Here is a 72,089-nt window from a genome sequence, read left to right as displayed (position 1 = left end):
ATTTGGGGTGGGAGGGCTATATTATTAATTGGGGGGGGGGGAGAAATTGGACATTTCTGCAATTTCTGGCCGTTCCCCAACGGTCATTTCTGAATTTGACCGTTGGGAACGGTCCAATTTAATTTTTTTTTAAAAAAATTCAAATGGAAATCGGGTTGTAGTCCGTGTTTAGCCCGTTAAGGGAATTCGGGTTTAACGGGTTCGGGGCACCGTTAGTCTAAACGTGAATGTACACAACCCGTCCCCTGTCCTAACCCGTCCCAACCCGTCCCAATGTGAATAGTTGACCCGGGCTGACACGGGTTGAAGCGGGCTAAAAACGGGTCAGCCCGGCCCGATTAACACCCATACAAAATACCCCAATGGGTCGCCAATGTGGTTATGGTAAAAAAGAAGAACGGGAAGTGGCAAATGTGTGTGAACTTTACGGATTTGAACAAAGCGTGCCCCAAAGATTCATTTCCCTTGCCCCATATCTAGCAACTCATCGATGTGACGTCTGGTCATGAACTACAGAGTTTTCTGGACGCCTATTCAAGTTATAATCAGATCCTCATGGAAGAGGAGGATAAGAAGAAAACCAATTTCATCACCTATCAGGGGACGTACTGCTATAGAGTTATGCCTTTCGGACTGAAGGTTGGTAACAACCTTAAGAGAATTCTACATACCAAAGGTTGGTAACAAAGATGTTCAAAGACCAACTCGGAAAAACAATGGAAGTCTACATAGACGACATGTTAGTCAAATCCACATCGATCACTTGAGAGAAATCTTCGAAATACTCAAGCAATACGGAATGAAACTAAATCCCGAAAAATGTGCATTCGGGGTGGCTTTAGGAAAATTCTTGGGCTTCCTATTGTCACAACGAGGCATTGAGGCTAACACCAACCAAATCAAAGCAATCAAAGGGATACCGGAGCACTTGATTACCAAAGAACAGGTTCAGAGGTTGACTGGATGTATCGCCACCCTTTCAAGGTTCATTTCACAATCATCCGATAGGTGCCACAAATTTTTCAGCGTACTTAAAAGGGATAACAACCTCCAATGGACCTCTAAGTGCGCCCAAGCCCTGAAGGAATTGAAAGCTTACTTATCATCACCACCACAGCTTTCAAAACGAGAACCCGGGGAGCGTCTCCTCGTCTACCTAGCCATATCTGAAGTAGCTGTGAATGCAGTCCTGGTCCGAAAAAAATAAAGGTACGCAGTCTCCCATTTATTACATTAGCAAAACATTAGTCGATGCCGAGACGAGATACCCTCACCTCAAAAAATTGGCATTGTCTTTGGTCGTAGCTTCACGAAAGCTTAGACCTTACTTCCAGTACCACCCCATCTCGGTAGTCGCTACTCCCCCTTAAGGAGCATTTTGCATAAACTCGAGATATCGGACAGGTTGTCTAAATGGTCCATAAAACTAAGCGAGCATGATATCATATATCAACCGTGAACAGCGATAAAGATACGGGTTCTTGCTGACTTCGTCGCCAACTTCAACGCAAAAATAATGCCCGAAGTCGGGAAAGAGGCCGCCTAAACTTCTCCCCAAGCATGGAACCTTAGGGTCCTGTACATCGATGGCGCTTCTAATGTGTCGGGATAGGGACTGGGACTCGTACTCAAAGTTTCGACTGGCAAAGTAATTCGCCAGTCCATAAGAGGCCCGGACATGACTAATAATGAGGCTGAGTATAAGGCCATGATTTCAGGGTTTAAGGTGGCACTCAAATATGGGGCAAGACGGGTAAGACTGCGCTGTAATTCTCAACTCATCGTCAATCAAGTCACAAGGACTTTCCAGATTAAAAAGCAAAGATTGCAAAAATACAAGACCGAGATCCATAAACTGATGCCCGAGTTTGATGAATGTCAACTCGACTAGATCATCTGAGCATAGAACATCGAGGCGTATGGCCTCGCCAAATTGGCAGAAGCCACCAAAAACATTACAACCGGAGAAAGAAATGTGGTCCACCTTCTCTACTCATCGATAGATCAAATCGAGGTGAGAACCATAAACCTGACTTAGGACTGGCGCAACCATATTATTACATATTTGCAGGATAGCGTACTCCCAGACAATAAAAAAGAAGCTAAGAAACTTTGAATGCAAGCAGTCAGGTACAACATCATTTGTAACGACCTATACAAGAGGACGTATGGTGGCCCCCTAGCGAAATGCTTAGGCCCAAATCAGACGCGGCGTGACCTTAAAGAAGTCCACTAAGGCCATTGTGTAGCTCATTCCAGCAATCGAGCTTTGCTTATACGCCTCATATGGGCAGGATACTACTGGCCCACCATGACAAAAGAGGCCGCAAATTTTGTAAAAAAGTGCGAGCAATGCCAAATGTACTCCCCAATGATCCACCAAGCAAGCGATCACCTCCACTCAATCACTTCCCCTTAGTCGTTCATTAAATGGGGAATGGACATCGTGGGCCCCCTCCCGGCAGGGGCGAGGTAACATACGATTTCTTTTGGTTTTAATTGACTATTTTCCTAAATGGGTAGAAGAAGGAGCATTCACCAAAATACGCGAACAAGAAGTGATCGCCTTCATATGGAGAAACATCATATGTCGTTTCCGCCTCCCAAATCAGCTGCGACAACGGACCCCAGTTTACAGGAAGAAAGCTCGCCGAGTTTTTTGAGAAATGGAATATCAAAAGAGTACTCTCAACACCCTATCACCCTACAGGTAATGGGTAAGCAGAGTCCTCCAACAAATTAATACTAAACATCATGAAGAAAAAACTTAAAGACACTAAGGGACTATGGTCGGAATTACTACCAGAACTGCTTTGGGCCTACCGGACAACGCCTAAGACGAGCACACGAGATATGCTTTATTCATTAAGGGGAACGACTAAAGAAGAAGACAAGAGCTTGACGAAGTCGAAGAATGAAGGGATATGGCCTACATAAGGATAATCGCCCAAAAGCAACAAGCAGAACGCTATTACAACAAAAGGGCAAAAGTTAGACCACTCAAAGTCGGAGACTACATGCTCAAAGCTAAAACACAAGCGAGTAAGGACCTACGAGAGGGTAAACTAGGAACAAATTGGGACGACCCATACATAATCACAGCAACAACAAACAAAGAGTCAATCCAATTAGAAACAATAGAAGGAAAACTACTACCAAACAACTAGAATATCTCCCACCTCAAGTACTTCAACTTTTAAGAAAAAGAGTCCTCAAAGTCGTACTTTTTTTCCTTTACTTGAGTTTTATCCCTATTGAGTTTTCTCAAGGATGTTTTTTAACGAGGCGATGAAGAGGACACTTCAAGTTGAAGTGCGAGAAGGAGGCACAAGATGGCTAGTTCATTGCTCAACCTCTCGATATACTTCTCCAGGTCGACCAATGAAGGGACTAGATAGACTAGGACTGGAATGCCAGCCCGAAAAACATGTACATTTCTCAAGATAGACTGGGACTGGAATACCATCCCGAAAAATATGTAAATTTCTCCAAGTGTATGAACAAAGCACAAATACATGAAGTTTAACCACATTTTTGCCAAACATATAGCCAAAGCAATATTGCCTCAGCACTTATTCGGCCCTCGACCATAAATAAACATAGGTTATATTCTACCCCGTTCGAATCAACACCTATTCGGCCATCGGCCAATAAATAAACAAAGGTTACATTTGGCCCCGTTCGAATTTAACACCTATTCGGCCCTTGGCCTTAGCTAAACATACGTTATATTCGATCTTGTTCGAATCAACACCTATTCGACCCTCGGCCATTAAATAAACGAAGGATACATTCAACCCTGTTTGAATCAACACCTATTCGGCCCTCGACTAATAAATAAACAAAGGTTACATTTGACCCGTTTCAAATTTAACACCTATTCGGCCCTTGGCCTTAACTAAACAAAGGTTACATTCAAGCCTGTTCGAATTAACACCTATCCGGTTGTTACATCTCGCGTTTTTGTACGTTAAAGTTTCGTCTTTAGTTAATCAACGTAGACTCGGGGATGAGATTATCTTGAGGTTATAAGCATTTATGATATTGCTAACAAGCGATAAGCGAGTGTCGTGAAGGTTAAAGGGTAAACGAATAAAAGAAAGTGAGTTTCTTTGAAGGTTGTCGATTTGAAATAAAATACAGTACGAGCTATAATACCCCGTATTTATGGACTAGTGCCATATAAGGTACCTCATAACTACGTTAGTAGGGTACATAAAGTGTGTTAAAAGTGAGTAGTATTTTAAGTAACTTGAGATAATTCTTAATTATGTGGATAATTAGTTGATTATTGGCTAATTGAAGATTAATTAGTTAAATAAGACATTAGTGATTAATTAAGATGTTGGGATAAGGCCTAAGAGGCCCAAAAATGTGGCAACCCAAAAAATGAATAGGATTAATTACATTTAGGTGGCCAAATTAGAAGCTCTTAGCAAAGGATTAGTCATCCTAAGTGGGGCCCACCTAAAGTAACATCCCTAGTTCAAAATCATTTGCAATCTCTTAAGAAAGAGTTTAAGCAAAAGCTTACTTTGTATAGCAAGGTTAATACTCCTCTCTTAAGAAAGAGTTTAAGCAAAAAATTATTATGCATAAGCAACGTTACTACTCACATCTTAAGAAGAAAGTTTCAACCAAGATTTTCTTTGCATAGCAACGTGATTGCTTCGGGCTTTTCATATATTTGTTCCGTATTTTATCTCAATTAACGTGCATTAGAGGATTGTCAAGAGAATTAACTCAGGTATGTTAAGGTTATCCCTTCTTTCTTTTTGGCATGATCCATGCGATACAAACGAAACGAGCAAATGCACGACTTCCATAAACGACTATTCATAAAAATGCTAGAGATGCTTATGTTCTTGATTCCCCATGTGTCCTATTATTCTATCATCTATTCATGGATCTCAGAAAATACGTAAGTTGATAAAGTTTACTTCATGATATTAATCAAAGGCATAATGGTCTTATGACATACTCAGTACATTATTTGTATTCATAGAAAATACGTAAGTTGACTATTCATAGAAAATATGTTTGTTATGTACTGATTTTTATGCCTTACATACTCAGTACATTATTTGTACTGACGCCCTATTTTCCAGGGCCTGCATTTCATGTCCGCAGGTGCCGGTAGACAAGTTGACGGTCCCCTTCTTAGGATCCTGGATCAGCGAGAGTTAGTATGCTCCATTTGACCCGGAGGTGCCTTGCATTTTGGTATGATATGTTTGTATACATATATGGGTATGATGGGGCCCAGTCCCGTCCTTGTACAATTGTATATTTTATTAGAGGTATGTATACAGTATGTATAAGTTGATAGTATGTGGCCTTGCAGGCTGCCAGTTTTGAGGTATATAGTTGTCTATAGCAGCCTTATCGACTCGACCTACGTATGCTGCATGTATATATACATATGTCTTTTGGGCAGATTTCCCTCATGTATATTATTCTCATAATTCAGCAGATGTTATTCATGTTTATATCTTATACGTATGATCAGGTGTTCGACATGTAGGACTCTGGCACCCGTCGCGACCCATTGGTTTGGGTTGTGACAAAAGTGGTATCAGAGCAGTTCTATCCTAGGGTTGTTTACAGACCGTGCTAGTAGAGTCTTATTTATGGGTATATTGCGTACCACACTTATAGACAGGAGGTTACGAGACATATAGGATGTTATCCTTCCTTCTTATCTTAGATCGTGCGATATAAGAATTCATGTTCTTAATGGTATGTTACGTTTTCAGCGATGCCTTCGAAGACTACAGCTGCCCAGAAGGGAAAGTTCGTGGCTGGTGAGACTACTAGTCGAGCGCCATGAGTTACTATGGCTCAGGGAGAGTCTCATAGTGAGATTCCATCTTAGACTTCACATACCCCGCCCTCTGTAGAAGAGCTCCGAGGGGCATCAGCTCCAGCGCCTGCCCCTGTATGTTCATCCCCTTAGCCATATGCACCGGGTCAGGAGATGAGAGATGTTATTCGGCTATTAACTCGATTAGTAGTTATACAGGCTCGGTGTCAGGAAGTAGGTATTGGTCATGCAGATAGGTCTGTCAGTGCGAGGGTTCGTGATTTTATTAATTTGGACCCTCCGGTATTTACTGGAGTAGATCCAAATGAGGAACCTCTGGTATTTATCGATAGGATGCAGAGGACTTTGAGAGTAATAAAGGCCACTACGACTGAGTCGGTTGAGATAGCTATTTATAGACTTCAAGATGTTGCAATTAATTGGTACGAGTCTTGGGAGTTGTCCAGAGGTGAGGATTCCCCTCCATCAGTATGACAAGAGTTTACAGAGGCTTTTCTTCATCATTTTCTGCCACCAGAGCTTAGACGGGCTAGAGTTGATAGGTTCTTGACCTTTCGGCAGGATAACATGAGTGTTCGGGAGTACAGTCTTTAGTTTGATTTGTTGGCTAGGTATGCTCCCACTATTGTATTTAAGATGGAGGATCGGGTTCACCGGTTCATGATGGGGTTAGAGCCGCACTTGCTTAACGATTGTATGTCGGTCTCACTTTAGGCAGACATGGATATTTCTCGTATTCAGGCATACACTCGGGGTGTAGAAGAGCGTAAGTAGAGGGCCGATCTTGAACATGATAGGGCCTAAAATAAGAGAGCAAGGTTTTTGGGTCCTTCTGGTGAGTTTCGAGGTGTTCAGAGACCAATATACCCAAGGTATCCAGCCCATCTATCGGCTAATGTGCCCCCTCAGTTTGGTAGTAAGAGATTCGATCGTTCTATATATTTAGGGCCTGGTCAGAATTCCAGGGCCTCAGGTTCTCAATATAAGGGTGAGTCAAGTCAGATGAGGTTGCCCTTGCCATGATATGCTCAGTGTGGTAAGAAGCATGTCGGGTAGTGTCGTATGGGGTTGGGTGTTTGTTATACTTGTGGTTATCTGGGCCACGTTATGAGGGATTGTCCGATGAGAGGTGATGCAAGCATAGCTCATCCAACAGGATCTATAGTTGGTTCATCATTATTAGTATGCCCTCCTAGGCAAGGTTCACAAGCACCAATGAGTCATAGTAGAGGCAAAGGCGGAGCATCTAGCTCGAGCGGTCCTCAAAATTGTATTTACGCATTGGTCGGACGACAGGATTAGGAGTCAATCGCCTGATGTTGTTACATGTATATTATCAATCTCCTTATATGATGTATATACACTGATTGACCCAGGTTCCACCTTATTATATGTTACTCCGTTGGTTGTTAGTAAGTTTGGAATAAAACTTGAATTGGTTAAACCTTTTGAGGTGTCTACACCTATTGGGGAATCGGTGATAGCTAAGCGAGTATAAAGAGGTTGTATAATAGTAGCTCATAGTCGATCTATAGTAGCGGGCCTAATTGAGTTAGATATGGTAGAATTTGATGTTATAATGGGTATGGATTGGTTGGCTTCTTGTCATGCCAATGTTGATTGTAGATCAAAGACGACCCGATTTCAATTTTTAGGGGAGTCTGTTTTGGAGTGGAAAAGTGATATGGCATCGCCGAGAGGTACATTTATTTCCTATCTCAAGGCAAGGAAGGTGATCAGAAAAGGCTATATTTATCACCTTAGTTCGGGTTCAGGATGTGAAAGTAGAGTCACCAACCATTCAATCTATCCCTGTGGTTAATGAGTTTCCCGATGAGCTTCCGAGTCTTCTGCCAGAGCGAGAAATTGAGTTTGCTATTGACCTACTACCAGATACGCACCCAGTATCTATTCATCCCTATAGAATGGCCCCCATAGAGCTAAAAGAGTTAAAGGAACAACTAAAGGACTTGCTTGAAAAATGCTTTATCAGACCTAGTACATCATCGTGGGGAGCACCTGTGTTATTTGTGAGGAAAAAAATATGGTTTCTTGCAGATGTGCATAGATTATAGACAGTTAAATAAGGTGACGATCAAGAATAAGTACCCGCTCCCGAGGATTGATGATTTATTTGATCAGTTGCAAGGTGCCAAGTGTTTCTCAAAAATAGAATTGAGGTTCGAGTACCATTAGGTAAGGGTTAAGGAGAAGGATATTCCGAAGATATCATTTAAGACCAGATATGGGCACTTTGAGTTTCGTGTTATGTCGTTCGATTTGACCAATGCCCCAGCAGTATTCATGGATTTGATGAACCATGTTTTTAGACCCTTTTTTAGATCTGTTCATAATTGTATTTATTGACGATATATTGGTATATTCTTGTTCAAAGGCTGAGCATGCAGATCATTTGCGTACTGTGCTCAAAGTTCTACAAAAAGGGAAGTTATATGCAAATTTCTCTAAATGTGAGTTCTGGTTGAACTCTATAGCTTTCATTGGGCATATCATTTTGGGTGAAGGTATCCGGGTTGATACACAAAAGATTGAGGTAGTAAAGACTTGACCTAGACCCACGACACTGATGGAGGTTCGTAGCTTTCTCAGTTTGGTAGGTTATTACAGGAGATTTGTGGAGGGATTTTCTTCCCTTTCAGCACCTTTGACAAACTTGACTCAGAAGGGAGCAAAGTTTCAATGGACTGATGCTTGCGAATAAAGTTTCCAGGCATTGAAGAACAGATTAACTCCAGCGCCGATTCTAACGCTCCTAGAAGGGACCGATGGCTATGTTGACACTTCAAGCGTCGGATTAGGTTGTGTACTAATGCAATATGGTAAGTTTGTAGCTTATGCTTCTAGACAACTAAGAAAGCACGAGAAGAATTACTTGACCCATGATTTAGAGTTAGCCATAGTGATTCATGCACTAAAAATGTGGAGGCACTACTTGTATAGCATTCATGTTGATATCTATATGGATCATAAGAGCCTCCAGTATATCTTCAAGCAAAAAGAATTGAATTTAAGTCAAAGATGGTTGGAGCTACTTAAAGATTATGACGTTGATATTTTATACCATATGGGAAAGGTGAACGTGGTAGCCGACGCCCTTAGCCGTAGATCTATGGGTAGCCTGTCATATTTACAACCAAAGAAGAGGGGAATAGCCCATGAGATTCATCAGCTAGCTAGTCTTGGAGTTCGGTTACTGGACTCAGGTGATATTGCAATTACTATTCAGGATATGACAACATCCTCTTTAGTAACTGAAGTGAAGGAATGCCAGTACGAGGATTCTATGTTAGTTTATTATAGGGATACCACCCCTCAGAAGGAGAAGACACCATTTGAGATTACAGAAGATAGGGTCCTCAGATATCGAGGACGATTATGTGTCCCTAATGTTGTAGGGCTACGTCGGCAAGTTATGGGAGAAACTCATTATTCTCATTATTCTATCCATCCAGGAGCAACAAAGATGTATCATGACATCAGATAAGTATATTGGTGGGATGGAATGAAAGAGGATATAGCGGAGTTTGTTGCTTAGTGCCCTAAATGTTAGCAGGTTAAGATTGCGCATCAAAAGCCCGGTGGATTATTGCAGGCTATGGAGATTCCGACTTGGAAATGGGAAGTAATCAATATCTATTTCATTGTAGTCTTGTCTCGTACCCAGCGAAAGTTCGATTCTATATGGGTGATTGTTGATAGACTTACAAAATCAGCCTATTTTCTGCCCGTTAGGACTACATATTCAGCAGAGGATTATGCAAGGCTTTATATTAAAGAGATAGTACGACTGCATGGTATACCTATATCTATTATCTCGGATAGAGGATCTCAGTTTACAGCTAATTTCTAGAGGTCCTTCCAGAAAGGATTGGGGACTCAGGTAAGTCTTAGTACAACATTTCCTCCCCAAAAAGACGGACATGTTGAGCGCACTATTTAAAAACTTGAGGATATGTTACGGGCTTGTGTGATAGACTTCAAGGGTAGCTGGGAGGATCATCTGTCTCTTATTGAGTTCGCACATAATAATAGCTATAATTCCAGTATTCAGATAGCTCAATACGAAGATCTTTATAGACAGAAGTATAGGTAGCCTATAGGGTGGTTTGATGTTGGGGAAGTTACGTTAGTAGGACCAGAATTGGTACAACAAGCAATTGAGAAAATTAAGCTTATATAGGAAAGGCTATTAGCAGCTGAAAGCCGTCAAAAGTCTTATGCGAATAATCGAAGGCGAGACTTGGAGTTTTAGGTTGACGACTAGGTATTCCTAAAGGTATCACCGATGAAAGGTGTCATGAGGTTCGGTAAGAAAGGAAAACTTAGCCCTCGGTACATTGAACCATATAGGATCATACGCAAGGTAGACCAGGTAGTATATCTGTTAGACTTGCCTTCGGACTTGGAGTCTGTACATCAAGTCTTTTATGTGTCTATGCTCCATAAGTGCATCGGAGATCCTTCCAGAATCGTGTCAGTTGACGATGTCCTGGTCACAGAACATCTATCATATGAGGAAACTCCCATTGTTATACTAGATAGATAGGTTCGAAGATTGAGGACTAAAGACGTAGCTTCGGTGAAAGTACTTTGGAGAAATAACAATGTGGAAGAAATGACTTGGGAGACCAAAGAAGACATGAAGTCTAGATATCCTCACTTATTTCCTCTTCCAAAGAAGGGTCCGACTGAGACATCACAACCTTAAGGTACATGCATGGATTCCTGTGTTAGTTATTGACATTGGTCGTGTGAGGCTATTGTCGTTATTGATGATTGTGGTCCTATGTGGCGTTGAATTATTGAGTTTCTACGGGAAGAGCTGGTAGTAGTATTATTACAAAGGTGCCTCTGCCAAAGTTTATATATATCCCAGGAAGTTAAATATTCGAGGACGAATTTTTCTAGGGGGAAGGATGTTACATCTCGCATTTTTGTACGTTAAAGTTTCGCCTTCAGTTAAGCAACATAGACTCGGGGATGAGATTATCTTGAGGTTATAAGCATTTGTGTTATTCCTAATAAGCGATAAGTAAGTGCCATGAAGGTTAAAGGGTAAACGAATCAAAGAAAGTGAGTTTCATTAAAGGTTGTCGATTTGGGATAAAATACGGTCCGAGCTACAATGTCCGGTATTTATGGACTAGTGTCATACAATGTACCTCATAACCACCATAGTAGAGTACATAAAGTGTGTTAAAAGTGAATAGTATTTTAAGTAATTTGAGATAATTTTTAATTATGTGGATAATTGATTAATTATGAATTTTTGAGAAATTAACAATATAATTGGATAAGTTTGTGATTAATTAAGATGTAAGGATAAGGCCTAAGAGGCCCAAAAATGTGGCAGCCCAAAAAATGAATAGGATTCATTACATTTAGGTGGCCAAATTAGAAGCCCTTAGCAAAGGATTAGTCATCCTAAGTGGGGCTCATCTAAAGTAACATCCCTAGTTCAAAATCAATTGCAATCTCTTAAGAAATAGTTTCAGCAAAAGCTTACTTTGCATAGCAAGGTTAATACTCTTCTCTTAAGAAATAGTTTCAGCAAATATTATTGTGCACAAGCAACGTTACTACTCGCATCTTAAGAATAAAGTTCAGCTAAGATTTCTTTGCATATCAACGTGATTGCTTCGGGATTTTCATACGATTTGTTCCGTGTTTTGTCGCAATTAACGTGCGTTAGAGGATTGTCGAGAGAATCAACTCAAGTATGTTAAGGCTATCCCTTCTTTCTTTTTGGCATGATCCATACGATATAAACAAAACGAGCAAATGCATAACTTCCATAAATGACTATTCATAGAAATGCTAGAGATGCTTATGTTCTTGATTCCCCATGTGTCTAATTATTCTATCATCTGTTCATGGGTCTCAAAAAATACGTAAGTTGATAAAGTTTACTTCATGATATTAATCAAAGGCATAATGGTCTTATGATATTTCGAAAGATTTTATTGACGTACTTCTCATGCATTGCATTCATTTATGCATGTACATTGACCCATGAATAGATGACGTTATATATGTGTATGTATGTATATCTGTTCATGGGTCTCAGAGAATATGTAAGTTGATAAAGTTTATTTTATGATATTAATCAAAGGCATAATGGTCTTATGACATTCCGAAAGATTTTATTGACGTACTTCTCATGCATTGCATTCATTTATACATGTACATTGACCTATGATCAAGATGACGTTATATATATGTATATATATGTATGTATGTATGTATGTATTTGGGATATGGAAAAAGGTTACGGCGTTATATACGCATCACCACCTGATCAGCTGGTATATGTTGATGATTTTGCCCACAGTGGTTGAGATGATATAATGGGATGCCCTTAGAGGCTTGATTATGTTATGTACACCTATACCCATGCATGACACGACATTTATACGTACGTGCATGACATTATAAATGTTTCAGGATTTACAAAGTGATTTAGACTTAAAGGTGGAATTCCTTATTCTATGTTTCATTTATATTTGTTATGTACTGATTTTTATGCTTTACATACTCAGTACATTATTCGTACTGACGCCCTATTTCTCGGGTCCTGCGTTTCATGCCCGCAGGTGCAGGTAGACAAGCTGACGGTCCCTCTTCTTATGATCTTGGATCAACGAGAGTTAGTGTGCTCCATTTGACCCAGAGCTGCCTTATATTTTGGTATGATATATTTGTATACATATGGTATGACGGGGCCCAGTCCCGTCCTTGTACAATTGTATATTCTGTTAGAAGTCTATAGACAATATGTATAGTTGGATTTTATGTGGCCTTGCCGACTTCTAGTTTTGAGGTATATAGTTGTCTATAACAGCCTTGTCGGCTCGCCCTACGTATGATGCACGTATATGTACATATGTCTTTTGGGCAGACTTCCATCATGTATGTTATTCTCGTAATTCAGCAGATGTTGTTCATGTTTATATCTTATACGTATGCTTAGAGGTGTTCGATATGTAAGACTCGGGCGCACGTCGCGACCTATCGGTTTGGGTCATGACACCAGCCATCGGCCTTAACTATACATTGGTTATATTCGACCTCATTCGAGTTAACACTTATTCGGCCCTCGGACATGATCAAAACTGGGTTTTGTCTTAACTTCATCTAACCTACTTAAACTAAGTTTTTATGACTAAGGCAACCAACCAACAAAGAGAAAAAAGGCATGCAAACTCGAACAGAAGAAAATAAAACAAAGAATTAGGTACAAACAAAATCATCATTTCATACTCAAAATATTATTTTTTACAGAGGCTAAAAAAGACGCCCAAAAAAATATATACACAAGTTTGCGACTAAAAGAAAAGGAAAAACAACTAATCGTCGCCTGACCCAGTAGCATCATTAGCCTGATCACCCAAGCCATCTCCGTTTGCCTCTCCGCCACCACCATCGCCATCGGGATACTCGTCCTCATAATAGGCATCCTGTTCGATCCGATCTACCCCCGCATCTTCCTCATCATTGCTGGCCTCCGGGGTAGCAGGATCATAGATAAAAGCAACCTGAGCTTCACGTGCATTAGCACGAGCATCCTCGAAGTCAGCCTCTGAAATAGTGCCCGTCCCTATCAGAACTCTAAATATATCTAGTTGGGCCTCGGCATGGATCCATACTTTGTACAAATCCCGCAGAACATCAGGAAAAGCAAAAGTAGGAGAGGAAGACGGCTGAGCCACTAACTGTGCCTTCTCGACCTCGAGAGCACCAACTCGGTCACTAAGGCATGAAGCCTTTTTCTCCAGCTCTCCTATCCACTCATCGAGTCGCTTCTCTATGAGCCTAGACGTCTCTAGAGCACTCTTCCGCTCAGAACGAAGAACGCAGATCATGACCTTCAAAGCCTCTATTTTCCTTGCAGCCCCTAACCGAGCCAATTCTGCCTTCTCTAAGTCCGCTATCTTCTCGGCGACCTCGCCACTCAGAGTGTTCATCTTGATTTGACACTCCTCGCGCTTGGCATGCAATGAGACCACTTGGGCTTGAAAATCGGCACATTGGGCCTCAACCCCCTTGCTCACCTCGAGCTCTTCTTCTTTATCCCTCAACACCCCCTCAAGGACACTACATTTTCCGATGACTCTTACCAACTCATCATCTTTCTCTTTCAGCTAGTCTCAGAGAGCCTGGAAGTTGCCACTCTCACGAAACCGTCCTGCAGATCTCGCGATGCTTATTGCGGAACTCATTATACTTCCGCTCCATCTTATGGAAAATGGCCTTGTGCCTCTCCTATCGGCGGGCACCCTCGATTTTTGAAATCATAGTCTAAAAAAATCAAGGGCAAACAACAAGTAAGAACAAAGTACGAAGCATGGAATTTGAAAGGAAAGTCAAAAAGATTACCCTAAGGGCGAGGCGGGCTATACTCCTTGATAGGGTAGCATCCTCCAGTTCCTCGAGAGTTCTACCCTCCACATCAGAGCAAAGGGGACCTAAGGAAGGGACCACGTTCTCCATATTCACTAGTAAGCCCCGATCCATGGGGATCACAATGGTCCGCGTGGACCCTTCCAACCCAACTTCAACTCGGGTAAACCCCTCGCTCATCATCCGCACCTCGCTGACATCAAGACCAGAGCTTGTTTCATAGCCGTCCTCTACAACACACTTATCTCTCCCATTGGTAGACGATGAAGGAACTTCAGCCGCTCGCAAGGACGATGGCTCATCTCGTCGTACATCACCCGGAATTTCCATAGATGCCCCCCAGTTCCAGCCTCGACATCGTGAAGGGGTACACCTTCTACGGCTTCCGTAGATAGCGAGACCTCAAATGGCAACTCAAAGTCCTCTTCAAGCATGGCGGTCATCGGCTCACAACCACCCCTTACTGAATCCACGGCTCGGATGGTCCCATCGTTGACGTCCACCGATCTCCTTTTACGAGAAATCAAACCCTCCTCTCTTGGCGATGATTCCTCTTCTTTATTTATTAAATAATGCAAGGGAGAAGTCGGGAGTTCTATTGCTAATGCAGTTGATGACCGAGCTGGCCTAATCGTAGTAGAAGGTGGAATGAAAGCAGCCAATCGGGCAGGTGGTCGCAGTCACGACATGAGCAGACTCTGAAGAAGCAGTTTTCCTCTTACGAAATGCAGGAGAAGGAGCCCTAGAAGATCCTCGGGCTGAAAAAAGAAGATTAAAAGGTCATCACTCCCCACAAAAGACAATAACAAGCAAGCAACCATGAGATTGAAACAGTATAGATGTAAATGGGTGAACTTACTGGGCATGGAAAACGCATGCCCGAACTTCTTGTGAAAGGCTGGCCATTCACGAATCCCCATTGTACGAGGCACAACCCGACTAACCCGTCATGAATGTCTCCGACCCAAAGGAGGGGGTACAATATCGGCTACACAAAAAGAGAACAGAATGTCAAACCATGACTAAAACTGGCAAAACAAATGCTTGACAAAAGAGGAAGGGAGACTTACAAGCATAATTCCAGATTCCAGGGAATCCGCTCGCGTTAGCCACCACGTCCTCGGTTTTGATGAATAAGTAATTTAGCCAAAACTAATGATTTACCTTATTTTCCATCTTCACCACCAAACATTTACTTCCTCGGTGGCGAAGGTGCAACATCGTCCCCATATAGAAACTGGGGGCGAAGAGACGCATCAAGTGGCGAAGTGAGACCCTGACTCTGGCAAACTCTACATATTTCATGAGCATACGGATAAGTTTGTAGATGTATGAAGATAGCTAGGTCGGGCAGATGCCGTAATAATGGCAAAACTCCTCTGCCAATAGGAGAAGAGGAAAGGATTAGTCGATGTAGAAAGGGTATACATAGAACGTGCAATACCCAAGGCGGTGTATTTGTACCACGTTGCGCCCCGCCATGATCAGATCAATATGGACAGGGATTTTGAACTTTACCCTAAGGTCAATAAGGTCGACCTCTTTCATCGCCGACTCCGATATCTCAGGGTCATTCTCAGGCACCTTCGAAAAGTCAGACCTACTTTTTTCACTACGAGGAATTATTTTCTCCACCGTATGAGAATTCTCGTCTTCAACGGCAACAGATTCAGTGGCGTCATTAGGAGGCATACGCACCACCAAAGGAACAGGGTCGATTGCCATGCTAGAACCAGAGGATGTGCTAACCATGTTTTTAAAGAAAATGTTTTTAAACACAATGGGGCTGGAAGCAACTAGAATCATCAGAATCAAGGGAACAAGTACGCACTAATGAAGCAAATAGAAAGCAAACATCCAATATGAAGAGAAGAGAAGAAGACGCAAAGATTCAATGTTAATAATATGCAAAACACAAACAACTGGTCTCATGCCCCTATTTATAAGAACTCAAGTCATGGCCAAGAAATCAAGCCATCATTACCCAACACAAGTATCGAAATGGCAGAGGCGCGGGAAACAACGCATAGCATCGAAAAAATGCGCCATAATAACGCATGATGTCATGATGTCATTCTGAAACGATGTGACCCCAAAGGTTGCGGCTCAGGAAAGGTCATGTTGACACTTTGTCTGAAATGCCACTACTCAACTTGCTCATCCAATTTTGTCAACCACGATAGACAAAGTCTTCTCATCAAGGCCGTATTGGGCCGGCCTCAATAAGCGGAGGGGCCAACTGTATAGGCCAAAATTTGCCCTAAGGATACTTGGCGTGATATGGTCTTAAGGAAAGAATCGGTCGAGGTTGACCAGGAAGCAGCAAGGTTCATGACCGAGGAGTCAACCATTGTGAGCACGTGATTTTTGTTTTGCGCGACAATCGCTCCAAAAAAATAAAAATAAAAATAATAACAATTGGTCCTGCTGTACAATTTTTGGATTTCTGTACGGCACTTTGTTAATTATTTGTGACTTTTGCCCATTTTTATTTTTATTTAAAACAAAAATACAAAAAATGTGTGTGTCATGCATAATTCGAACCGTAATCCGGTTGTTAAATAGAAAATCATAAATAGGCATCTTCGTCCGTGATTTTGTTTTATTTGATTTTACCTGTTTTGAAATATTTTAATGTGTGTGCAAATAATTGTATTAAGTGTGTATTTAATTTTAATTTGATTTTGCTTAGGTTTGTTTTTTTTAAAATAAAAAAAAAGAAAAAGAAATAATAAAAAAAAATCTTCTTCTTCCGGACTTGGGCCAATTTTAAATAAATTGGCCCAAACAAACTCAGCCCAAAACCAGGCCTGCCCGGTCCACACCAGCTAAACACCCAGAGCGTCCAAACGACGTCGTGTTAATCCAGGTTGATCTGGGCCGTTGATCTCAAATTGATCAACGGTTAAGATCGATTCCCCAAAACCCGCTGAGGAACCCGACCCGTTTCCACCCGGACCAACCCAAACCCTTTACCCTTGAAACGACGTCGTTCCCTGTTAGTCGAAGGATCTTGGCCCTTCATCACATCTCATCCAACGGCCAGGATCCACCTACCCACTAACTATATAAGCTTGTAACCTTACCCTGCCCCCCTATCCAAACCCCAGCCTTCGTCGTCTTCACCAGAACCCCAAACCCTGGAGCCGCCCCTGTACCCTTCACCATGAAAACCGGCGGCACGGACGCCGGTGACCTTCACCTTAACACCTTAGAATCCCCTTGCCGTCCTGAACATGGATCTGTTAACTACTTAACTCGAATCCCATCCCACCTTCTCGAATCTTCATTTGAAGATTCGAGTCAAAACTCGATCTACACCGTTTAACCCCAGCTTTACACCAGACACTCCCCAGACCCCCCTCATGGTTTGGTCCGAATCTAACCAGGGAAACACGAATCCCAGATCTAATTTTTTTTAACCCTAGTTTTCCCCGTGCATGTTCCGTGTCTGTTCGAGCCAAAGAGATTAAGGTCTAATGGAACTTAATCGAAGTGTTTCTCATCTGAGAAACACTTCGATTAAAGTTCGTTCAGCCTTAAGAAAGGTTTGTTCGAATCCAAGTCAAGATTTTCTGATTTTTTGGGTTTTAAGTTGAGTTTGCTTTTCTTTATTTATTTTAGTCTGTGTGATTGTTTTAAAAGCTGTTCATGATTGTTGAAATCTTTTGTTTTGAGTTTTTATTAACTGTGTCCTGTCCACCTTGACCGAGCCTTTGTGTTTGATTATTTTCTTTCTTCTGCTTGTTCACTGATAATGGTATGTGTAAGCTGTGCAATCAAGTGAGTATTGAATTGGTTCATTCGTTTAGCTCCTAGGGCCCTTCTGTTGTTAACATTGCAATATGAACCCCTTGTGTGATACTGTTAAATGTCTGATTTTTGGCTACGATTGCACCTGTTGTGATTAATATAGTCGAGTCGACATGTGTCGTCAATTAGTTTTAAACTAGCTGAACAATAACAAATTGACCTGCTGCAGTTAAACATTTGCCTGAATCAATTAAGAACTGAGTCTAGTGCTTATAGTTATTAATTTGGATCAGAAATGTAAAATCAATGTTTTGTTTAGCTACAGTTTTGAAATTGGAGGGCATGTGCACTTGTGCACAACATGTGCATTGGTGAACAGCCTGAGCCTTGCCTAAAGGCTTTTTGAATTAAATAGTTTGACAGCATGTGCTGTCAGACTACATCCTGCTGCCCACACCCTACTTTAGTTTTAGAAATAATAAACATTACTAAAGGTAAGCCTGCCAAGGGAATATCATGGGTTTTGTTTATACTTAATTAGCTAAGTGGAAACTGAAAAGGGGCAGCACATGGGAGGGTATTCTGATGATCAAAACAGGCTGTTAAAGGGATGACTTGAGGCTTATAAAAAGAAGACATCTGATGATAGATAGGAAAGAGAAGATATAGAGAGAGAGGGGGGATTAGGAATAGATATACAGAGGGGTACACACAGAGAAAGAAAGAGGGAGAGGGAATTGTGAAGAAAAGTATAGGGGGACACCTGATATTAGAGAGCATATAGGAGATAGAGGGAGGAGAGGAATACATCTGATATTAGGGAACACACATAGGGAACTCAGACTGGACTGGGGTTTGGGATTTTCAGAACATAAGAGAGAGGATAGATTTGAGAAGAGAGAGCTGAATACATACTTATTAACACACACAGACAGATACAAGGGAGAAAGGATAGGAAAATCAGGAACTGTTTTCTTCACATTGTCATCTGGATTTCATTTGTTCTTCTGCTTATTCTGTTCATTTCAAGTTTAAACTGAGCTCACTGGTTGTAGTTTGCATTGAGTTACTTCCTGAAGTTTGGCCTATCTGGGGTTTTCTATTTCCACTGCCCTGTTTGTTGCCTGCTGTTATTGCTGCTGCACTTGTTGCCATTGTTACTCTGCTGATTTCCCTCTTCTTCAATTGTCAAATATTTCCAGGTACACAACTTCTGAAACCATGTGTTGTTGAAAGTTTGAAGTTGAAGCAGAAATAAAGAAATGAACATCTGTTTATGTTATAATACTGGTGTTCAAAATAGGTTGAATGTTAGTTTGGCCTGTATTTGTTTAACTGCAAACTGCAAACATTCTGTATAAATTAACATATAGTCTAAGTTGAGATGAACAATTAGATAGCATTGGCTTGATAGATCAGATGTGTTTTAAAGCATGCAACCGTTAGCTTTGTTTCAGTTATGATATCATAACATAGAATCATAGCAAGCATATGTATGTATTTTTGCCTAGATCTCTGAACCATCGAATCTGCTACATTCGTTTCTATTTGACTTCAAGATAAGTGTACCCCAAACTAATTCTCATACAACGTTACGTTAACAGGGTAATAATGTATGCTGACCCTTTTATTGGACTACTTGTTTCTAGATAGTTTTGATATGGGCTTCAATATAGATTCATCGTTTCGAAATAACGCGACTACTTTTTTGAGTTCAATTAACAGTGGTTTTCCTAATAAACAACTGATTTCATTTATCAAGCCCAAATGAGCTAGTTTTGCAATCCGAACTGGAAGGTCGTTTTTAATGCAAATTTAGTGTACGTTATTAGTTTGCTTGCAATCCCCTTAGCAAATTAACAAAACTTATTCACTCCTTAAAGACGAGGCATGAGATAATTCTCACCTCATAAACAACCAATTAGGCAATCAAGCAAAAATTTGGATTCGTCATATATAGTAGAGATTTAGTATGTTAGTTGCTTAAACAAGTAAGTTTAGAATTCAGGATGAGCCATTTAGCGAATTTCATGGCCTTCTACAAAATAATGACGCGTTAGACTCTTTAGGCACGGCTTAATTAAATTACATTCTTAAACTCGAGTGCACATTGATGTGACCCGAATCCAAATCTCAACGGAGTCGAAATGCGTTAACAACTACGGGTGCATTGATTGTGACGTGGTTCGAGATGCATTTTCACGACGTTGCAATTCTATAAAAATAAATGATAATAATAAAAGTGGTTTAAACTTAATAAAAGCACATAAGTCACAACATGTATTTAAATCAGATATTTAGCCATTATAACAATTTAAGCGACCGTGCTAGAACCACGGGATTCGAGGGTGCCTAACACCTTCCCTCGGGTCAACAGAATTCCTTACTTAGAATTTCTGGTTCGCAGACTTCATTTGGAAAAGTCGAAAATTTCCTCGATTTGGGATTCGAGATAAACCGGTGACTTGGGACACCAAAAACCTAACCTTTCCCAAGTGGCGACTCTGAATTAAATAAATAATCTCATTTCGAATATTATCACTTAAATTGGAAAAACTCCCTCGCGCATTTATCCTTCGGGGCCGGGCGCGCAAAAAGGAGGTGTGACAGCTCTGGCGACTCTGCTGGGGAAAATTACCCAGAAACACTGGTTCAGGGTTCCAGAATTCGAGCTTAGAATAATTGTTATATTTGGCTTTATTATCTGATCTTTATTACATGTTTTTGCATAACGTGCTAAATGTTGTCTTTTACCGCTTTGATATTATCTGAACTGTATATAAACTGTGCCGAAACCCTTCTCTTCTCACTTCCGGGGAGAAGCTCGCTGGTCGAGACTCCCTATTCTGTTAGTGTCGATACCTGAAATAAGAAAGAGGACGGACAAGTTACAAAGCCGGACGATCTCGCGGGTCCCCGGTACGTAGCCCCCTCCTCGACTCGAGTTGTCCGCTCGGGTACACAGTTTAGAACAAATACCCAGGGTATAAACCTAGTATAACGAAACTTCATGTTGGATCCCTAGTAGGAACGTTTATTTGCATCATGTTGCATTTGACTTAGGGGACTCAACACAGGGGTTGGGTCCGTCTAGGACAGGCAACCTGAAATGCAAAGACCACCCTACTGCATCCTATTTGTTTTGCACATTTATTTGCTTCGGTTCCGCATGCTGACCGGTTTCTAAAGAAAAGGAAAAATAACAGCGTAGGGAGATAATTACTTATTTTGGGAAAATAAAACCAATGTCCAAGTAGTGTCACAACCTCGCCGGAATTTTTTTTTTAAAAAAAAAGAATAAAACCAACATTTGTCTTTTAGTTTGATTTATTAAAAAAAAAACATATAAAATTTTTTCTTTTCTTTTAAAAATCAAAAAGGGCATTTATTTAAAAGTAAAAAAAAATTTGGAAATTCATAATGTGTTGTTTCTTTCGTAGCACCTCTTTATAAATTCAGACTAATAGTCTAAATACTTCCTTTTAAAAAAAAAATCTTTAGTCTTTATCTCTTTTCGAAAGAAAATAATAAAAAAAATATTCTTGCTTTCTGGGTTTAATTGATTTTCTCTATTCATGTTACCGAACTACGCGGGTCTGATTCTCACCGGATGTGAGATACGTAGGCAAACCTCATCGGTTCCGGCCCCAATTAAAAAAAAATCCCAAAAATATATTTTTCTTTAGTTCTTTCTTTATAAATGTTTCTTTAGAAAATACAAAAAAGGGAAATAAAAATAATATAGAAGTTTTCTTTAAACTCAAATAAAATAGTCTCTTTCTTTCTGAAGTCTTTCATGTGAAATAATGAAATAAGAATTAAAAATCAGCAATAAAAATCCAAAAAAAAATACCCTTTGCTTTTAGTCTCTCTTTTGTAAAATGTTCAAAAAAAAAATAGTTGAAAAGTTGAATTCCAAAATATTAGGACTTTTCCTTAGAAGTGCTTTTGTAAATAAATGAAACTCAGAAATTCCAAATCATTTTTCTTAAAAGTCCCTCTTTCAAAATTTAAGAGGCAACATCATGACAAAAAAAATATATTCTTTCTTCCGTAGAAAAAGGTGAAACAAATGAAAAATCAACCAAAACACATTTTTTAGAAGCAAATAATGTTTTTAGAAGTCTTTCTTTAAAAAATAAAACAAAAATCAAATAAAAAAAATATCTTCTTTCTTCTTTTAAAGCATTTCTTTTGAAAATTCCAAAAAAAAAAGAGAGAGAGAGTTAGTTTACTTACTCCATTCACGATCGCCCGAACTACGCCGGTTTGATTCTCACCGGATGTGAGATACGTAGGCAACCCTCGTCGGGTTCAACCCCCATTTTTGCTAAAATAGCCAAAATCAATGAATAAAAAAAAATGCGTTTCAAACTTTAAAAGAGTCGTAAATAAATCGGGTGACGCTGTTTTGTCATAAATAGTCGAATGTTCCCGAAAAGGACGCCGGAAGGCTGACTTTGCATAAACAGCCACCTTTGGGTCTTGTTTAGCATTTTTGTCCAGTCGACCCACACAGCCTTAAAATCTTCGTCCCCGAAGTGTTTAAAGGCCGTGTTTAAAACTTGATCCCCTCTGTAAAATATTTTTGAGTCAAGTCATTTTTGTTAAAATCACCTTAATAAATGTGCAGGATGAGCACGATGCAAAATGAACATTTTTCAATAATGACCAAAATCCCTGTCAAGTTACGGCTATGGTGGAATGATCTAGGTGTTGAAGGACAAAACGAGGTTAAGAAATATCTGAAAGGTCTTGTGGGTTTGTTGGAAATCCAGCCTCGGGGAGATATCATAAGAGCTTTGGTTACCTATTGGGACCCGGCGCACAATGTTTTCCATTTCTCTGATTTTGAACTCACCCCGACTTTGGAAGAAATGGCCGGATACATCGGGAATACTGAACTTCCCTTGAAGGAAAAATACTTGGTCGCCCCAAGAGTTGTCACGGTGCATAGGTTCCTAGATTCATTGAAGATACCTAGAACAGTCCACAACCCGGATCTGGCAGCCGGATTTTGTACTCCATGCTTCATATATGATAGGTACGGTCATGAGGGGGGATTCAATAATCCAATCAACAAACTGTGCAGCAAAGGAGTTCGTCAGAAGTGGGACAAGCACAGACGGGTAGCGTTCATGATGATGTTCCTGGGCCTTCTGGTATTTCCAAGGAAAGACGGAAACATTGATTTGAAGATATCCGGGGTCGTCAGCACTTTACTCACGCAAAGTGACAGTACTCTCGCGCCTATGGTGGTATCTGACATCTTTCGAGCTCTTACGGCTTGTAAAGCTGGGGGAAGTTTCTTCGAAGGTTGTAACTTGCTCCTACAAATATGGATGACCGAGCACCTCTGCCATCGTTCCGAGATTTTGAGTCATGGTTCCCCGGAAAAGACCTGCATAGAAGAATCTTACACGAGAACCAAAGAGATCAGTTTGCCCAAAGGAGTCCTAGCATGGACCTCGTTCTTTCAAGCTCTTACTGCCAACCAAATACAATGGACGTTGGGATGGTTGCCTGTTGATGAGATCCTATATATGTCTGCAGCTAAAACTCATTTCTTACTAATGGGGCTTAAGAGCATTCAACCTTACGCACCCTGCCGAGTTTTGAGACAGTTCGGAAGATGCCAGACAGTACCTCATGAGGAAGATCTTAGCACTCAAGCAGTTGAGATAAGTCCTAACGGACAATTCCCAGAAGCAAAGATTCGCCAAATCTGGAGAGAGTGTCAATATTTGAAATCAGATACTTGCGTGCGAGATCGAGCCAAAGGGGAGACAACACCAGGTTACCTTGCATGGTACAGAAGGGAATTTGAGCATGAAAGGCCGGCTAAGAGACCCCACATCCGGAATTTTACCGAATCATCGCAAAGGCAGTGGGATTGGTTAGCAAAGGAAAGAGGCTATTGCGCCGAAATCAGCAGGTTAAAGCAACAAGTAGAAGGCTTGAAATATGAGCACAACGTACAAGCTGCTACCAATCTGGGAGAGCGGAACAGGTTAATTCAGGAAAACGAAATGCTCAGAACCCAGATCAAACAGATAAGGATGGATGCAGATAAACAGCCAAGGCGTCGATCAGACGAGCAGCTGATAAAAAGGTTAAAAAATGACATCAGGGAATGGCAAGATGGTTTGGAGAAATCTGAGAACGTCATAGCGGAGCTCAGGGCACAGTGGGATACAAGAACATATAAGCATCATCGATACCTGAATCAATTGGAAGGCGACCACGAGAAAACTGTTGCTAAAATAAAGAGAGAGATGGCTGCACTTGAGATCAAAGCAGTTAATCGGGCCAAGGATTTCCAAATTGAGAGCAGATACTGGTACGACTCAATAGCCCAGATGAAGTCGGAAGTACGGCGACTGAAGCATCAGCATATACAGGATGCTCAAGTCTTCAAGATATGCAGCGATCAGATAAAATGCCTACTCGTAGAGAAAAAGCAAACCAGAGATAGGATCAAGGCCATTGCCCATGCCATCACCAGACGATGTCTACGATGTGAGAGCATGTCCAGCGTTACCGTCCTCTCGGCAGTGATGGGTTATGTCAAGTAGACTATGCATGAGCTGGAGCAACTTGAGAGGGATATCATGCCTAGGACCGCGGCGAGGCCGAACGATGCCCCGCGGACACCAATTTTCAAAACCATAATGCACTCATAAGTCAAGCCTGTATCTTAGCATCTTCTGCCTGTTTTTCCATCAGGGTGATTTTTAGTCTATTTTGAGTCTAGGTTTATTTTCAAAGTTTGCTCTTTCTTTTGCAAAATGTAGTTTGTAATAGAACATTTCAACAATAAAGAGGTTGCTTCTTTTATGCTCATTTGCGTTTTTCGAACTACGTAATGATCTGATTCACGTAGGCATCGTGATACGTAGGCAGTCCTCCTCGGATCCGGTCGCATTTCTTTTACTACAAATAAAAAAAAACATAAAAGAAAAATAAAAAAAAAAGAAAAAGAAAAAGAGAAAGAAAAGAAGGGGAAAAACTAATAAGAGGAAAAATGCCGGAATGACGCATGCTCTCGTAGCAAACATATAGTAATCCACTTAACTGTATAGGTGCATCATGCCCAACGTGAGATTAACTATCTGTTATTTGCTACAAATTAACCGTGCGTTTGTCATTGAGTATTTCCAGGGTTTTTGAAAAGACGGTTGGTTTGGTGAAAGTCTGGCCTCGCACTCATATTTCACGAGGTCAAGGAGAAGTGTTCAACTACCTGTTGTTAGGACCAGAAGCAATACTCACACTTACTTCACCAGGTCAAAAGGAAGTGTGGAAATGTCTTCAGAAATTCCATTGCAAACGATCCCTGTTTCTGAGGAGAGCTCAATCTCAGCCGTCCTCACACCTGAATCCGCAACTGCGGAGGAAAATAGAATCATACGGCTCCGCATGTTGGAAATGCTGGACGACTGGAATAATGGGAAAGAGCCGCCAAGTGTCGTCCCCGGATTCCCTGAATTATTCTCCAGGTCAAGTGGGACTTCTAATGTCCCCATAAATTATCCTGCTACCCCATTCGGATACCCAGCCACCTCAGCCTTCTCTGCTGGATCGCCTTCTGAGCCTCATCCCCGAATGTCGGCCACTGATGCAAGCATGAACATCTTTACTGCATTGCCTTGCCCGATCACGGCACAGCCCGCCACGTACAAGCCAAGCTTTGACTCATCCTCTTTTACATTCCAAGCACCATCGTTCTCAATGGAACCAACTAGGTTCGCTACCAGTACTAACCCTCTACCGCCTCAGTGCGAGCCCGCACCTGGGCAGGATCAGAACCCCAGAACTGCAGAACAAAATGAGATTGCCAAGAGAATGAGAAGCCTTGAACAAAGTTTGAAGAATATGCAAGGATTAAGCAGACAAAAGAGCGTCTCTTACGCCGACCTATGCATGTTCCCTCACTTGCACCTGCCAACGGGTTTCAAGACCCTAAAGTTCGAGAAATACGATGGGCACGGTGACCCCATTGCACATCTTAAGAAATACTGCAACCAATTACGGGGAGCCGGCGGAAAAGAAGAACTGCTGATGGCGTATTTTGGGGAAAGTCTAGTAGGGATAGCTTCGGAATGGTATATGGATCAGGAAATGTCCCGATGGCATATATGGGATGATCTCGCCAGAGATTTTGTAAAACAATTCCAGTATAACATCGACATTGCGCCAGACCGAAACTCTCTGTCGAATTTGAAGAAGAAACCTTCGGAAAGCTTCAGAGAATATGCTATTAAGTGGCGTGAACAAGCGTCGAGAGTGAAGCCTCCCATGGATGAAGTGGAAATGGTCACTACCTTTCTCCAGGCTCAAGAGTCTGACTATTTCCAAAACATGATGTCAGCCATGGGTAAGCCATTCGCGGAAGCGATCAAGATTGGAGAGATAGTGGAAAATGGCCTGAAAACAGGTAGGATTCTGAGTCAAGCAGCCATAAGGGCGACCTCCCAGGCCGTCCAAAGCGGGTCCGGAGGAACGACAAGGGGGAAGAAGAAGGAAGAAACGACTATGGCAGCCTTGGAAGCGAGGGAGTATCGTCATCCCAGGCCCCATTTTCCGGAAAGAGCCCCACAACACTACTACCCCCACTCAAATTTGGCATCAACCTTATATGTTCATCAACCTTATATGGTCATGAATGCCCAACCTTATACCCATCCTCCACAACAAGCCAACCTAGGCCCAGCTCCACCTCCCAGAAATCAGCCTCTTTACCGCAACCACTATAACCCACAACCCCCGCATAATAACTTCCGCCCTCAGGAGCCACCCAGAAGGCGGACTTTCACGCCCATCGGTGAGCCATACTCAACTTTGTTCCCAAAGCTGGTCCAGTTGGGTTTCTTGCAACCAATCCCTCAAACAAGGCAAAACCCGACGTCACCTTCTTACAAAGCTGGAGTCAGATGCGCCTATCATTCAGGAGCCGAGGGACATGACACAAATGACTGCTGGTCGTTGAAAAGAGTGGTCGAAAACTTGATAGAGCAAGGGAAAATAGTGCTAAGGGACGAGGAGATCCCGAATGTAACTAACAATCCATTACCTGCTCACAATAATGGGCCACTGATCGGGATGATTTGTGAAGACAAAGAGTTCGACCCTGCTCTGAAAGCCATAATTACCATTGTCGACACGGGAAAGAGGCCCGAAACGGACCAAAAACTAGAAAAGGGGGAAGAGGCCAAAGCTATAAAGAAAGTGCCTAAAAAGAAGGTGGAGAAGAAAGTGGTACCGGTAAAGGATGGAGTTCTTTACATACCACGAGGTCAAGCTGAGAAGACGCAGAACTTCGGAATCAAAAAGACAAAACCTATGTACGTGCCAAAAGGGGCCTATGTGGTCCGGGGGACGATTCAACCACCTCGGCCGAATGAGCCAGTGGTTATCGAACGCGTGCCACAAAAGCCAATGACCAACCCGTCCACAGTGCCGTGGAATTATCAAAAGACTTTGGTAATGTACAAAGGTAAAGAGGTCATGGGAGAACTTCCAGAAAATACTTTCATTGGAAGGTATTCAAATACCCAAGAACTGAACAACGCGACACAAAGGCGCTTCCCGCCAAAGAAGCCCGTGAGTGTTTAAAAAGCGGAAGTGTTCTTCCAACAAATGAAAATACCGGATTACGAAGTGATAGATCAGTTGCGCAAGTACCCTGAGCAAGTATCCATGCTGTCATTATTGATGAGGTCGACCGAGAATCAAAAGATCCTACTGAAAACTCTGAATGAAGCATATGTACCAGTTGAAACCTCGGTGGAACAACTAGAGCAGATGACAGAAAGATTCTTCGCCATCAACCAAATCTCTTTTAGCAAGAATGATTTACCCCCGGAAGGAGCAGCACACAACAAGGCTTTGCATTTAACAGTTAAATGCGAGGACTACTATGTCAAGCGGGTAATGTTGGATGGGGGATCAGGTGTTGACATTTGCCCGTTTTCCACGCTACAAAGGATGGAAATTGGAACCGGAAGAATCCGACCCAACAATGTCTGCGTAAGAGCTTTAGACGGGATCAAGAGAGACGCCATGGGAGAAATAGACCTGTTGTTGGTCATAGGACCAGTCAAATTTCAAGTAACCTTCCAGGTGATCGACATGGATACATCCTACAATTTTCTCCTTGGTAGACCTTGGATCCATGCGGCAGGAGCCGTGCCTTCCACTCTTCACCAGATGGTGAAGTTCGAGTACGAAGACCGGGAGATCGTGGTCCATGGGAAAGATGAGCATGCTATTTATCGGGACCCATCCACCCCATATCTGGAACCGAGAGAAGGGAGCGAACATACGGTCTATCAAGCTTTTGAGATTGTACTAGCAGAGCAGCACGAAGAGGGAATACCCTGCCCCCAGCCTTTCCTGTCTAACACCTCGGTTATGGTGGCCAAAGAGATGATCCGGCATGGATTTAGGCCAGGGAAGGGGCTTGGACGAACCCTTCAGGGAATAACAGAACCCATTACTTTGCCAGTCACCAAGAAACCTTTTGGACTGGGTTTCAAACCTACTCCAACAGACGAAGAATGGGCAAAGAAAAGGAAAAATGAGGGTTGGAAGTTACCTCGACCACTGCCAGATTTATATGCAACTTTCATCAGGCCAAGGTACGCTGAAGAAGAAGACGACGAGGTCTTCACAGCTGAGGAAATCGAGGAGATATGTGGGGCGATGAGAAATATGCTCTACGAGGTCCACATGGTTCAACCAGATGAAGGCACGAGCATTGCTAAGATGATGTACATGGGTCCGAACGCCAAACTTCAAAACTGGGAAGCTACGCCATTCCCGACTAGACGGAAGTCCGGGTAGACCTGCCCTGCCACCTTTCCTGTGTCACAAGTTATCTCCAGGACATAACTTGAACGTTTTCTTCTTTTCAATTGTTGTTTTGAATTCCCAAGTTGTAAACATTGTTTGTCTTCCAACCTTCCAAAGAAAATAATAAAAAAAAATCAACATTTGCTTTCCCATTCTTTCTTTTGTTCTGATTTTTGTTATTTTTCCTTTTATCTTTCTTTTCAGTCATAATAATGCGGCTTTAAATATGACATGCTCGCGGACTTCACGCCCAGATCACAATGAGTTATTTAACTGCGAATTAATGAACCCAGAACCAGAATATGATGCGGAAGAGGCTTTTATGGAGATAAACCGAGAGTTGGAATATTTCGAGAATAAACCTAAGCCAAATCTGAATGACACTGAACCGGTAAATTTAGGAACCCCGGAAGAAATTCGGGAAACCAAGATAAGCATTCACACGGACAAGAAAACGCGAGAGGCGATAATTCAACTTCTTTTTGAATTTAAAGACGTGTTTGCTTGGTCATATGATGACATGCCGGGGCTAGGTGTTGATCTAGTGGTTCATAAATTGCCGATTCATCCTGATTGTCCTCCAGTTCAACAAAAGCAACGAAAGTTCAAAACTGAGGTTAGTGACAAGATTAAAGAGGAGATCACCAAACAACTGAAAACGGGAGTGATCCGGGTAGTCCAATATACAACATGGTTGGCGAATGTGGTTCCAGTACCAAAAAAGAACGGGAAAACTCGGGTATGTGTAGATTACCGAGATCTGAACAGAGCAAGTCCTAAAGATAATTTCCCGCTGCCCAACATCCACATCCTCGTTGATAATTGTGCCAAACACGAGATACAGTCTTTTGTAGATTGTTACGCTGGGTATCATCAGGTACTGATGGATGAAGAGGACGCCGAGAAAACTGCCTTCACCACGCCTTGGGGCACCTACTGCTACCGGGTCATGCCGTTTGGTTTGAAGAATGTGGGGGCTACTTACATGAGGGCCATGACTGCCATTTTCCATGACATGATGCATCAGGAAATAGAAGTGTACGTGGACGATGTGATAGTCAAGTCCAGGACACAGGATAATCATATCCAAGACTTGAGGAAATTTTTTGAGAGATTAAGGAAGTATGACTTGAAGCTAAACCCAGCCAAATGCGCTTTCGGAGTTCCGTCGGGCAAACTTTTGGGCTTCATCGTAAGCAGGAGAGGAATCGAGTTAGATCCAACTAAGATAAAATCCATTAGAGATCTACCTCCCCCGAGAACAAAGAAAGACGTGATAAGTCTGTTGGGTAGGTTGAACTACATCAGTCGGTTTATTGCCCAGCTGACAAGCACGTGTGAGCCCATATTCAAGCTGTTAAGGAAAGATGCAGCGATCAAATGGACAACTGAGTGTCAAGAAGCCTTTGATAAAGTCAAAGAATACCTTTCGAATCCCCCAGTCTTGGTCCCTCCAGAACCGGGAAGGCCCCTTTTCTTGTATCTGACAGTCTTGGAGAACTCTTTCGGTTGCGTCCTCGGGCAACACGAAGTAACCGGAAAGAAGGAGCAAGCAATCTACTACTTGAGCAAGAAATTCACCGGCTACGAGGCCAAATACACTCTGCTGGAAAGGACATGCTGCGCTCTCACATGGATTGCTCAAAAGCTGAGACATTATCTCCAAGCCCATACTACATTCCTCAAAAGCAGGTTGGATCCTTTGAAGTATATATTTCAGAAGCCAATGCCTACTGGGAGACTGGCTAAATGGCAAATCTTGCTTACGGAATTCGACATAGTTTATGTCACTCGCACGGCAATGAAAGCCCAGGCGTTAGCAGATCATTTGGCCTAAAATCCGGTCGATGAAGAATACCAGCCATTGGATACCTACTTTCCAGATGAAGAAGTAAACACCGTAGAAGTGGTCTCGGAGGAAGCTCATATTTGGAAGATGTTCTTTGACGGAGCCGTGAACGCCAAAGGATTAGGGATTGGAGCAATTTTAATCTCGCCTTCTGGTCAGCATTATCCCGCCACAGCTAGATTGCGTTTCTTTTGCACAAATAATACAGCTGAGTATGAAGCCTGCATCATGGGCATGCATATGGCAATCGATCAGGACGTCGAAGACTTACTGATTATGGGAGATTCTGACCTGATTATCCGGCAAGCTCAAAGCGAATGGGAAACTCGGGATGTCAAACTTATCCCTTACCGACAGCATGTGGAGGACCTCAGCAAGCGCTTTACATCAATAGAGTTCAGGTATATCCCGAGGTGTCACAATGAACTGGTAGATGCACTTGCTACTTTGGCTTCAATGCTACCCTACCCGGGCAACGCCCACGTCGATCCTTTGGAAATCCAAATCAAGGAAAGACACGGTTACTGCAGTGTAATCGAGGCGGGATCAAATACGCAGGCTTGGTACCATGACATCAAGATGTTCCTGAAGACGCAAGAATACCCCGAGCACACTACTGGAGATCAAAAGAGGACCATTAGGCGACATGCAAGTGGTTTCTTTCTGAGCGGTGAATTGTTGTATAAGAGGACCCCGGACCTCAATCTCCTAAGATGTGTCGATATCGAGGAAGCGAGAAAGATCATGCACGAAGTACACGCAGGTGTGTGCGGACCTCACATGAACGGGTATGTCTTAGCGAAGAAAATCCTTCGAGCAGGTTATTACTGGATGACCATGGAAAAGGATTGCTTTAGCTTCGTTCGGAAGTGTCATCAGTGTCAGGTGCACGGTGATTTGATTCATGCACCTCCCACGGAGCTGCATCTCATGTCTGCACCTTGGCCATTTGTCGCCTGGGGCATGGATGTCATTGGACCAATCGAACCGAAGGCTTCGAATGGATACAGGTTTATACTGGTCGCCATCGATTACTTCACAAAATGGGTAGAAGCTGTCACTCTCAAGTTGGTCACTAAAAAAGTTGTAGTGGACTTTGTACACTCAAATCTTATCTGTCGTTTCGGTATTCCTGCGACTATCATTACAGATAACGCAGCAAACTTGAACAGTCACTTGATGGGAGATGTATGCGAGCAATTCAAGATAACACATAGGAATTCTACTCCTTATCGGCCGAAAGCCAATGGTGCTGTGGAAGCGGCAAACAAAAACATCAAGAAGATTTTGAGGAAAACGATCCAAAGTTCCCGACAGTGGCATGAGCAGTTACCATTTGCATTGTTGGGGTATCGCACTACGGTACGCACATCAGTAGGAGCGACTCCTTATCTTTTGGTTTATGGGACCGAGGCTGTAATACCAGCAGAGGTAGAAATTCCTTCACTTCGAATCATTGTCGAAGCGGAAATCGAAGACAGCGAGTGGGTCAGGACTCGGTTAGAGCAATTGACTTTGATTGATGAAAAGCGAATGGCCGCAGTTTGTCACGGACAGTTATACCAACGGAGAATGGCCCGTGCTTACAACAAGAAAGTCCGACCCAGGAATTTCGAAGTAGGTCAGCTGGTACTGAGGCGTGTTCTGCCGCATCATGAGGAAGCAAAAGGGAAGTTTGCTCCAAATTGGAAAGGCCCATACATCATAAGGAAGATATTGCCGAGAGGAGCATTATATTTAGGTGATATCGAAGGAAATGACCCCGACACAGCAGTAAATGCGGATGCAGTCAAGAGATACTACGTCTGAATTATACTCCAGTAGTCTTGCCACATTTGAAATGATGAAGGTTTTACTCCCCACTACTCCCCAAACACCTCCCAATTCTCTTTACAAACCTTTGAGCCGCTTATAAAAAAAAACAACAACAACAAAAACAAAAACATTGATTGAGGCCTGAACTACGTCTGACTTGATTCCAAAAGGATACGTAGGCAGCCTCTCCCTGAGGTTCAGTCACACAACCAATAAAATCCCATTCACCCTGAAATTGAAACCGGGGCACGTCGAGCAGTTTAGAAGTTAGTATTATCTACTTCTCTTTACCAAGCACAAGCCTTCAAATCAATTACCAAAGATGGTGGGGAACCAATAAGCGTCACAAATGGAGACCGGCACACTCTGAATTGAGAGAGATAAAATGAGAGAGTCTCGTCGGTGAAAACCTTCGGGCACCACGAGGCGACGGGAGTAGAGAAACCAAAATGAGAGAGCTTGTTTAGTAAAAACTCACAAAGAGTGCTATCAAGCGATGACAGGAAGAGAAATGAGAGAGGTCAGCTGGCGAAAACCCGCAAAGGGCGCTGTTGGCCGAAAAAGAATGACTCCACCCCAAGAAGGTCTCGGCAAAACTCCACCGGTTTGGAATCACAAATCCGTTCTGGTTCAGGGAAACGCAAGTTCATGGAAGGTCAGGCGTCCAGTCCAAAGAGTATGTCATGTCATTTAAAGCCAGCATTATCTTCCTCAGATAAGTCTTTCTCGTCCCGAAGGGGGCACTCCTTTCTGAAATCCGTTTTATCTTTTCTTTGTTTTTCTTCGAATCTCTTTTTGTTTAAGCCCAAGTTCTAGATGTACCGGAAAGGACAGGTGGCAGGTTTGGTTGCACGGAATTCCGTTTCATGAAGGAAAACACCTCGTTTCGTTGGTACGTTTGTCCAAGCCTGATGAATCATGATGTTTGATGGTGTTTAAAGTAAAGAGGAAAGAGAGAAATCTTCCCCAGCAAGTCCGCCTTCGGACGAATCCCCACAGAGTCTCCCTCTGTACAAATCCCCACAGAGTCTCCCCAATATGAATAAAAAAAATCCCCGTTGGAATTTCCCCAACACATCCCCAGCGAGTCCCTTTGTAAAAATTCCCCGAAGATCTTACCCCAACCAAGCCTAAAAAACCCACTGCGAAACAATTACCCAACATGCCCCATTGTACAAAGATCCACACAAAGAATACACTTTGTAAATATTCCCCCATAGGACTTCCTGTTGTACAGAATACCCCCAATAAAATCCCCGTTGAGAACCTCCAAGCAAAACGGGACACAAAAAAAGGGGCCTTACGAGGCAAACCATCACAGAACCTGGAAATGCAAGCTTGAGCGGTCTAAAGGGTTTCAACATATGAATCAAATCAATGGCGGGACTTCGCAACAGAAATAAAGACGCAACAAAGCAACCGGGAACGATCAAGGTCACCAAACCGACCGTCATTCCCGAACTAACAATTGTTCTTTGTTTGAAAAGTTGAAACAGGTTTAATCCAAGACAACCGTGCAAGAAGCAGGTGTCGCCCAAAAAAGAAGGTACATGGGTACAAGAAATATCTTGGCAATAAGGAACTCACTCAAAAGGTAAGTTTCCGCGAAACTCTCTTTTGTTTTTACTAAAACAAGAAAATTCAGAACAAAAAAAAAGAGGTCAGTTGTTTGTTCTCGAATTCTGCCCCCAACTAGTCAGCATTAGGGTTTTAAACTCTAAACTGAATTTTTCCTTTAGCCAGCATTAGGGTTTTAAACCCTAAACTGAGTTTTTCCTTTAGTCAGCATTAGGGTTTTAAACCCTAAACTGAACTTTTTCCCATTCAGCCAGCATTAGGGTTTTAAACCCTAAACTGAGCTTTTCCATGCAATCAGCATTAGGGTGTTAAACCCTAAACTGAACTTTTTTCCATTCAGCCAGCATTAGGGTTTTAAACCCTAAACTGAGCTTTTCCATGCAATCAGCATTAGGGTTTTAAACCCTAAACTGAATTTTCCTTTTAATCAGCATTAGGGTTTTAAACCCTAAACTGAATTTTCCTTTTAATCAGCATTAAGGTTTTAAACCCTAAACTGAATTTTCCTTTTAATCAGCATTAGAGTTTTAAACCCTAAACTGAATTTTCCTTTTAGTCAGCATTAGAGTTTTAAACCCTAAACTGAAATTTTTCCATTCAGCCAGCATTAGGTTTTTAACCCTAAACTGGGCTTTTCCATGCAATCAGCATTAGGGTTTTAAACCTTAAACTGAATTTTCCTTTAGCCAGCATTAGGGTTTTAAACCCTAAACTGAGCTTTTCCATGCAATCAGCATTAGAGTTTTAAACCCTAAACTGAATTTTCCTTTTAATCAGCATTAGGGTTTTAAACCCTAAACTGAATTTTCCTATTAATCAGCATTAGGGTTTTAAACCCTAAACTGAATTTTCCTTTTAGTCAGCATTAGGGTTTTAAAACCCTAAACTGAACTTTTTTCCTTTAGCCAGCATTAGGGTTTTAAACCCTAAACTCAGCTTTTCCATGCAATCAGCATTAGGGTTTTAAACCTTAAACTGAATTTTCCTTTAGTCAGCATTAGGGTTTTAAACCCTAAACTGAACTTTTTCCTTTCAGCCAGCATTAGGGTTTTAAACCCTAAACTGAGCTTTTCCATGCAATCAGCATTAGGGTTTAAACCCTAAACTGAACTTTTCCTTTTAGTCAGCATTAGAGTTTTAAACCCTAAACTGAACTTTTTCCTTTCAGCCAGCATTAGGGTTTTAAACCCTAAACTGAGCTTTTCCATGCAATCAGCATTAGGGTTTTAAACCCTAAACTGAATTTTCCTTTTAGTGAGCATTAGGGTTTTAAACCCTAAACTGAACTTTTTCCATTCAGCCAGCATTAGGGTTTTAAACCCTAAACTGAGCTTTTCCATGCAATCAGCATTAGGGTTTTAAACCCTAAACTCAATTTTCCTTTTAATCAGCATTAGGGTTTTAAACCCTAAACTGAATTTTCCTTTTAGTCAGCATTAGGGTTTTAAACCCTAAACTGAACTTTTTTTCATTCAGCCAGCATTAGGGTTTTAAACCCTAAACTGAATTTTCCTTTTAGTCAGCATTAGGGTTTTAAACCCTAAACTGAACTTTTTTCATTCAGCCAGCATTAGGGTTTTAAACCCTAAACTGAATTTTTCCTTTCAGTCAGCATTAGGGTTTTGAACCCTAAACTGAACTTTTCAGCCAGTCAGTATTAAGGTTTTTGAACCCTAAACTGAACTTTTCAGCCAGTCAGCATTAGGGTTTTAAAACCCTAAACTGAACTTTTTTTCCTTTAGCCAGCATTAGGGTTTTAAACCCTAAACTGAACTTTTCCTTTAGTTAGCATTTAGGGCCCTAACCCTAAACTGAACTTTTCCCCAGTTGGTCAGTATCAGAGTTTCGACTCTAAAACTGAACTTCTCCCCAGCTAGTCGGTATTAGGGCTCCAATCCTGAACTAAACATTTTTATCTTCCTTCATCAATTTTATGAACTTTCTGGCGAATAATTAACGAAATTTCCTAGTGAAACTGGGGCAGAAAATTTCGTTCGTTTGCTTTCTCCCGCAGGTCTAACCTCGAGCCACATGGATCGAAATGACCCACGAGATGAGCCCCGGCTCGGAATCAAAGAAGAAAAGAAAAAAAAAGAGAAGATGTCCCGAGATATCGGAGTAAATGGAAGGCAGATTGACTCCAACATTTGATTAAGGTCCTGAACCCTGCCAATCGCGTCTCACTCAGTATCCCAGAGATTAAACAAGTCGCCGCAACTCGCAAGCATCAAGATTCAGATCGGAGTCTACAAGCAGAATCAGCTAAGACCCAAGATCAAGTCGCAAAAGAATCATAGATAGGAATCTTGTAACTAGCAGTTGACATGCACATAAGTAGTTAGTTCAGTTTCCAATTTTTCCTTTGGTTGTAATAAGGCGGTCAGTGCGCAGCAGTGACAATAGCAACAGCAGTAACAGCAAGCATTGCAATCCCATGGTAGTCCCAGCTACCAAAACTTCTCGAACTACTTTGACCTGATTCCTGTTTAGCCCAGGATATGTAGGAAATCTTTGAAGCAAGATTCGATCAGATCTTTCAAAAAACATGCTTCATACGGAGTAGTCCATAGGCAAAAATCGCTCATACACGCTCACTTTATCTTTGCACGAAAACTCTTCATGTTTCCGAACAAAGAGGGGCAGCTGTGAGCACGTGATTTTTGTTTTGCGCGACAATCGCTCCAAAAGAATAAAAAATAATAACAATTGGTCCTGCTGTACAATTTTTGGATTTCTGTACGGCACTTTGTTAATTATTTGTGACTTTTGCCCATTTTTATTTTTATTTAAAACAAAATACAAAAAATGTGTGTGTCATGCATAATTCGAACCGTAATCCGGTTGTTAAATAGAAAATCATAAATAGGCATCTTCGTCCGTGATTTTGTTTTGTTTGATTTTACCTGTTTTGAAATATTTTAATGTGTGTGCAAATAATTGTATTAAGTGTGTATTTAATTTTAATTTGATTTTGCTTAGGTTTGTTTTTAAAAAGGTTTGTTTTTAAAATAATAATAATAAAAAAAATCTTCTTCTTCCGGACTTGGGCCAATTTTAAATAAATTGGCCCAAACAAACTCAGCCCAAAACCAGGCCTGCCCGGTCCACACCAGCTAAACACCCAGAGCGTCCAAACGACGTCGTGTTAATCCAGGTTGATCTGGGCCGTTGATCTCAAATTGATCAACGGTCAAGATCGATTCCCCATAACCCACTGAGGAACCCGACCCGTTTCCACCCGGACCAACCCAAACCCTTTACCCTTGAAACGACGTCGTTCCCTGTTAGTCGAAGGATCTTGGCCCTTCATCACATCTCATCCAACGGCCAGGATCCACCTACCCATTAACTATATAAGCTTGTAACCTTACCCTGCCCCCCCCTATCCAAACCCCAGCCTTCGTCGTCTTCACCAGAACCCCAAACCCTGGAGCCGCCCCTGTACCCTTCACCATGAAAACCGGCGGCACGGACGCCGGTGACCTTCACCTTAACACCTTAGAATCCCCTTGCCGTTCTGAACATGGATCTGTTAACTACTTAACTCGAATCCTATCCCACCTTCTCGAATCTTCATTTGAAGATTCGAGTCAAAACTCGATCTACACCGTTTAACCCCAGCTTTACACCAGACACTCCCAGACCCCCCTCATGGTTTGGTCCGAATCTAACCAGGGAAACACGAATCCCAGATCTAATTTTTTTTTGAACCTTAGTTTTCCCCGTGCATGTTCCGTGTCTGTTCGAGCCAAAGAGATTAAGGTCTAATGGACCTTAATCGAAGTGTTTCTCATCTGAGAAACACTTCGATTAAAGTTCGTTCAGCCTTAAGAAAGGTTTGTTCGAATCCAAGTCAAGATTTTCTGATTTTTTGGGTTTTAAGGTGAGTTTGCTTTTCTTTATTTATTTTAGTCTGTGTGATTGTTTTAAAAGTTGTTCATGATTGTTGAAATCTTTTGATTTGAGTTTTTATTAACTGTGTCCTGTCCACCTTGCCCGAGCCTTTGTGTTTGATTATTTTCTTTCTTCTGCTTGTTCACTGATAATGGTATGTGTAAGCTGTGCAATCAAGTGAGTATTGAATTGGTTCATTCGTTTAGCTCCTAGGGCCCTTCTGTTGTTAACATTGCAATATGAACCCCTTGTGTGATACTGTTAAATGTCTGATTTTTGGCTACGATTGCACCTGTTGTGATTAATATAGTCGAGTCGACATGTGTCGTCAATTAGTTTTAAACTAGCTGAACAATAACAAATTGACCTGCTGCAGTTAAACATTTGCCTGAATCAATTAAGAACTGAGTCTAGTGCTTATAATTATTAATTTGGATCAGAAATGTAAAATCAATGTTTTGTTTAGCTACAGTTTTGAAATTGGAGGGCATGTGCACTTGTGCACAACATGTGCATTGGTGAACAGCCTGAGCCTTGCCTAAAGGCTTTTTGAATTAAATAGTTTGACAGCATGTGCTGTCAGACTACATCCTGCTGCCCACACCCTACTTTAGTTTTAGAAATAATAAACATTACTAAAGGTAAGCCTGCCAAGGGAATATCATGGGTTTTGTTTATACTTAATTAGCTAAGTGGAAACTGAAAAGGGGCAGCACATGGGAGGGTATTCTGATGATCAAAACAGGCTGTTAAAGGGATGACTTGAGGCTTATAAAAAGAAGACATCTGATGATAGATAGGAAAGAGAAGATATTGAGAGAGAGGGGGGATTAGGAATAGATATACAGAGGGGGACACACAGAGAGAGAAAGAGGGAGAGGGAATTGTGAAGAAAAGTATAGGGGGCACCTGATATTAGAGAGCATATATGAGACAGAGGGAGGAGAGGAATAAATCTGATATTAGGGAACACACATAGGGAACTCAGACTGGACTGGGGTTTGGGATTTTCAGAACATAAGAGAGAGGATAGATTTGAGAAGAGAGAGCTGAATACATACTTATTAACACACACAGACAGATACAAGGGAGAAAGGATAGGAAAATCAGGAACTGTTTTCTTCACATTGTCATCTGGATTTCATTTGTTCTTCTGCTTATTCTGTTCCTTTCAAGTTTAAACTGAGCTCACTGGTTGTAGTTTGCATTGAGTTACTTCCTGAAGTTTGGCCTATCTGGGGTTTTCTATTTCCACTGCCCTGTTTGTTGCCTGCTGTTATTGCTGCTGCACTTGTTGCCATTGTTAATCTGCTGATTTCCCTCTTCTTCAATTGTCAAATATTTCCAGGTACACAACTTCTGAAACCATGTGTTGTTGAAAGTTTGAAGTTGAAGCAGAAATAAAGAAATGAACATATGTTTATGTTATAATACTGGTGTTCAAAATAGGTTGAATGTTAGTTTGGCCTATATTTGTTTAACTGCAAACTGCAAACATTCTGTATAAATTAACATATAGTCTAAGTTGAGATGAACAATTAGATAGCATTGGCTTGATAGATCAGATGTGTTTTAAAGCATGCAACCGTTAGCTTTGTTTCAGTTATGATATCATAACATAGAATCATAGCAAGCATATGTATGTATTTTTGCCTAGATCTCTGAACCATCGAATCTGCTACATTCGTTTCTATTTGACTTCAAGATAAGTGTACCCCAAACTAATTCTCATGCAGCGTTAGGTTAACAGGGTAATAATGTATGCTGACCCTTTTATTGGACTACTTGTTTCTACATAGTTTCGATATTGGTTTCAATATAGATTCATCGTTTCGAAATAACGCGACTACTTTTTTGAGTTCAATTAACAGTGGTTTTCCTAATAAACAACTGATTTCATTTATCAAGCCCAAATGAGCTAGTTTTGCAATCCGAACTGGAAGGTCGTTTTTAATGCAAATTTAGTGTACGTTATTAGTTTGCTTGCAATCCCCTTAGCAAATTAACAAAACTTATTCACTCCTTAAAGACGAGGCATGAGATAATTCTCACCTCATAAACAACCAATTGGGCAATCAAGCAAAAATTTGGATTCGTCATATATAGTAGAGATTTAGTATGTTAGTTGCTTAAACAAGTAAGTTTAGTATTTTTCTCTTTTATTTTTAGAGACAAATGTATTAGAAATGTAGCCACTTTAGGATATCCTTTTCAAAAATAGAGGCGAGCCTCGCCAAATAAAAATGCAAAATTGCGGGGCCCTCAATAAATAACCACAATAATTATTTAGAATTCAGGATGAGCCATTTAGCGAATTTCATGGCCTTCTACAAAATAATGACGCGTTAGACTCTTTAGGCACGGCTTAATTAAATTACATTCTTAAACTCGAGTGCACATTGATGTGACCCGAATCCAAATCTCAACGGAGTCGAAATGCGTTAACAACTACGGGTGCATTGATTGTGACGTGGTTCGAGATGCATTTTCACGACGTTGCAATTCTATAAAAATAAATGATAATAATAAAAGCGGTTTAAACTTAATAAAAGCACATAAGTCACAACATGTATTTAAATCAGATATTTAGCCATTATAACAATTTAAGCGACCGTGCTAGAACCACGGGATTCGAGGGTGCCTAACACCTTCCCTCGGGTCAACAGAATTCCTTACTTAGAATTTCTGGTTCGCAGACTTCATTTGGAAAAGTCGAAAATTTCCTCGATTTGGGATTCGAGATAAACCGGTGACTTGGGACACCAAAAACCAAACCTTTCCCAAGTGGCGACTCTGAATTAAATAAATAATCCCATTTCGAATATTGTCACTTAAATTGGAAAAACTCCCTCGCGCATTTATCCTTCGGGGCCGGGCGCGCAAAAAGGAGGTGTGACAACCATAACCGAGGTCGATTATTGTGTAAATGGCTGTAACGGTCATTATTTGAAGTAAGACATTGAAGAGAATATTCCATTGGATATTCTCTTCACTTGTACTATTAGGGTTTGTTAGAGACATGACTTGTATAAATAGAAAAAAAGAGAAGGGGATACGACATGTAATATTCACTTGATAAGAATAATTTTCAGAGGAACATTCTCTCTCTCTAGCAAAGATACAAGCTTTACCCTTTCTCCAATATTCACACTCACATTATTTCATACTTTTCCATCAGATCCGAATTTAGTTCAAATATTTTAGGATTTGTCTGTCACTCATCATTGTCAGAGGGAACAATTATCTATCTCATTCATTATTGGGTGAATCGTTCTCTATATTCACTTAAATGCCAATTATTGCTATTTATTGCTTATTATTCCCCCATTATTGCTCACACAATATCAAATGTGTATTACTTTTGATCTCAAACTGATGCTATCTTACGTTATCTGTATTGTCAAGCTTCGTATCTAGAGAATATTATCATTAACTAAGTTTAATCCTCCATTACATAAAATTTAATAGTTTTACCAAAAGTTTATACTTTTTGGTCAAATAATTGTCCCATATAAAAGGTGGGATAGTTGATCCTACGGATATTTCCCCATGAATATCATGTTTTATCCCATATTTGTACCAAATGACCCCTTAGCACTTTCCTTTTGTTTAGTCCTTGCTTAAGCATTTATAACTGAGAAAGCACATATATAAAGGAATGGATATGTCATTACTCAATTTGGATACAAAGGATATGTACTAAGGCCTCTCTCTGATGACTTTTTTGGTGATTCTAATAGAAGGGTAAGGGTCATGCCAAACTCCCCTCCACCTCAAGGATAATTTTTAAAAAGTAATTTTATTTAGAGAAGAATGTTCACTCAAAATATTGCTTGTCGGTAAAGGTGGCAAAATAGTTAAAAGAAAACAGTTATCCACCCATATTATTCATAAAAAAATGGGTTGGATAATGAACTATTTAAAAATGGATCGAATATGGATACGAACCATATCATCCACTTAGAAATGGATAGTCAAATGGATAATCAATGTATAACTAATAGGCTTAACTTTTAACATTTGTAAAGCCTCAAATTGGGGGATTCCTCAAGTTTGGGAGACTATGAATTCTCTTAAAAGTGACCATATTCAAGAAGCCATGAATAATATGGATATCCATATTATCCGCTGGATAACCCATTTTTTATCCGTATTAAATATGGATCGATCAGGTCAGATAATTTACCTCTTTTTTTAATTACCCGTTTTCAACCCGCTCATATCCGACCTGACCCGCCAGTTTGCCACCCTACCTACCTATAATACTATAAATCAAATTAGAGAGAACTAAATGAAAGTCCAAGGGGTTGAGTGGTGGATGGAAGTTAGGGAGAGAGGCATGAGAAAGAGAAGAGGAAGAGAAAATCAAGAAGATCGGAGCTTAAAATTTCTAAGTTGCTATGTTTTAAAAATCTTGCTATATTAGGTAATTATGTGCAAATGTTCCTAATAGTGGTAATTAGGGTACCAATTTTGCATATCTAGATAATTTCCCTATTGAAAATAATATAATCTGGACCTCACGAAATTTGACCAAATATATTAATTATTAAGGATAAAATTGGCAAATAGAAACTTTTAACACTTGTAACCAACATAGTCACTATTTTATTTTATATACTTAGCGTCACTATTTTAAAAGTTAATACTATTTAGCCACTTTTTTTATACGAAAAATGTTCACACTTAGGAGAAGCAACTGATGCAATAGCTGAACTCTCTGTTTTTTCGCCGCCAAGAATGTCCTCCCGAAAAGTCTAGCAATTGCTAAGATATATGTAAAATTAAATAATAACAATAAAAAACCTTTGTGACTCTAATGAAGTTAAAAATAAGCAAAGCGATTTAAATGGAGTGAAGAATAATGCTGTTTGTAATGGATTTTAATTGGTATAAGTGAGAAGCACTAATGAATCTAATTTGTGGTTGCTACTATTTTGATGAAGCTAATAAAACGACGACAATGTAGAATGCTCCGGCACCGTATGCATCTACTCAGTTAAAACGGGAAAGAAAGAAATCGTGATAGTTGTTGGAATATATACTATTAACTTTAACTATGTCTTTAGAAGTAATATTTAGTCTAACTAAAACACGAAAGAAAGAAAACATTTCGAGAAAAGTGTGATTATTCTTCTCTAATGCAGGGGCGAATCTATTTTTTTAGGCGTGGATTCATTTGAATTCCTAACTTTTAGCTTAGTATATACTTGTATTTATCTATGTAAAATTTACTGAAATTTCTAAAAACACTAAACTATAAATCAATAACTCAAACAAGGCAATAGATTCAATTGTTAGAATTTGAGTCATGAATATATAAAATTAAAATTTTGAATCCGCCTCTACTCTTATAGCTCTATAGATGGTAAGTTGCTAAATAATGACGGCAGGTTATCACTCAAGTACGTGCTATCATGGTCCTTCTTTTCTCAGATAACGAAAATTGGAAGGGAATTACTAGTACTGATGAGTCAAGTATTTTTGTCTCCTTATGAATTCAGCAAATTTTCAGATCTTTGAAATTTATTGTTTAAACAAAAACAATGTATTTAGTCTTCTTATATTTCACAACTCATGTTAGAAAAATCAGCAAAAGAATTAATAGGGAGGGTAAGGGTAAGAGAAGGACGAGGAGTTGTAGAGTTTCACTTGCTCATGAATACTATTTATAATAAAGTAATTATTATAAATCTCTAAATCTGAGTAATTAGTAATATGATAAATATGATAATTAATTTACTTTCAGATGTTAAATATATTGCTAATCTTAAAAACAGAAAAGGGCCATATCTACCTCTCTACTATCGAAAATAATTTGTCTCCTAAAGTTCGAATTACATCTCAATATGGTCTATATTTTGTTTCATAAATCAATAACATCCCCGTAAAATGTTATTCACATCACTAGAAGGTAACGTCCAAATTTAGCTATTTGCCCCTTAAATGTCCCTCAAAATTAGCTATATAAAAAGAATTATATAGGTAAATTTTTAATTAATTTTAAACCTTAAATATTAGAATTTTCTTACATATATAAATAGTTCAAATAAGAAAAAATTTATTATGCATATTGTAGTTAATTTCTAAATTCTAAATATTAGAAAATTAATTAAATAACTATACCTACATATTAGGAAAATAACTTAAATTACTACTTTATCCAAACTGAAAATAGTTTTTCAGGGGTTGCTATTGTTCGCGCTGGCTCTAGATTATCTGCGCCTTAGCCCGCAAATTTGGGGGAGCCCATTTTTTTAAAAATAATAAGTTTATATGTATTTAAAAAATAATATTTAGTATTTTTAATACAAATATAGAGTTTTTAATATAAAAGGAAAAAACGATTTTTTTTCAAAATTATAATTGATAAAATCTTACCTAAAATCAATAATGTGTCAAAAACAATTAAATGGATTGATAGTATTATCAATTAAAAAGAAATTATTAATAATTTTACATCTCAAATAGCTAGAAAAATAGACTTCCAATAAAATTATGAAAGAATTACAAGAAAATACACTTGACTTCACACCATAACAAAAAATGGCCCATGTTTTTAAGTTTTACCTGACCTAGCTCATATTGTACAACCAGTGCTTCTAAAAGCTATGGAGTTAAATTTGTGTTCTCACAACTATTGCTTTCACTCTCTATTTTCTCACATCTTCTACATATGCTTCAAGGGCCGTCTGCCATTACTGCTTCTCCCCTTATGTCATCTGGTTGCAATGTAAGAAAATTGAAGAGTAGAAGTCCATCATTGAAGGCCATTCAAAGCTTTGTTTTCGAAAATCTGATTTTTTGAGTTTGTTAGTTGTTTGGATTGTGTGTTGTTCCAATTGATTGAAAATATCAAAAGGAGTTCAAAATTTAAATTTGAAGTGATTTTGAGTAGTTTTAAGCAAGATTTGAGTTAAATTTCAGAAAAGATGTAAAGAAAAAGATGAAGTCACTTTTTTATTTATTTTATAATTATGTATAATCTTGTATAATAGTGTATATGAGTGTATAAACACATCTTATACACTATTATACACTTTTATACACATTTATACAAATGTCTGTATATTTTTTCTTTTCTTTCCAATATTTTCCAACTTCAAAGGGCAAAACTAGAAAAGAGGGCATTACACAACCTGAAGAACACCACTGCCGCCTCTCCTTGTTCACCGCCACCGCCGAAAGTCACTGCCTGCGGCCTTTTGCCTCCATTCCGTCTTCAGACGTAGGTATCTTCTTCTCCTTTTGTGTTTTTTTTTCGTGCAGTTTATGGCCGTGAGTCGTCTAACTTCTGCTGTTATGGTTTTTCAATTGGAGTATGATTAATGAAGACTTACAGTGATTTGTTATTTGTTAATATGTTGTTGAGTTATAAATTTTTGTCCTTTAAATGGTATAATTCGTCTTTCTTTTCTTACACAATTTTAAATGGCTTCAAATTGGATTTTTTTTCTCTGTAATTAAAAAAGTAACGTTACATTGGATTGTATATGCCTTTGAATGAATTATTTGACAATCCGGTTATGTGTGAGGTCGGGTAGTGTCAGACCATAAGGGTCTATTATACGCACTTTTACCATGCATTTCTCCAAACAACTGTTTTCACGGCTCGAACCCGTGACCTCGTGGTCACATAAAAACAACTTTACCATTTATGCCAAGGCCCTTAAAGTATGAGAGTCACAAACTTCCTCAATAAGTTAATATTAAATATGTTTTGCTTCATACGTCTTTTTTTATCATCCCGATAAATTTGCTGCTTTGAGTATTGAAAAGTTGAAGGGAAATATCCAGAGTCGATATTTGTGAGAGATTATTTATTTGTCTTTGGAAAATAAAGAGGATTATTAAATACTGGAATAAAAAGAAAGAATTCGGAGAAAAATTACTTTTCTGTTTGCTTATAGTCCCTTTTCAGTAACGTTTGTTGATTTGAAGTTACTGTCTTAATAGAACCAACTGTGGAGAACCGCTAAATGGAAGAATCCAAAGAAGAAGTGAAGTCTTTCAAAGAATTGGGTGTTTCTGATCAACTGATTGAGGCTTGTGATAGTTTGGGTTGGAAAACCCCTTCTAAAATACAAGCTGAAGCTATTCCTCATGCCTTTGAAGGTCTTTTCTTCTTCCCTTCTTTATGTTTTTTCATCTCTGCCTTTACCACACGTTCTACTCTTTTTTGCTTATCTTTTACTTTTTTTCTCCTTATAAATATGATATTTCGAGTGGTTTTAAGATTTGTGCTAATAATTCAAATAGGTTTAAAGTTCTACGCTGATTATGCTAGATTGCTGGTGTGTTTTAGGTCTGTTTTGGGTTGTGGGGTTGAAACTTCCACTATCCTATTTTGCCCGTGGTAGCAAATCGTCTGAAGACGTGATTTTGTGGAAGCCATTGTTTGAGAAGTACAGGAAAATCTTAGCTTTATGAATAATAGAGAAGTGCGAAATAGAGACGTAACATTTTATTGTAGAAATCTGGATAAAGCAGCTTTATGCAATTGCCTCAAGTGATAGTATTTGATACAATCCAGTGTAATGGAACAGAATATTTTTGAACTAGAAATTCTTTAGGAACTTGAAAATTTGAAATGACAAGGGAAAGGTAATGTGGGTTTCCTGTAAGATCCTTATATGACTGCTAGCTGGTCAGAAATCATGTCTGTGCAATGCAAATTTTCCACTAAGTTATGGAATATAATGTTGCATTTGAGGGACGTTTGGTGGACCATGCAAAATTCAGTCAAGCAAGTAATGTGAGTGCTGCTAATAAACTAGTAGGGGGTGAGCTTTGAAGTCCACATATATTGAAGTTGAAAATTTGGAGAGAGAGAGAGAGAGAGTTCATTTTCTAAATTGCTGGCATCACATTTTCTTATCTGTCATTGGACTTCAAAGCACTCAAAAGTGTTCCAATTTGTATAGTAGATTGGAAGACTTTTCTAAAGAACATTATTTGTATTTTGATCCTTTTTTATTGTTTAAACCTTTTGTATATCATCCTCTATTTGGTGAAAGTATTTTTTCTTATAAACTGTTTGATTGGGTTCTGTTCTAGGCAAAGACTTAATTGGTCTGGCTCAAACGGGTTCTGGAAAGACTGGAGCTTTTGCAATTCCTATACTGCAAGCCCTATTAGATTCTCCGCATGCCTTTTTTGCCTGCGTTCTCTCTCCAACAAGGTCGCTTATTCGTCTGATTACTTGTCTTATTTTGTCGAAGCTCTTTAGTGATTTAATTTCCAACTTTTTTCTTTGTGTATTCCAGAGAGCTCGCGATTCAAATTGCTGAACAGTTTGAAGCTTTAGGATCCGGTGTTGGAGTAAAATGTGCAGTGGTGAGCTTGACTAAGTCATATTTACATGCATGAACAATTCATTTTCCCCTTCAAATGTAGTCCAAAGGGTTGATAACCACTTGTTAGACAATAGGTATTTGTAGCAACATGTCTGTAGACAGGGTAGAGCATGTCAGAATTGAAACAGTCATATATGATGGTTGACATTGGCATTCAGCTAGACATTTTTTTTTGTTAAAAGATTGCTGATAATTGTTTCACAGCTGGTTGGAGGGGTAGATCAAGTACAGCAGAGCATCAACCTTGGGAAACGGCCTCACATTGTTGTAAGTACTAACATTTACTACCACATATTTGTGTCTCTTGTTAAGATGAAGCAAGTAGAAATGGAGCTACAGATGGTAAAATCTCTTTCGAAAGATTTATTATAAGGCAATACTACTATGTCAGGCAGAGTTGGTGGTGTAATATAAACTTGACCTTTTTAAAAAGAGTTGGTGGTGCAGTATTCATATGGCAGTGCATGTTTAGGGGACAGAGGAGCACCAGCTGCAGTTTACCTCTGATGCTGTTGCTTCAGTATACCATCCCAGCCTTGACTAAGCATGTCAGGTCACTGTAGCCGCATGCTATTATTTGGACTGTGCAGTTAGCTCCATAAGTTTGTGATGTCTCCTTTAAATAATTTTGGGGGTCATCTGTTTTTCTATAGATGTATAAAATATTCCAGACTAGATGTCAAATAGTTAGTTACCCACCTATCCAAAAAAAGTCACTTACCTTGCCCCCGTTGTTTGAAACTGCATTCTCTTCTCAGCTTTTTGTTAAAGTTGTTGCCTATATTTTGCGAGAAGGGATCCTAATCCTGCTAGGCCTTTACTGGATGTTAGCTGCCTTTTCTGGATGTTACCTGCCTTTTCTTCTTAGATTATCTGATAGGAAATGTGCTTCTGTGTTGACTTTGCAAAATGCCTTGGCTTATACAGAAGTCCTCATGAATGATTAATATCCATACCTCTTTTGGAAGAGGTAGTTGATGGTTGTAAAAGGTTGATGATGAATCCTTTTAGCAATCTAAGCAAAAACAAAATTGGTGTACCATTGGCCTTGCCTTGGCAAATCTATTTGTTCAGTTTAAACCATGTTCATTCAGCACCATGCCACATCCTAGGATTGTAAGATCAGTGACCTTTTTCCTTATGAGAGGCTCAAAAGTATCTATCCGAAAGCTCAGGTTTTTTTTGATAAGGTAAATTGTATTAATCAAAAGGGAGAGAACTCCCGTATACATGAAGTATACCAAAGAGTAGAGAATTTACATCAGAACACGATTCTCTACAAAAGACTATTAAGATTATCTATCCGAAAGCTCATGTTATAGAAGTCTTTAGTGGAAGTAATAGATTATCAACTATTAAGTGAGTGGAATTAATATAATATCAGCTATTAAGCGTACTGAGATGGGCAACCATCCCTACTTGTATCTGTGGACTATTTGGAGGGAAAGAAATCAGAGATGTTTTTTGAACAAAAAGGAGAATATTTACAAATTGCAACAGCCTTTTCTGTCAGCTTTTTGGTTCAAGTTAAAACATGTACACGATATTGATAGTTTACTAGATTTCTTCAACCAGCAGACATGTTTGTGCAGTCAGAGGCCGTGTTTTTGTAGGGTTCCTTAGGTATCATTATGCATCATCTTGATGCAACTTACTGATACAACTCTTGCAGTCTTGCTTACCTAAAAAAGAAAACTTCTAAGTGTACTCAGTCAAATATTTTGCTGGTTTATTTTCAACATCCAAACATCTATTCTGTTGCCTTGTCAGTTTAGTAAGCCATGTGGACGAGTTGTTACACCAGATTTGCTAAAGCTATTGTATGTTATTACAGATTTTTTAATATGCTTAATCTCTGACATTTATTTGAGTGCGCATTTGCATGCTGTCTGATGTAGGTGGCAACTCCTGGTCGGCTACTGGATCATCTTTCCAATACTAAAGGGTTTTCTCTTCGTACGATAAAGTACTTGGTAAGTTTGTCCATTGAGTCTTATGCTGAAAATGTTCCAGAGGTGTTCTCGTTCTGCCTGTTTATGCACTTTTTTTGTTTTCTTTTGGATAAAAACCCTAAAGTGCAATGTTGATTCACGAAATTTGGTTGAAGGATATCATATGTTATTATGTCACTGTTGACATTAAAAGTGATATTTGCTGCATGTTCAAGGCTAGGCCTTTTGATGTCTGGCAAGTGATATGATTTTCGAATGCTGTCTGGTCCATATTCCCCACAGCGTGCATACGCCCGTTTGGATTGGCTTGTTTTAAGTGCTTTTAAGTCAAAATAGCTTTTAAGCCATTTTGTAGTGTTTGGATAAAAAAGTAAAAAAGTGCTTTTAAGCACTTGTCTATATATTATTAAAAGGAGAGGATAAAGCCGTCTCCTTAAGCCAAGTGGCAGCCTAAAAAAAAGCCACATGGCATAATTAATTACTAATTAGTTATTATTTTTGAATTTAAATATCTATAAAAAATGAAAATCTATAAATAATTAGCTACTAATTAGTTATTTAGTTAATAATTAGTTATTATTTTTGAATTTAAATATCTATAAAAAAAATAAAAAAAATTGGTTACTTTATTTGAATTAATAAATATAAATATCTTATAATTAGTTATAATAGAAAAACGAAAATAGAAATATATATAAAAATAACTAGGGAAAATTTCACATAAGAACAACTGGGCTCCCTACTTTTCAGTTTTATAGCCCATATTTCAATTTACAATCAACTAGCCCCAAAATAATAGGCTAATACTCAACATTCAACTCCAATAGGTTCTCAAAATTATTATTTAATTTTTAAAAAAGATTGCTCAAGCTTTTAAGTTAACTTTCGAATCAATAACTGTGACTCAAATATTAGTTCAACAAACCAAATCCACTTGGGTAGTGAAAATTAGATTTTTAACAAGCTTAAATATGTGGGTTTAAATTCTAAATTTGATTTCGTGAGAATTTTGGAGTGGGTATTGTTTAAACTTGTTAGAAATAGTATAAGGAGGTTGTATAAAAAATTGAAGTAATTTAATGGAGATTTGGACTAGTTTTGAACAAGAATTGCAACTGAAAATCGTGGAAGAAGTTCGTCTACAGACGTTTGTATAAAGGTGTATAAAAGTGTATCATAGTGTATAAGATGTGTTTATACACTCATATACACTATTATACAAGATTATACAAAAAACTGACTTCGTTTTCTTCCTTGCATCTTTTCTGAAATTTAACTCAAATCTTGCTCAAATCTACTCCAAATCGCTTCAAATTTAAATCTTGAACTCCTTTTGATATTTGCAGTCAATTGGAACAACACCCAATCCAAAACAACTAACAAACTCAAAAAATCATATTTTCGAAAGCAAAGCTTTGAATGGCCTTCAGTGGTGGACTTCTACTTTTCAATTTTCTTACATTGCAACCAGGTGACACATGGGGAGAAACAGAAATTACTCAGCCCCTTGAAGCATATGTAGAAGATGTGAGAAGAAGAGAGAGTGAAAACAATGGTTGTGTTAAATACATATTTAACTCTATAGCTTTTAGAAACAATGATTATAAGAACACAAATTTTGAATTTTCTAGGGCTTTCAAAATATGTACAATATGGGCTAGGTAGGGTAAAACTTAAAAACATGGGCCATTTTTTGTTATGGTGTGAAGTCATGTGTATTTTCTGTAATTCTTTCAAATAACTACCCATTCAAATTGGGTTGGAGTAGTTTCAAGTTGGAGTTTTAAAATTATTTTAAAATAAGAAAACGAAAATAAAGCAATACAAAAACCTTTTGATTCAAATTGTGGAATAGTTTCTTTCTAATATTGTAGTGTGTGTGTGTGAATATATATATATAAAGAGAAGTAAATAATTATATGATGCCAAGTGGTATAACCATAAGACAACAAGTGACAAAGCTCCAACAAAGTTGGAACTCTTAAAATTATTTTATAATAAAATTGAAATAAAAAAAATTAAAAATTGCTAATTCAAATCTATATCTATATGTTATTAAAAGCCAAAAAAAAAAAGACACCACATTAATCCAAGTGGTAGCCTAGAAAAAATCCACATGGCAAAATTAGTTAATAACAAAGAAATTATCTATTGAAAATTAACAAAGAAATTAACTACCTAAACTAACTACCCAAGGTGAGGGTTGGTTTAGGTTAGTTAATTTCTTTATTTCATTTTTTAAAATCATTTTCGTTTTCCTTTTTTGAAATAAAAAGTGTATTTATTCATTAAAATTCTAACAATATTATTGAGAAAAGTACAATAACATTTAAAATAAAAAATATATTTTCAAGAGTAATAAAATATATATCTACTATTATATTACAAAAAAAATTAGCAGACAGAAATATTAAACAAGTAATATGCTAATAATCTATCTATATATTATTAAAAGCCAAAGAAAAAGGCACCACATTAATTCAAGTGGTTGCCTAGAAAAAAGTCGCATGGCATAATTAGTTAATACTAACAAAAAATTATTTATTGAAAATTAATAAAGAAATTAACTACCTAAATTAATTTCTCAAACATGGGTGAGGGTTGGTTTAAGTTAGTTAATTTCTTTATTTTATTTTTTAAAATCATTTTTGTTTTTCTTTTTTGAAATAAAAAATATATTTTTTCATTTAAATTCAAACAATATTTTTGAGAAAAATATAATAAAATTTAAAATAAAAAAATATTTTCAAGAGTAATAAAATATATATCTTTTATTATATTACAATATTAGCCGACAAAAATATTAAACAAGTAATATGCTAATAATTTATATTAACAATATAATTATGCTAAATATTGGATAATATAATAAATAAAAATACATAACAAAAAAGTTATTTGATGACTATATAAGTCCCCTTTAATTTAATAGAGATTTTATTCATTAAATTCAGACAATATTTATTCTATTTATATAGAATAGGAGAAGCAAATCATTGTGATAATTCCAAATGTAACGTCAAAAAATTAACAAAGTGACAAATTTTAGGACAAAGCTCCAACAAATTTGGAGATTGAAAAATTATATACAAAAAAAAATGATAAAACAGACACAACAAAATTAACTACCTAAAATTAACTACTCAAACATGGGTGATATAATACAGATAAATGCACAAAAAAAAAATGATTCGATGACTACATAAGTTCCTTTAATTTAATCGAGAATTTGTTCATTAAAATTTAGACAATATTATTGAGAACAATAGAATAAAATTTTAAAAAAAAATTATTTCAAAAGTAATAAAATATATATCTTCTATTATATTACAAAAACAAAGTAGCAGAGAAAAATATTAAATAAAGTAATATGCTAATAAAAATTTCTATTAACAATGTAATAATACTAAATATTGGATGATATAATAAAGAAAAATACAAAACAAAAAATAGAATAAAATTCAAAATAAAAAAATATTTCAACAGTAATAAATTATATATCTTCTCTTATATTACAAAAAGAAAGCAAGCAGACAAAAATAGTAAACAAAGTAATATACAAACAAAAATTTCTATTAACAATGTAATAATACTAAACAATGGATAATGTAATAAAGAAAAATATAGAACAAAAAAGTTATTCACTAACTATATAAGTACCTTTAATTTAATAGAGATTTTATTATTGGGTATATTGTATTGACAAATAAGATGACAATTGAAATTTGTTAAAGCAATACCGTCTAATAGGATCAAACAAGCCCGATCATAATTTAATTTAATTAATATTTTTTTAATATTGACCGCGCATCTCGCGGGTACGACTATTAGTTTTAAGCTAAAATGACAAAAATAAGCCAAAAACTAGAATTCCTAACTTATGGCTTTTGGCTTAAAAGTCACTTAAAACAAGCCCATCCAAACGGGCTCTATATCTCTTGTCAGTGGAGAAGCTGCTTGTCATTTTTTCCTGGCTGCATTGGTAAATTTTGTTGGTCTTTACTTTTTAACTTTCCAACATATTGAGCCGCAGAAAGCATTTGACTACTTTACTTGATATGTTCCTCTGAAACTTGCTTGTCTCCATGTGGGTTGACAGTTAAATGCTTTTCCCCCAACTACAGCATGAGGCACAATCGCTTCATCGCCTTAGCTGCGGACAATTGGACCAAGCAAGAAATTCATTAATTGAAGCAATATTTATCCAAAAATAAAATGCAGTTCATTATATGTGATTCGATTGGTATTCAGACTTGTATTAGAATTCCATATTTTAATATCTTGATTTCTATTCGTAACCAAGTCTAGGTTTAAAAAAAATATAAATATGTGTTTCACAACAGATTATTTTAGCTGGATAAGAGCATGCATGCATATTCTGAGTCATGAATTTGTCCATGCAACAGGTATTGGATGAGGCAGACAGGCTGCTAAATGAGGATTTTGAAAAGGCCCTTGATCAGATTTTGCATGCGATCCCTCATGATCGAAGGACTTATCTATTTTCTGCTACAATGACCAAGAAGGTTTGTTTTCACGTGGTTTATATGAATCCGTTGTTAATTATAAATAGTCTATTCTCTGTGTGGACAATTCTCTTTCTAGGTTCCGTTCTTAAGAGAAATTCCCTTCTCTGATGGCTGGATAGGTATCTTTTCCTGAGTACTTGGGTAGGAAAAGTGCTTTCATGAAAATTTCCTTTTTTTATTTTCCAAATATCATGCTCGGTCTGCCATTTATGAGAAGATACCATAAAATGGAGGAGCTTTTGACTTGTTTTTGAACTTTTTCTCATATTGCCATGCAGCTAATGATCAGTAATCATTGTTATGGCAGTAGATGCACGTATTCTCTATATCATAATAGCAATATGATTATTACATGAAATTGTCTAGGAAAGAAAAATGAGAAAGTGGGGTTCTTGTGAATGGCAATTGGCAAGTTAATTTGCTCCTGTTCTGCTTTCCTCCTCAAGGAATTTATTTCCATGCTTAATAGTTTCTGCTGTGTCACTCTTGATGAAACCTTAGAGGAGTGAACTTTGTTGCATGGGAAGTCTGATTCTAAATATATCTGTACATTGAACTACAGGTAAAGAAACTTCAGAGGGCTTGTTTGAGAAATCCTGTTAAGGTACAAATATAACGATGCCAATTTTCACAGTATAATTTGTAGGTGGTCAAGAGTATTTTGCGTAACTTTGCTTATAATTTGTTTCAGATTGAAGCTGCATCTAAGTATTCCACAGTTGATACACTAAAGCAGCAGTTTCGTTTTCTTCCTGCCAAGTATAAGGTTTGTTCTTTAGTGAAAAGTTTCTCTTATAGGTTTGTTTGGGAGAAAGCAAGCCAAGTGGCAAGCATTGTATCCAGCAATTGGCTTAATAATGATGTTCCATGTAAATTACATCTTGTTGATGACAATCGATGTGCTTGAATTTATCTGCTTAAGCGCCGAAGGTGTTCAGAGAAAGTGTATTCCTACTACAGAACACTATATGTGTTGCTGTGCTCTCATAGTAATCATCATTATGTGGCTAAAGGATGTGGGAGTTTTGACATTGTGGCACCACTAGAATAAGATACAATCACGTGGATAAAAGAGGGAAGAGACATGATCATTATGATTGTGCTGCTAACTTAGTTTTACAAAATAATAACTAGGATGACCAGTCACTCTTTACAAGATTCATATTTGTAGCTTTCCCAAAAGTATTAATCATGAAAGTTTAAGTAGTTGCATCTCTTGATTATTTGAAGTGAAAGTATTAATCATGAAAGTTTAAGTAGTTGCATCTCTTGATTCATATTTGGCCAGGCTTTACCTCCTCTTTCCCTGGTGAGCAGACCTTTTTTGAGATTTAATGTATGGCTTACAACATTGGAACTGAGAGGAAAATTAAGTGAAGAAGTTTTGTTGAATTCAAAACAAAACATTAGGGTTTCTGCATGAGATAGGGGTAGGGCGAAGGGGAAAGTGACGGCACGGAGTTGGCAGGGAAGAATTCTGGTGAGTTTCACTATAGGACACGGGGCACTGCAGGTTGGAAGCTTCTGCAAAGGGGAGGGATCTAGCATTAGGAGCTGTGCTACAGTGATGGGGTGCAAGGTGTTAGATTAGGCATGGTGAACAAGAGATGAGTGATGGAAAAGGGTGTGGGGTCAGATGATAGAGCATGGAAGGCTCTTGGGAGGGGGAGGCAGCAGGGAATTCAGAACCTGCTAAGGTGGAGAGGTAGGTTGCGAAGGGTGGCCTTAATAGCAATATGTAAAATAGCATCTTTAAAGCTCGGTATTGGCAAATCCAGTTTATTTGAAATTAAAAATTATCAAAAGGACTAGTTTATCTAATTCCTTCTCAAAAAGGACGACTAGTTTAGCTAGTGCCCGAGCAGGCGTCGTAGCTAGGAATCTCGCTAAGGGTGTTCAAACTTTAAAGAAGTTTATAATTTTTTTTCGATTGACGGATGCACCGAAAATTTTAAATCAAACTAATATTTAACTAATAAACCATAAAAACAATTACTATAATAGAAATACAATTTTATAAATCAAAACTAACATAAAAAGTGAACCAAAAAAATTCTAGTAAGCAACCAAAGGAAAGATAGAGTTGAGAGGGTTTTTACCCTGTAAAGAGCTTTTTGTTAAAGAAATTTTTGTAGAGCTTGACTTTTAAATTTTACAATTTATTTAATAAGCACTTTTAATTAATAAAATTACTTGATTAGTTGTTTGTTTTTACACAAATTTAACCTTCAACAGTTATTTATCAAGAAATTTATGGATTAAAAGAGAAGAGCCAATTATACCAAACATGGTGGTGTGATGGTGTCTGTTTAGTTTTAATTTGGAGAACATGAACTCCTCCTCATTTTGAACGCCCTTGACCATTGGGCTAACTCTTACACCTAAGTTAAGAGTGTTCAAAATATAATATATGATCATGTGAATTGGTATTCGACCTATATACACAATAAAATTTTTCGGGTGACCACCCTTGGGACAAAAGTAGCTGTGCCACTGTGCCCGATAATTGTGGGACTGGATGCTAGAGATAGTATACGAGGAATAAACGTAAAAGACCCCAGAAGTTGAGGGGTTAAGGATGTAATTCCTTTTGTTTGCTGAATAATGATTTCTGGTCCCACTTTAATTATCGAATAATGATTTGTTGTCTGACTATATTATTATGTGCCCACAGGACTGCTATCTTGTCTATATTCTGACTGAGATGTCTGGCAGTACATCAATGGTTTTCACTCGTACGTGTGATGCAACTCGTCTGCTGGCTCTGATGCTTCGAAATCTTGGCTTGAGAGCTATACCAATTAGTGGTCAGATGACTCAGGTATATATGAACTTCAAGGCATGCATCTTTTCAGTTTGCTGGTTATCATTCCCCCTCAAAAATATCATGTTTTATTGGACAGACAAAAAGGCTTGGGGCTCTAAACAAATTTAAGGCTGGAGAGTGCAATATCCTTATCTGCACTGATGTAGCCAGTCGAGGACTTGATATCCCATCTGTTGATATGGTTATCAACTATGATATTCCAACAAACTCAAAGGTGGATCTTTTTTTTCTTACTGCTTGTAAAGTTGTATACTGATTTTTCTGTTCATTGGGGTGGTCCTGGATTTATCTATGGCGAGGCATGGACCTTTTTTGGTTAGGAAGTTTTTGAAAAACTTTTCGAAGGTGTTGGTTTGTTTTTTGGCTTTCAAAAAATAATACCTAAAACTTCTTCCACTCTCCCTTAATTAAAAAAAACTTTTCCACTCCCAGAACACCCACAAATCTTCCAAAAAACTGCAGCTATCCAGACAAGTTTTCTTTTGCACAAACTTTTACTTCCAAAAAGTTATTTCAAAACAAACTTTTTAAAAGTTGTCCAAACGCTAGATAAAAACTCTTTAGCTGAACCTTAATTATGTAGTTCAGCTTGTTTGGAATTTGAAAAAATCGAATATTAAGTGATTTCTTTCCATATTTCCAACCCTTGGTAGGTAGAGCTACCCAGTACCTGTGCTGGTGTGAGAGGTAGTTGGTACCCGATGGAATTGTCGAGGTGCTAGCAAGCTGGCCCGGACACCACAGTCAAAAAAAATTAAAAGAATATGTCGGTCCTTTGTTTATGCAATAAGATCAATGAAACTTGACTTCATACTCATCATTTCAATTTGAATAATCTTAATTTATTTTCTGATGCGATTTTTAAACAGTCTCTCTGCCCTTCCAATTGCGTACATCCTACCCTCCCCAGACCCACTTGTGGGATTACATTGGACTGTTGTTGTTGTTGATGCGATATTAGCTTATCACTGTATGCATGGCCTGCAGGATTATATACATAGGGTGGGAAGAACTGCACGAGCAGGACGTTCTGGGGTTGCCATATCGTTAGTGAATCAGTATGAGTTGGAGTGGTATATACAGATAGAAAAGCTTATTGGTATGAAAATACAGAAGTATTATATTTCCGAGATTCTAATATATTCTTCTTCTAGCACTTCTAGTCTATCTGGTACATGTTTTCCAAACTAAAAACTGATAATCTTCAGGGAAGAAACTACCTGAGTATCCTGCGGAGGAAGAGGAGGTTTTGCTACTCTTGGAGCGTGTAACAGAAGCCAAGAGGATCTCACAGATGGTAATCTTCGTCTCCTTGTGTTTTTTCCCTTTGCGGGAGGGGGAGGGTGTACTTCAGTGGGCGGCAATCACTAGGTGGTCAGCTTCTGAATGCACGGGTTAAAGACTGTTTAAATTTAGTCAATTAAATCAAGTGAAATGAGCCCTAATTTTTATTATTAGTTTCCCTTTTTAGGACTTAATATTATAGTTGAATTCACCTCTTTCACCATTTTCATTAGGCTCAGGTGTTAATGTTAGAGAGGTAATAAGGTAGAGATAGTGCGAGCATATTTTGATTCTTCGAGTGTGGTTTGGATGTAGAGCTGTTATTCGTGTTATGTGCATTTCTCGGTTGGAGAGGCTGTGGAATGTTGTGAGAGGTGACATGTATACAACTTATTCCATGAAATGTTGAAGTTGCTCATATTTCCTGATGTTTGCATGCTGATACATTATTTTTTTTGGTAATAAATGTGAAATATTACCATAACAACCAAATTGATATGCTCTAAAGCTCAAACCACCTTCTAGGAAGGGTGCTGGGGTCATCTAGGCCTCAACTGGAAAACTAGTTACATAATCTCCGTATCAACACTTGACATCCTCGAGCTCTTTTTGTACCTTGTATCATATCTAGTCTATGCTTAGTTTCCTTCTGTATCTGTTCTTTAACAAAACTTGTATTTGCATTGATGTTCCTAAACTGCTTCCAATTCCTAGCCTGGCAGGTGTAGTATATCATTGCGCCCAGACTGCCATGATCAACTCCTTTTTCAATTGTCTCCAATGCCTTATTTTGATCCATCTTATTGTTCGTCTTACCCCATGCTTCTGTATCTGAATTCCTAACCAGACTAACAACTCTCTCCTTACTTCAGTAACGAGTAACCCATGAACATTCAGAAAGTAAATGATTGAGTTTCAGTCAGCCCCTCACATTAACAACATGCATCTTCAGTCACTGGCACTTGTGTTCTCTCGAGTCTTTCCTTTTTCAGTAGCCTCTCTTGGCTTGCTAACCAAACTATGAATCTTTGCTTTGGTTGCATAAGCCTTGTCCATATTAAATAAACTTTTGTCAGTTTCACCATGTCCCCCTGTAAAGCATTATAACTCATAGATACAGAGTAAGCTCCATTTGATGTCAGCAGATATCTGCCGTCAAGGTACCAGTGCTTCATTTCCAGCTTGAGTGAATGGGGTTTCTCCCAGTACCAGCTGCAGTCAAGAGGTGGTTGAAGATCCCATATATTCACATCATTTTTCATATACAACTCATGCACCCATCTCACCCATAGAATATCCTGCTTCATTGCTAGTTTCCGTAGCAGCTTCTCCATTGATGCCATATTCCATTTTCTACTATTTATATCTAGCGCCCCAAATCGTTTTGGAACACATGTCCCATGCAACCAGTGGCAGTCTCCTGATACATTATTATTGTATAGGTTATTAGTAGTTTATGGAGGATTTTCTCTGCATGTTTTCATGGTCATACATTGCTTAATGGAGTTTTTGGATAATTAACATCCAATCTGTGTTGATACAGAAAATCAAAGAAAGTGGTGGCAAAAAGAAACGCAGAGGGGGAGATGATGGTGACGAGGAGATTGACAGATACATGGGAGTTAAGAACGGGAAACTATCTGGGAAGCTATCAAAGAAGCCAAAGAGAAAATGAGGAATATATAATTAAGCTATATTAGTCCAATTTTGACTTAATTGAGGAATATATAATTAAGCTATTTAGTTCAATTTTTAACTTAATTAGTTCTTTCATTATTGCTTGTTGGGCTGTAATTTGACATTTCTGCAATTCTGCTGGGATGGTTTTGATCTTAGGGACTATTATTTTCCTTTTCTTGTGAAGATCCTTGCCTCCTAATACTAATATACGTGCACACCAAAATGGGGAAAATAGTAAATGATCTTTTAGCAATGTGGCGAGTCCAATTAGCTCTGGACGCCTATTAACCAAGCTTCTAAAATTGCTTTTTTTCAAGAGTGTTTCTCAAAAGTATTTTTGGTGAGAAACAGTTTGTGTTTTGACTAATTAATTCGAAAAGCTCTTCTTAGCAGTAATTAGTGTTTGGTCAAGCTTTTAAATATATTTTTCTCAATAGTGTTTTTCAAAAATAATACTATATTTTTGGAGAAATTACTTTTTTTTGTCTCTCTAAAATAGCTTCTGTTTCTATTCAAAAATATATTTTTTCTTTTAAAACTTTGGCCAAACACTTTAACTTTGAAAAAAAGAAAATGCTTTTCGCCTTGGAGAAGCTTGGCCAAACAAGCCATAAATCAGATCTCAGTGAGATTTATTGCATGTTTGATTTGGGTAATTTTATATGAATCAATTTGTTCTCGAACAAAATCAGTTTTGAAGAAGATGCCTGAAGAATGGAGATAGAGCACAATGATCTCATTGTATAAGAACAAGGGTAATATCCAAATTATAACAACTATAAGATATCAAGTTATTAAGCCATACCATGAAAGTTTGGGAGAGATGGTGGAGCTGAAAGGGGAGGATTGTGTCTATTTCTAAGAACCAATTCGGATTTATGCTGGGACATTCAACCACGGAAGCCATTCACCTTGTTAGGAGGTTGATGGAGGAATATATGGAGAGAAAGAGGGATTTACACATAGTATTCATCGACTTAGAGAAGGCTTACGATAAAGTGCCGAGGAAGGTTTTGTGGGGATGTTTGGAGGCTAGAGCCTAGAGGTGTGCCTATTGCTTATATTAGAGATATTAAGGAAATGTACGAGTGAAGCGAGTGAGGACAGTGGGTGGGGACTTAGAACACTTTCTAGTTATGATTGGGTTGCACCAGGGGTCAGCCTTCAGCATATTTCTATTTGACGTGGCGATCGACGAACTGACGCGCCATATTCAGGGGGAGGTGTCGTGATGCATGTTATTTGCAGATAACATTGTGATGATTGACGAGACGCGCCTGAGGTGTTAATGAGAGGTTAGATGTTTGGAGGCAAACCCTGGAGTCTAAAGGTTTCAAGTTGAGTAGGACCAAAACAGAATACTTGGAGTGCAAGTTCAGTTGGCGCGACTCTCAAGTCATCCATAAGAGAGAGAGTTTCAAGTATCTTGGGTCAGTTATTCAAGGGAATGGGGAGATCGAAAAGGATGTCACACATCGTATTGGGACGGTGTGAATGAAATAGAGGTTCGCTTCTGGTGTCTTGTGTGATAAGAATGTGCCCCCAAGACTTAGGAAAATTTTATAGAGCAGTGATCAGACCGACTATGTTGTATGGGGCAGAGTGTTGGCCAGTCAAGAACTCCCATGTCTAGAAGATAAAGATGACTGAAATGAGGATGTTGAGATGGATATGCGGGCATACCAGGTTAGACAGAATTAGAAATGAAGTTATCCAGGACAAGACGGGCATGACCTCGATGGAGGATAAGATGCGGTAGGCGAGGCTAAGATGGTTCGGGCATGTGAAGAGGAGAGGCACAGATGCACTACCGAGAAGGTGTGAGAGGTTGGCCTTAGAGGGCCAACAGAGAGGTAGGGCCAGGCCGAAAAAGTATTAGGGGAGGTGATTAGGCAAGATATAGCATTGCTCCAATTTACAAAGGACATGACTATGGATAAAAAAGTGTGGAGGTTGAGAATTAAGGTAGAGAGTTAGGTAGTCGAGCTTTGTCTTTGTTTTGTTACAACAACTTTAGTACACCACTTAGTGTCTTTCGTGTGTTTTCGTCTTCCTAGACTTCTCCTATTACGTGATGTTGCCTTCATTTTGGTTTTCTAATTGCAGTACCTACTGTTAGTTTTGTGTTTTGGCTTGGTTTTCTAATTTGTTTGCTTGCCATTTCCCCTCCCCTATTATCTTTTCTGAGCTGAGGTGTTACACCTTGTGTATTCGGCGTTATCATGCTGTAAATGGGGTAATTCGATAGGAAGATAATTTCTATGAGATAATTAAATGATGCGATAGTTATACGTTAAGATTGGAAGTCATTTGAGTTGTGATTAAAAATTCGACAAAGATCGCCGCAAGTTACGAGTTTAAATTTTACTGGAATTTGGATAAATTGTTGATGAGCTTTTCTCTCAATATACTCGGAGTTATGGTGTGTTCTACCTACCGAATCGAAGGTCTATGAGTCTAGTTTCCAACGCAATAAACCGTTCGTTAATAAAACTTTAGAGTAGAGAGATATTAACCTTTTCGTACAGGGGTGCACACTGTTACTGGAACAGTGTGCTTAGTAGGGTTTAGTTAAAAAAAATTTATTTAAGTCATTCTTTAAAACAGAAACCCCTGCATTTTATCCTCTCCAAAACAGAACCTAACACCTAGGGATTTCCTCTCAAACTCCTCCCATCTATCTAGCCAATGATAACAACAATTTAGTCATCCTCAAGATGGAGAACACCATGGTAACTTCGGAATCGTGAATTCTTCGGTGTTTCACTTTTCATAGCAAGACTCCACCTTGAAGTAATTTCGAATTTTGAGTAATTCTGGTCACATAAGGTATGATTTAACTTCCTCTTTGATCTTTGTAAACTTCTACCATAAGAATTCCTAATAAATAGTTGAAACCTCTATAGAAATGTTGATTTTTTTAAGAAACCTCTCTTAATATGGCTTGATTGTTGGGGCTGTTCTATATGGTTTTATTGTGTTGTTTGGATCAGTGAAGACATGGATGGAATCTTGTCGATGAGGAGATGTAGTAAAGTAAAATTTGGTGGTGTGTTGGGGGGAAATTAATCTACAAAAGAGTATAAATTCATGGCCACAAGTTGTTCGCGTAAATGTCTAAATGAAGAATTATATAAGCTATGAGCTTGAATTTGATTTTGAGTGGTTCGTATTATGTAGGAAATCATTCCTAAGGCTTTCGAGGTCTTGGAAACAGTATATAACTCCATCGACAAGGTATGTAGGGCTTTCACTATACTTTTCGGCATGACTAGAATTCGAATAAACGTTTATCGAATTGTCTCGTCGGATTCGAGTTATTTCACCTTCAACTTATAAAGATGCTTAGACCTGATCCTTTCTCATAGATTGCTTACTCTAGAGGATATCTATGAATTCTCGGATTTCCTTGTTCCTTGCTTAAAAAGAACTAGAGCCTTTTTACTCGTTCTCCTTTCAACGTTCATATAAATCATGAATAAGTAACACTTACTTCAAAGGTATTCATAATACATAACTCTCATGTTCTTAGTACTTGTTGGCTCGTAGTAAAAAAAATTAAATATTTTAGCAACAACCATGATAGTTGAGGAATAATGATGGTAGGCCACTTTGACTCTTCTTAGAATATGTCTTTTAAGGTTGGTTTCGCATTGCACCTATATAATTCATGATTTAGTATATGTATGTATTTACTTTCATTACCGAGCCGCACTATAGACGGCCGGGTATGACACATATTGTGTAACCACTAATTAGTTGGGATTACCGGCTTCACGTGGCCGGGTATGTTATGGATATTATAGCCCCACAGAGGGATTTATTATTATATAATGTGATATATTATAAGTAGCAATATTGAATGACGATTTCACGAGCATACATTTATATCCATGTTGAATTTTAGTTTCCTACCGAGGCTAGTTTCATAATTCAAATTGTCTCTATATCTCTTCTCTTGTTAATTACATTTTTCATGTTACACTTGTCGCCCTACATATTCAACACATATTTCGTACTGACGCATTTTTATGCGTTGTGTTCATGCCCACAGGTTCGGATAGACAGAGCGGCGTGCCTCCTCAGTAGGACCCCCAGGATCAGCGTTGGGTTTCGCACTCCACTTCTTCGGAGTTGCTGACTTTGAGTCCATAGGTACTATTACAGATGTATATGTGTGGTTTTGGGCATGTCGGGGGATTTGTCCCGCCCTGTTGAGATTGTCTTACACTCTTAGAGGCTTGCAGACTAGCGGTCATTGTATATATATATTTTTCGTATGGCCCTATCGGCCTCCTGGATAGCTGTTATACTGTTGTTGCAGCGTTGGCCTAGTTTATATATATATATATATGTCGTGTTGGGCTCTTCTGCCTGCAGGTTATTATATTTCAGATCATATCTCATGGTTGGTTCGCTCGGGCCTTCGGGCATCGGGTGCCAGCCACACCTCCCAAGGTTGGGGTGTGACAAACTTGGTATCAGAGCAGGTCAGTCCTAGGGAGTCTACAAGCCGTGTCTAGTAGAGTCTTGTTTATGGTGTGTTGTGCACCACACTTATAAACATGAGGCTATTGGGCATTTAGGATTATTACTTTCTTCTTGATCTAGATCGTGCAATAGAGCCTAATCATAAGTGTTCATTCCTAATTCTCTTTTTGTTTACCTTCTCAGTGATGCCTAATACTACGAGACGACAAGTGGCTATGAAATTTATTCAAAGGTTGGATGAGGAGGCGGGAGAGGGCACAAGTCAGGTGCCACTTGCTAATGTAGATCAACATGAGCCACAGAATGAGGCTGATTTTCAGGCTTCCGGGGCAGCACCCCCCCCACCCCCGGAAGGGCGTAGAGGAGCTAACATACCTCCAGTCCCTCTCCCAGTTGTTCCTGATCAGGACCTAGACATGCGGAGTGTTGTACAATTGCTGACTCGAATAGTGGCCTCCCAGGCCCAACACCAGACCTTCGGTATTGCTGATAGGTCCGTGAGTGCGAGAGTTCGAGACTTTATCAACTTGGATCCTCCAGTATTTACAGGGGTTGATCCTAATGCTGACCCACAGGATTTTCTGGATCTTATGCAACAGACCTTACAAATTATACATGCCACGGATGTTGAGTCAGTGGAGTTTACTTCTTATAGACTACGTGATGTTGCTGTGACATGGTATGAGACTTGGAAGTAGACTCGGGGGCCTAATGTGTCACCAGTGACATGGAAGGAGTTCTCTGAGGCATTTTTACAGCAATATTAGCCAATCGAGATTCGAAGAGCCCGACGAGATAGGTTCTTACACTTAGAACAGGGTAATATGAGCGTTCGGGAATATAGCATGCGGTTCAACTCTTTGGCTTGGTATGCTCCTACGATTGTTGCTGATATGAGTGATCGGGTACACTAGTTTGTTAGTGGTTTGGGGGTACAATTGATAAATGAGTGCACTACAGCTTCTCTAAACCAAGGAATGGATATTGCCCGTATTCAAGCATATTCACAGGGTCTAGAGGATCGCAAGAGGCAACAATGAGCCAATTGAGAGCATGATAGAGGTCAGCAGAAGAGGGCGCGGTTCGCAGGTAACACATGAGAGTTTCGAGGTGGATTTAGGCCACAGTTTCCCCGACGTTAATCTTATTCGGTAGCCAGTGCGCTGCCACAGTTTCAGGGACAACGACATGATCAGACCACTTATTCTGGTCTAGGTCAGAGTTCACGTACCCCAGGTTCACAATTTAGAGGCGAGTTCAGTCAGATGAGGCCTCAGTTTCCTAGATGTGATCGATGTGGCCGAAATCATTTTGGACCATGTCGCCAGGGTTCTGATGCATGTTATGCATGTGGACAGCCAGGTCATATTATGAGACATTGTCCGATTACAGGTGGAGGGGGTATGGCTCAGCCGACGACATATGCAGGGGCTTCTTCTTCTTCTTCGGTACGTCCTCCTAGGCAGAGTATACAGACATCAACTGGCAGGGGTAGGGGAAGATTTGGCGCTTCTGGTTCAGGAGGTCAGTAGAATCGCATATATGCTTTATCGAGTCGTCAGGATTTAGAGTCATCTCCGAACGTGGTTACAGGTATACTATCCGTCTTTTCTATCGATATGTATGCCTTGATAGATCCTGGTTCTACATTGTCGTATGTCTCCCCCTTTGTTTCTAGTAAATGGGATAGAGAGCCTGAATTGTTGCATAAGTCATTTGAGGTATCTACACCAATGGGTGAGTCTGTTATAGTTAGACGGGTATATCGAAGTTGTGACGTGAAGATTCATGACCGCCATACGTTAGCTGATTTGCATGAGCTAGAAATGGTTGATTTTGATATCATTATGGGTATGGATTGGTTGGATTCTTGTTATGCCAATGTAGATTGCTGGACAAAGATTGTTCGTTTTAATTTTCTGGGTGATCCTATTATTGAATGGAAAGGTGATGCTGCAGCGCCTAAGGGAAAGTTTATTTCTTACCTTAAAGCTTGAAGGATGATTTTGAAAGGGTACATCTATCATTTGGTATGAGTGCATGATATGGAGGTGAAATCTCCAACTCTTCAATCGGTTCCCGTCATGAGTGAATTTCTCGATGTATTTCCTGATGAACTTCCTGGTCTTCCTCCAGAAAGAGAAATCGACTTTGCTGTTGATATGCTTCCAGATACTCAACCAATATCTATTCCTCCATACAGAATGGCTCCTGCTGAGTTAAAAGAATTGAAAGCCCAGTTGAAGGATCTTCTGAATAAGGGCTTTATCAGGCCCAACACATCTCCCTGGGGTGCACCAGTGTTGTTTGTTCGTAAGAAGGATGGTTCGTTAAGAATGTGTATTGACTATCGTCAGCTCAACAAAGTGACTATCAAGAACAAGTACCCCTTACCCAGAATTGATGATTTGTTTGATCAGTTGCAAGGTGCCAAATATTTCTCAAAGATTGACCTTCGATCTGGCTATCACCAGTTGCGAGTTAAGGAGAGAGATATTCCGAAAACGGCTTTCCGGACTAGATATGGCCATTATGAATTCCTTGTGATGTCTTTTGGTCTTACTAATGCGCCAACAACTTTCATGGATTTAATGAATCGGGTTTTCAAGCCATTTCTAGATATATTTGTAATTGTTTTCATTGATGATATTCTGGTATATTCTTGATCAGAAGCAGAACATGAGGATCATTTGCGTGTGGTGTTGCAGACTTTGAAAAATCAGAAATTATATGCTAAATTCTCCAAATGTGAATTTTGGTTGAATTCAGTGGCTTTCCTTGGGCATATCGTTTCCGATGAAGGTATTAAGGTAGATGGTCAGAAAATTGAAGCAGTACAAAATTGGCCTAGACCCACAACTTCTACGGAAGTTCGTAGTTTCTTGGGCTTAGCTGGTTATTATCGGAGATTTGTTGAGAACTTCTCTTCTATTGCTGCTCCCATGACAAAATTGACACACAAAGCCGTTAAGTTCCAATAGTCTGATGCATGTGAAAGGACCTTTCATGAGTTGAAGAAATGCTTAACATCGGCACCTGTTCTAGCATTTCCTGAGGGATCTGAAGGTTATGTGGTATATTGTGATGCATCCTGGGTGGGATTGGGATGTGTTCTAATGCAGCATGGAAAATTTATTGCATATGCTTCGAGGCAGTTGCGGAAGCACGAATACAATTATCCGACTCACGATATTGAGTTAGCAGCCGTTATATTTGCCTTGAAAATATGGCGTCATTATCTTTATGGTGTTCATGTGGATATTTATACAGATCACAAAAGTTTACAATATATATTTAAGCAGAAAGATTTGAACTTGAGACAAAGGAGATGGCTTGAATTGCTTAAGGACTATGATATGGATATTTTGTACCATCCGGGCAAAGCGAATGTGGTAGCTGATGCGTTAGTCGCAAATCCATGGGCAGCTTGAAACAAGTAGAAGTTGGAAAATTAGAAATGACTAAGGAGATATATCGATTGGCTAACCTGAGTGTGCGGCTACATGATACAGGTGACCAGGGTGTAGTAGTCCAAAATATTGCGGGGTCATCACTGGTAGCTGAGGTAGAAATGCGTCAATTTGAGGATCCGAAGCTAGTCAAGATTAAAGAGAGCATCCCTTTTCAGAAGAAGCAGTTGTTTGAGCAATCTGATAATGGAATTCTAAAATATTAAGGTCGATGGTGTGTACCTAATGTTGGGGAGTTTCGTAAGCAAATTATGACAGAGATGCACCAGTCTCGGTACTCAGTTCATCCTGGTTCAACCAAAATGTATCATGATCTTCGTCAGCTTTACTGGTGGAACGACATGAAGAAAGATATAGCCATATTTGTGGCTCAGTGTCCTAACTGCCAGCAGGTTAAAGCTGAACACCAGAAACCTGGAGGGCTACTTCAAGATATTGAGATTCCAGCTTGGAAATGGGAATCGATTAATATGGATTTCATTACAGGATTGCCCAATTCTCGCCATAAGTTCAATTCTATTTGGGTCATTGTGGATAGGCTGACGAAATCATCTCACTTTCTCCCAGTTAGGACCATCTATTCAGCTGAAGACTATGCGAGCCTGTATATCAAGGAAATAGTTCGGCTACATGAAGTTCTGTTTTCTATTATATCTGACAGAGGTGCCAATTTACAGCTAATTTCTGGAGGTCTTTTCAAGAAGGTTTGGGTACTCTTGTTAACCTTAGTACAACATTTCATCCGCAGACCGACGGACAAGCCGAACGCACTATTCAGACACTCGAAGATATGTTGCGAGCTTGTGTCTTAAACTTCAAGGGAAGTTGGGAAGATCATTTACCGCTTATTGAGTTCGCCTACAATAACAGTTATCACGCCGGTATTCAGATGGCACCTTATGAGGCACTATATGGAAGGAAATGCAGATCTCCTATTGGCTGGTTTGATGTTGGCGAGACAAAGTTGCTAGGACCCGAATTGGTACAAAAAGCTGTAGAAAAGGTAAAGTTGATCCAGGAAAGGTTGCGTACAGCTCAAAGTCGACAGAAATCATATTCAGATAACCGACGCCGAGACTTGGAATTTGCTGTGAGAGACTGGGTATTCTTGAAAGTGTCGCCTATGAAGGGTGCAATGAGATTTGGCAAGAAGGGAAAACTCAGCCCTAGATATGTCGGGCCATATCAGATTGTTCAGAGAATTGGGCGAGTAGTCTACAAACTTGACCTGCCACTGAAATTAGAAACAATCCATCCGGTATTTCACATTTCCATGCTTCGCAAATTCTTAGGTGATCCTTCTTGCATCAGCCCTATTGAGGATATTGAAGTTTTCGAGAACTTGTCATATGAAGAGATACCTGTTGCCATTCTTGACCGTCAAATCCTAAGCTACGGACTAAAGAGGTAGCCTCAGTAAAAGTACTTTGGAGGAGCAATAATGTAGAGGAAATGACATGGGAGGCCGAGAAGGACATGAAGTCCAGATACCCTCATTTATTTGAGTCTTCAGGTGATATGCTTGAGACAAATATGGCAGGTGCTGCACAGATATCAACCAGTGACAACTGAGGTAATTAAGTTACGGCTAACCTTCTTATTATCATTATTGTATAAGTAAATGGCCGTGTGAGGCCAAGTTGATGTTATTAAGATGATGTGTAGCCCTGTGTGGCCTTAGATATGTATGTTTGGGCTGATGACAGGTTTTGGATAGTCCTATTTATAGGGAAAACTCTGGCGAATTTTTTTTTTTAAAAAAACTTAGAAGTTAGGTTAACTGTTAACATTCAAGGACGAATATTCTTAAGGAGGGGAGAATGTTACACCTTGTGTATTCGGCGTTATCATGCTGTAAATGGGCTAATTCGATAGGAAGATAATTTCTATGAGATATTTAAATGATGCGATAGTTATACATTAAGATTGGAAGTCATTTGAGTTGTGATTAAAAATTCGACAAAGATCGCCACAAGTTACGGGTTTAAATTTCACTGGAATTTGGATAAAATATTGATGAGCTTTTCTATCAATATACTGGGATTTATGGTGTGTTCTACCTACAGAATCGAAGGTCTATGAGTCTAATTTCCAACGCAACAAACCGTTCATTAATACGACTTCAGTGTAGAGAGATATTAACCTTTTCGTACAGGGGTGCACACTGTTACGGGAACAATGTGCTTAGTAGGGTTTAGTTAAATTTTTATTTATTTAAGTCATTCTTTAAAACAGAAACCCCTGCATTTTATCCTCTCCAAAATAGAACCTAACACCTAAGAATTTCCTCTCAAACTCCTCCCATCCATCTAGCCAATGATAACAACAATTTAGTCATCCTCAAGATGGAGAACACCATGGTAACTTCGGAATCGTGAATTCTTCGGTGTTTCACTTTTCATAGCAAGACTCCGCCTTGAAGTAATTTCGAATTTTGAGTAATTCTGGTCACATAAGGTATGATTTAACTTCCTCTTTGATCTTTGTAAACTTCTACCATAAGAATTCCTAAGAAATAGTTGAAACCTCTATAGAAATGTTCTTGATATTTTTAAGAAACCTCTCTTAATATGGCTTGATTGTTGGGGCTGTTCTATATGATTTTATTGTGTTGTTTGGAACTGTGAAGACATGGATGGAATCTTGTCGATGGGTAGATGTAGTAAAGTAAAATTTGGTGGTGTGTTGGGGGAAAATTAATCTACAAAAGAGTCTATAAATTCATGGCCACAAGTTGTTCGCGTAAATGTCTAAATGAAGAATTATATAAGCTATGAGCTTGAATTTGATTTTGAGTGGTTCGTATTATGTAGGAAATCATTCTTAAGGCTTTCGAGGTTTTGGAAACAGTATATAACTCCATCGACAAGGTATGTAGGGCTTTCACTATACTTTTCGGCATGACTAGAATTCGAATAAACGTTTATCGAATTGTCTCGTCGGATTCGAGTTATTTCACCTTCAACTTATAAAGATGCTTAGACCCGATCCTTTCTCATAGATTGCTTACTCTAGAGGATATCTATGAATTCTCGGATTTCCTTGTTCCTTGCTTAAAAAGAACTAGAGCCTTTTTACTCGTTCTCCTTTCAACGTTCATATAAATCATGAATAAGTAACACTTACTTCAAAGGTATTCATAATACATAACTCTCATGTTCTTAGTATTTGTTGGCTCGTAGTAAAAAAAATTAAATATTTTAGCAACAACCATGATAGTTGAGGAATATTGATGGTAGGCTACTTTGACTCTTCTTAGAATACGTCTTTTAAGGTTGGTTTCGCATTGCACCTATATAATTCATGATTTAGTATATGTATGTATTTACTTTCATTACCGAGCCGCACTATAGACGGCCGGGTATGACACATATTGTGTAACCACTGATCAGTTGGGATTACCGAGCTTCACGTGGCCGGGTACGATTCTACCGAGCCTTTATAGGGATTTATTATTATATAATGTGATATATTATAAGTAGCAATAGTGAACGACGATTTCACGAGCATACATTTATATCCATGTTGAATTTTAGTTTCCTACCGAGGCTAGTTTCAGAATTCAAATTGTCTCTATATCTCTTCTCTTGTTAATTACATTTTTCATGTTACACTTGTCGCCCTACATATTCAGTACATATTTCGTACTGATGCATTTTTATGCGCTGTGTTCATGCCCACAGGTTCGGATAGACAGAGCGGCGTGCCTCCTCAGTAGGACCCCCAGGATCAGCGTTGGGTTTCGCACTCCACTTCTTCGGAGTTGCTGACTTTGAGTCCATAGGTACTATTACAGATGTATATGTGTGGTTTTGGGCATGTCGGGGGCTTTGTCCCGCCCTGTTGAGATTGTCTTACACTCTTAGAGGCTTGCAGACTAGCGGTCATTGTATATATATATTTTTCGTATGGCCCTATCGGCCTCCTGGATAGCTGTTATACTGTTGTTGCAGCCTTGTTGGCCTAGGTTATATTTGTTACAGCCTTGTTGGCCTAGTTTATATATATATATATATATGTCGTGTTGGGCTCTTCTGCCTGCAGGTTATTATATTTCAGATCATATCTCATGGTTGGTTCGCTCGAGCCTTCGGGCATCGGGTGCCAGCCACACCTCCCAAGGTTGGGGTGTGATACGAGGCTCTACCGAAAATAGCCTCTCTATCTTTTAAAGGTAGGGGTAAAGTCTGCGCACAGGCTACACTCCTAGACCATATTTATAGAAATACGCTGGATTTGTTGTTGTTGTTGTTGTTGTTGTTGTTGTTGTTGCACTGATTCTTTAATATTTTACTAGGATTTTATTATTTTTCTGTGAATAATGCCACCGTGCAATGAGATAATAAGATTAGATTGTTCTTATTCCTTATTCCTACTGACTTATTACTTTTAAAATTGAGATCATTCATTGAAATTTTAATGCATTCAGAGTTTGAAGAGTGTCCTAGCTAGTTTCTAAAATTCTAAGTTTAACAGTAAAAATATTAAACCAACAATTGAGCTCGAGTATAA

At 39.0% G+C, this 72,089-nt stretch overlaps 1 protein-coding gene across 3 annotated transcripts; it reads left to right on the top strand.

Annotated features, from left to right (window-relative positions):
* Positions 1-45,077: 45,077 nt before the first annotated feature.
* Positions 45,078-59,799, top strand: LOC107830086 (DEAD-box ATP-dependent RNA helicase 10-like). 3 transcript variants are annotated; one of them, XM_016657570.2, is made up of 14 exons: positions 45,078-45,216; positions 45,945-46,103; positions 47,046-47,169; positions 47,255-47,324; positions 47,549-47,611; positions 49,243-49,317; positions 53,703-53,822; positions 54,388-54,429; positions 54,517-54,591; positions 56,500-56,646; positions 56,729-56,866; positions 57,640-57,751; positions 57,861-57,949; positions 59,480-59,799. In XM_016657570.2, exons 2-14 carry the CDS (start codon positions 45,968-45,970, stop codon positions 59,609-59,611), a joined length of 1,323 nt encoding a protein of 440 aa, XP_016513056.1. In that variant the 5' UTR covers positions 45,078-45,216; positions 45,945-45,967; the 3' UTR covers positions 59,612-59,799. The 3 variants fall into 3 exon arrangements, with proteins under 3 accessions (XP_016513056.1, XP_016513055.1, XP_075092812.1); XM_016657569.2 differs by having other exon boundaries at positions 45,080-45,220; XM_075236711.1 differs by having other exon boundaries at positions 45,118-45,220; positions 45,930-46,103.
* Positions 59,800-72,089: the final 12,290 nt, after the last annotated feature.

This window comes from Nicotiana tabacum, chromosome 18, assembly GCF_000715075.1.
Source record: "Nicotiana tabacum cultivar K326 chromosome 18, ASM71507v2, whole genome shotgun sequence".
NCBI classification, from domain to species: domain Eukaryota; kingdom Viridiplantae; phylum Streptophyta; class Magnoliopsida; order Solanales; family Solanaceae; genus Nicotiana; species Nicotiana tabacum.
This window is presented reverse-complemented; position numbering and strand designations above follow the sequence as displayed.

What these genes read in the sequence shown, in the direction of transcription:
- LOC107830086 (XM_016657570.2), top strand. Translation starts at nt 45,968, where the DNA reads ATGGAAGAATCCAAAGAAGAAGTGAAGTCTTTCAAAGAATTGGGTGTT. An exon ending in TTCTTCCTGCCAAGTATAAG is followed by an intron (nt 54,592 to 56,499) that starts GTTTGTTCTTTA and finishes ATGTGCCCACAG; the next exon opens with GACTGCTATCTTGTCTATAT. An exon ending in ATATTCCAACAAACTCAAAG is followed by an intron (nt 56,867 to 57,639) that starts GTGGATCTTTTT and finishes CATGGCCTGCAG; the next exon opens with GATTATATACATAGGGTGGG.